The sequence below is a fragment of the Cheilinus undulatus genome, linkage group 17, assembly GCF_018320785.1.
Source record: "Cheilinus undulatus linkage group 17, ASM1832078v1, whole genome shotgun sequence".
NCBI lineage: Eukaryota > Metazoa > Chordata > Actinopteri > Labriformes > Labridae > Cheilinus > Cheilinus undulatus.
Window position 1 is genome coordinate 32700747 of NC_054881.1, and position 71071 is coordinate 32771817.

At 39.2% G+C, this 71071-nt stretch overlaps 5 protein-coding genes across 10 annotated transcripts in view; 1 reads left to right on the forward strand and 4 right to left on the reverse strand.

Annotated features, from left to right (window-relative positions):
- Positions 1-830, reverse strand: part of brf2 (BRF2 RNA polymerase III transcription initiation factor subunit) — a 6651-nt gene extending 5821 nt beyond the window's left edge. Inside the window, exon 1 of the mRNA XM_041811831.1 lies at positions 492-830. Within this exon, the coding sequence (XP_041667765.1) occupies positions 492-639 (148 nt within the window). The 5' untranslated portion in view covers positions 640-830. The remainder of the gene's footprint in view (positions 1-491) is intronic.
- Positions 831-2181: 1351 nt separating this feature from the next.
- LOC121525395 (NLR family CARD domain-containing protein 3-like) lies at positions 2182-12957 on the forward strand. Its single transcript, XM_041811379.1, has 8 exons — positions 2182-2233; positions 3123-3311; positions 3556-3662; positions 5300-7094; positions 7621-7794; positions 8782-8955; positions 9426-9596; positions 11020-12957. Exons 2-8 carry the CDS (start codon positions 3181-3183, stop codon positions 11024-11026), a joined length of 2559 nt encoding a protein of 852 aa, XP_041667313.1. The 5' UTR covers positions 2182-2233; positions 3123-3180; the 3' UTR covers positions 11027-12957.
- Positions 12958-14332: 1375 nt separating this feature from the next.
- On the reverse strand, positions 14333-39366 carry LOC121524953 (trichohyalin-like). Of its 2 annotated transcripts, XM_041810576.1 has the most exons (6): positions 38890-39366; positions 25663-26087; positions 21090-23325; positions 17567-18391; positions 15237-15351; positions 14333-15046 (listed from the first exon to the last, which is right to left on the reverse strand). In XM_041810576.1, exons 1-6 carry the CDS (start codon positions 39234-39236, stop codon positions 14840-14842), a joined length of 4155 nt encoding a protein of 1384 aa, XP_041666510.1. In that variant the 5' UTR covers positions 39237-39366; the 3' UTR covers positions 14333-14839. The 2 variants fall into 2 exon arrangements, with proteins under 2 accessions (XP_041666510.1, XP_041666511.1); XM_041810577.1 differs by lacking the exon at positions 25663-26087 and having other exon boundaries at positions 38890-39283.
- A 3189-nt stretch (positions 39367-42555) lies between these two features.
- Positions 42556-51998, reverse strand: gpat4 (glycerol-3-phosphate acyltransferase 4). Of its 4 annotated transcripts, none has more exons than XM_041810582.1 (13): positions 51732-51998; positions 50484-50568; positions 48533-48602; positions 48145-48442; positions 46725-46799; positions 46477-46566; positions 46058-46151; positions 45825-45940; positions 44518-44573; positions 44341-44426; positions 44131-44259; positions 43947-44026; positions 42556-42817 (listed from the first exon to the last, which is right to left on the reverse strand). In XM_041810582.1, exons 3-13 carry the CDS (start codon positions 48585-48587, stop codon positions 42631-42633), a joined length of 1266 nt encoding a protein of 421 aa, XP_041666516.1. In that variant the 5' UTR covers positions 48588-48602; positions 50484-50568; positions 51732-51998; the 3' UTR covers positions 42556-42630. The 4 variants fall into 4 exon arrangements, with proteins under 4 accessions (XP_041666516.1, XP_041666515.1, XP_041666514.1 ...); XM_041810581.1 differs by having other exon boundaries at positions 50480-50568; XM_041810580.1 differs by having other exon boundaries at positions 50269-50568.
- Positions 51999-52311: 313 nt separating this feature from the next.
- Positions 52312-71071, reverse strand: part of cabp1b (calcium binding protein 1b) — a 27469-nt gene continuing 8709 nt past the window's right edge. Inside the window, exons 1-8 of one of the 2 annotated variants that reach the window (XM_041810584.1) lie at positions 64589-64723; positions 60618-60785; positions 59681-59711; positions 59448-59591; positions 59127-59236; positions 56742-56816; positions 56559-56631; positions 52312-53774 (exon numbers count right to left, since the gene is read on the reverse strand). In XM_041810584.1, coding sequence (XP_041666518.1) covers positions 53749-53774; positions 56559-56631; positions 56742-56816; positions 59127-59236; positions 59448-59591; positions 59681-59711; positions 60618-60785; positions 64589-64630 — 669 coding nt within the window. In that variant the 5' untranslated portion in view covers positions 64631-64723 and the 3' untranslated portion in view covers positions 52312-53748. Of the gene's footprint in view, positions 53775-56558; positions 56632-56741; positions 56817-59126; positions 59237-59447; positions 59592-59680; positions 59712-60617; positions 60786-64588; positions 64724-71071 lie in introns of those variants that run through there. The other variant, XM_041810585.1, reaches the window with a different exon arrangement.

Here is a 71071-nt window from a genome sequence, read left to right on the forward strand (position 1 = left end):
GCTTGTAACTCCTTCAGAGTAGTCATTCGAGCCTTCTCGAACTCTCTCACTAGTCTCCTTCTGGCACAGACACTCAGTTTTTTGGGCCTGATCTAGACAGATTAGGCAGTGTGCAGGAATTTTCCAGCAATGACTGATTATTAAAAACAAAAAAATCATCCAATACTGGACGTTTTTTGTTTAGTTTGTTGTTGACGTGGTGCTACATAGGTATCAATATAATTTGATTTCTATTACTAATATAAATAAACACGCGTATATCGAATATATTTTTTTTTATATCTTCTATTTAAACCTATAAATGTATGTAGTTCATTTTGCAAACCATCTAACTGGTATCCCTTTTTCCCCAAAAATAGTATAAACTTAATTGATATTGTCCAGCCCTTTGTCCAGGCCTATCTAGTCTAAAAATATAAGGACAAAGCCTTAAAACTCTATTTTTATTGGCCAGCCCTAACACGAGGACAGGGTTTTATCGGTCACCATACCTGAACCTCCGACCGGATCATCGGCCAGGACTCCCTCCGACACCACGGAGCCGCAGTCCACACAGACCAGCTGGGCCTGACAGTACAGATCATCGTCCACGATGTTTGAGGATCCGCAGCCTGGACAGCTCAGACCCGCGCGAGACATCTTCAAAAGTGACCGGATTCCGCGCGAGGAGAAAGACGTTACCGCTTCTAACAAAAACAGCAACCTTCAAACGGTGATGAATCCATGTAATCATCGGCCACACGCTGGTGAGCGTAGTCTCTGTGTTGAAAAGTGTAAACAGTCGACGAACGACCAATAAACGTTACTCGAGCCGGCCCGGCGTGGGTAGCTAAAATACATCCGGACGGAAACAACCTACGGAATGTCGATGGTTCCCACTTCTAATCAAAGCTGCTTTGTCCCACATACAACGACAGCGTTTAACACCCAGCTGATGAACAGAAGCGTCGTCCTTTTTGTAGCCTGTCAGGACTTCACAGCTACAAATATCCATTCAGTGACGCGGAAAAAGGTGTCTGATTTTCCAGGATTAACTAAATTCACTTTACTTCCGGTATGTTTATTAACCTTATACTAGAGTGTGTAGGAGACACGGGTGTAAAAATACACAACCATTGTATTCAAATAAAATTACTTTACCTTCAGTTAAAATTTACTTAAGTAAAAATATATAGTTTAAAGTCTACTTTAAGAGCTGAGTAGTTAGGGAAAGAGGAAAATAATCAAATTCAGTTTTTCCCACTACTGCATTAGCGATTAGACATTTTTTGGTCCGTCTCAGGTATTTCTCAACAAACCCATTTAATAAAACATTCTATACTATAAACAACACAGTATTAAATACATTAAACATAAGTGGCATTCTAACAGTAACTTGCATTTAAGGCCACTAGCTTTAACTAGAACATTTCAGTCGGAAAATCTTTTTTTTTTTTTTTTTCATTTTTACTTAAAACCACATGTCATTTGAATATCGGTCTTTTTTGAGTAATGAGTTATTTAATTTTTAACCAGTTACATAGATGCAAAGCAACACAAAAAGGTCCTGTCCCTGTGAACATGTATACATTGTAAGGGCAGGATTTTTAGGTCAAAACATGATTTTCTGCCATTTAGAAAACATTCATATACACAGCTATCAAATAGAAAAAAAGACCTTAAACAAAAAAACTTAAAAATAAATTATTAAATAATTGCTCCTTGTAGTCATATCACTGGTGTTACTTTGTTAAAATAGTCATTTATTTTCAAATTAAGATCATGCTGTGGATCACTAGACCTTTTGTGCCTCTCTTGATGAGCATATGTTTAAGACCCTGACCTTTAACCCCTTAAATCTATCAATTCATCTTTGAATCAGTGTGGCACTTTTTGCAATGTTTGAAGAAAATCCCTCACAGTGTTGTGTCACACTGCTGTGCACGATCACGTTTTAACAGCATCCTGGAGGGCACATTATCATGCATTGCACACTGGAAGGGCACCCATTCAGGGCAATTGATCAAATATCGCCCCTCTGGAGGGACAAGAAGGCGCTTTAGCTGTATTTTTCAACATTAGGGTGACAGGAGGAGTGATCAACAGCCCCCTCCCCCAGTCCACCACTGCTGATGTGGGTTTCCCAGGAAATAGTGAGTGAAAGGGGAAAATAAAAGTGAAGGTTTTCAGTTATTCAGAGCTCAGATTGCACTCTGAGTCAAGGAGCAGAGCAGAGGGATAGAGCTGAGGCGAGGTGAGTGTTAACAATCAATTATCTTATTAGTTGCTTTTGGTGACACAAGGAAAGTTGAGTGATATTTGTTTATGTGGCTAAAAGTCTTCATTCAGGCTCTCTAAAAATGAAGCCGACTCCTTTTCAGCCTTTATTCATGTGCAGGCTGAAATAGATGCTGCTTATACAGCCTTGAACAGACCTGTTTTACAGGCTTCATGTAGTCAGAGGTCACAGTCAGTGGTACAGGTTTACTCTCAGGTTAAACGGGATAATGGTTTTGCTTCACAATACTTTATTTTATTTGAAGATAATGTCATGCTGGGCTCACTGGGGAACGCATTGTTTTTTTTGTTTTTTTTAACGACCTGTTACCTGGCAGCTTTCATCTGTGCTCAAAGAAAAGATGGCTGAATGCACATGCATATGATCGAGAGGGAGGAAATGGAGTTGACAGTCTTCACAGAGGTTGCTGTGAGAGATCTTGGATTTGAAGATGTCTCATCTCTCTTAAAACAGTTTATTGTCTTGCTCCTGTCGTTTCCTTGTGTCTCTCCATGCATCCGATGCACGAGGAAAAGATGTTGATGTAACTAAAGAGACATAATGCACAGCATATGGAGGGAGACTGCAGAAAGAGAAAGGAAGTGGTTTTTCTGTTATTTCTTGAATGTCAGGTTTATGTGTGAGGGAGGCTGTATGTGTGTCTGCATGTTGAATCAGTATAATACGAGTGGTTTCACATAGGATTTGTTAATTTATTTAGGGATGCTTCTTTAATAAAACACAAGCAAAGTTTTTGTGGGGGAGCTCATATTAATTAGCACGTTATATGAGCTTTGGCTTGGACATTTCCATTTATCACACTCTTCCTCGTTGTTTCACACCTGTTTGTCTTCCTCTTTCTCAGGTTGTTGTACCTGCATGCACGTTACATATTATCCCCTCCACAATCTTGAGTTCAGAAGATGAGTCATCGAGCGGGCGAAGTTCAGCACAGAGGAAAGTCTCCTCCACCTAGCTGTGTTTCTCTGAGGAGTGACAGGTCTAAAGATCCTCCTCCATGCTTCAGTAATGAACCAGAACCTTTAGACACACAGTAAGAGCACTTCTTTTTGATCACCAAATTGTCAGGCTACAACAATTTATGTTTTAAGAACAAGTGTTGTCAGAAGGATTTATCAGTAATACCTTGTCTGAATCCTTGGTAACAAAAAAAGATGTCCTGGGCATCAAAACAGGATGATTTTCTTATATACTTGAGATATTATTTGGTGAAGCTCATCATGGCTTTCAACCATTAGAGTATAAGCTATGGTGTAATTCTCCTTGAATCTCCACAGAATATCAAAGGGGTCCGTTTCTGTTTCCACGGAGGAGCAGCCCTCCTGTCCCCAGTATGATGAAAGTCAGAGACTGCAACTATCTCATCAATCCAGCACTATAATAAGTAAGACTGATGTCACTGTGCCTGAAAACACGACTCTCTGATTCATTACTTTTGTTGGTGTGAAATTCAGTTAATACTATCGTTAATATATTTGAGTTTAACTTAATGGTTTAACTTGATTCTTGTTTCCAGTTTATTCTCCAGATTTTTCTTAGAAGGTATGCATGCATTAAGCTCACTTTTATACTGGGCCAAGCCCCTTCAGCTAGACTGAGTGTCAAAACATAATGAAACATGGCTGCCCTAAGACTAAAATGGGAGTAATATGGACTAATATCTTCAGATTAACAACAGTGGGTCTCTACAGAGGTCCATACAGTTCACTAATGACAAAGTAGCCCGTAGACATTGATATGTTGCCAGAAATCAGGTTTCTTGGCATTTACATGGAGTGCACTGTACCTGATTCCAAACCCAGATAGATCAGCAACAGATATTAAACTGAAGTAACTCCACACTAGGGGATCAGAGGATGTACAAAGAACAAAAGAGTATAAGTGATATTCATATAATTTTCCTTATTTCTATCACATACTTCAATCTTTAACATTTATGCCACTCAATGTAGGCCAACTTAAGTGACGATAACTGGAAAGTGCGCACTGAACCAGGAAGTCCTCTTCCGCCATGTTTGGTATACAAGGTCGACCATAAGGGGGGATAAAGGGGAGGGCTTTAAGTGGCCCAGCCAAATTGGGGGCCCATAGAGGTCAGCAAAATCATGGTCCAGTGTAAAGTTAAGCTGTGATAATCTTTTTTTTTCCTTAATAGAATCACTCATAGCAAAGCAATAAGTATTGATGGGTTTATGCTGTACTACTATATAGCCTTGTTTTTAAAATGTAAACCCTTTTTCTTCAAACAGAATTACCTCTTACTGGTAATGTAAACAATGTGGATGGGTACACTGATCCAAGCCGGAGAGTAATGTCAGACTTTATAGCTAAGCCATGATGTGCAAAAACGTCAATATGCCAGGAAATAAAGCAGAAAAAAACTGGGACAGCTTTAATGGAAAAGAATTAAATGATTGTGAAAAGAGGCATAAATGGACAGATAGTGGAAAATATGGATTGAAAGAGGCAAAATGGGCAGAAAAGTATTGAAAATTGGTTAAAAAGTGTTCATAAAAATGGGTTGAAAGAGGCAAGAATGAGTGAAAAGTGGCAAAAAATGGTTAAATGTGGGTTGAAAGTGGCAAAAAAGGACAGAAATAGTGATAAGAAGTAAAAAAAAAAATAAAAAAGGTTAAAATACATGAAAAATTCTTAAAAACTGGACTGGTTAAAAATTGGCAAAAATTGATGGCATTAGTGGTAGAGAGGGGTTAAAAAGTGGCTAAATGGATGAAATAGTATTGAGAAGGGGTTAAAAAGTGGCAAAAATTGTTGAATAGTAGTGAAACAGGGTTTAAAAGTGGCATAAATGGAAAAAAATAGTGGTTAAGAGAGATCAAAAAGTGGCAAAACTGGACAAAATATTGACAAAAAGGGTTTAAAAAGTGACAGTGGCAAATGAATTACAGCAGTGGTGAAACAGTAGAGTTTTAATAAAATGATATTTTTGTTTTAATTCATAGTAGTAATAAAAAATTGAATATTTTATAACTCAGTAAAGGATTTTTTTCTTTCTTTCAGATCTGCGGGAGGTTACAGATGCATATAAGACTAGTCTGAGGACTAGATGTGAACATGTGACTGAAGGAACTGATGAGGAAGGAAGTCGAACCCTCCTGAACAGGATCTACACTGGGCTCTACATCACAGAGGGGCAGAGTGAAGAGGTGAACACCCAACATGAAGTCAGGCAGCTTGAGACAACTTTCAAGATGGAGCCCCATTATGAGACTCAAATCAAATGTCAGGACATCTTTAAAACCTTACCAAACCAACGGGAAGACATCAGAGTGGTTCTGACACACGGCGTCGCTGGTGTTGGAAAAACCTTCTCTGTGCAGAAGTTCGCTCTTGACTGGGCAGATGGCTCCGAAAACCAAGATGTCAATCTGCTGATTCCATTTTCATTCAGGGAGCTGAACTTGATTAGAGATGAGCGGTACAGTCTTCTCCAGCTGCTCCATGTTTTCCATCCAACATTACAGAAGGTCACAGCAGAGATGCTCGCTGTCTGTAAACTTTTGTTCATCTTTGATGGCCTGGATGAAAGCAGACTTTCTTTGGATTTTCACATCAGTGAGGTTGTGTCTGATGTCACACAGAAATCATCATTAAACATACTGTTGACAAACCTAATCAAGGGGAATCTGCTGCCTTCAGCTCTCATCTGGATAACTTCTCGACCTGCAGCAGCCAGTCAGATCCCTCCTTCATATGTTGACAGAGTAACAGAAGTACGAGGCTTCACTGACACCCAGAAGGAGGAGTACTTCAGGAGAAGGTTTAGTGATGAAGGTCTGTGCAGCAGAATCATCTCACACATCAAGACATCCAGGAGCCTCCACATCATGTGTCTGATCCCGGTCTTCTGCTGGATCACTGCTTCTGTTCTGGAGTACATGATGACCACAGACCAGAGAGGAGAGCTACCCAAGACCCTGACTGACATGTACTCATACTTCCTGCTGGTTCAGACAAAGAGGAAGAAGAGCAAGTATGATGATGGACCGATGAGTCCTCAGGAACTCACTAAATCTGACAGGGAAATTCTTCTGAAGCTGGGGAGGCTGGCGTTTGAACACCTGGAGAACGGAAACATCATGTTCTACAAAGAGGACCTGGAGCGGTGTGGTTTGGATGTCAAAGAGGCCTCGGTGTACTCAGGAGTTTGTACTGAGATCTTCAAAACAGAGTGTGTAATCTTCCAGAAAACAGTCTACTGCTTTGTTCATCTGAGCGTTCAGGAGTTTCTGGCTGCAGTGTACATGTTCAACTGTTTAACAAACAAGAACTCAGCTGTAGTGGAGGCTTTCCTGGAAGAGGACAATAGCAGCTATGATGGGCAGAACTTTTACCTGGATGGTTTCCTGAGGGATGTCATGGAGAAATCCCTGATGAGCCAAAACGGTCACCTGGACCTGTTTGTTCGCTTCCTTCATGGCCTGTCTCTGGAGTCCAACCAGAGACTTCTAGGAGACCTGCTGGGTCAGACAGACAACAGTCCAAAAATGATCAAGAGAGTCATCAACAACCTGAAGAGGACCAACAGTGAGGATATTCCTCCTGATAGAAGCATCAACATCTTCCACTGTCTGATGGAGATGAACGATCTCTCAGTCAATCAGGAGATACAAGACTTCCTCAAGTCGGAGAACAGATCAGAGAAGAAACTCTCTGAGATCCACTGCTCTGCTCTGGCCTACGTGATTCAGATGTCGGATCAGGTTCTGGATGAGTTAAACCTGAAGGAGTATGACACATCAGACCAGGGACGGATCAGGCTGATTCCTGCTGTGAGGAACTGCAGAAGGGCTCGGTAAGGCCAGATGTGTTTAAATATGAGTAAATGATGTATAAATACATATTTAAATTCTTTGAATATAGATTATTCATTTTTTAGGATTCCTGTAAACAGTGAATAGTGTTCAGCTGAAATATCAGAAAACGTATCGGGATGAAAACATCATGAGTTACGTGATTACAGTAGTTGCAGCCCTGGTGAAGGCTCATTGAGGTGCTAACCAAGATTACCGTGAGATATCACAATGTAGGATGTTGAAACAGATTGCCCGATGAGCCTGTGGGTGTTAACAGAGTCTAAATGTATTTCTGATGTCCTACTGCAAGAATAAGACAAAACAATGTTTAAAAGTCTACAGGTGTATAAGAGAGCAATTATAAAAATTGTTCTATGTTAACAATAGTGACTTCAGATGAGCTGAACCAAAAAAGATTTTAAAAAGCGAAACATAATAAATGAAGTGTTTGCCATTAAATGCATGAGTGAAATAATCATACTTCCCGCAGATAACATCATGATGCAATGTAATATGCCGCTACAGATTCACTTTCTGTGGACTATCTGAGACTCACTGTGAAGCTGTGGCCGCAGCTCTGAAGTCCAACCCCTCCCATCTGAAATATCTGAACCTCAGCAGAAACAACCTGCAGGACTCAGGAGTGGAGCATCTCTGTGCTGGACTGATGAGTACCAGCTGTAGACTGGAGACACTGATGTAAGAACACAGGTTTCATTTCTCTGCACAGAGTCATATGATGAGAAAGATGTGAAGGCAGGGCTTTGGGTCTGTCAAGTGTTAGGGCAGTTTGTGCATTGCAAATAAAGTAGATCAAATATCTTAATATTACTAAAATGAAGACTTGACATTTCTGTTTTAGGCACCTGAACAGCTCATGATACATTCTTAATGTACATTGAATTAAAAGGTAATCTTAATTCAACCATCAAATAATAACTGATTTATTTCAGTCAGGTTAGACTTAAATACAAGTAAACACATTTTCATTTTACAAATTCTGATGAAGGAGAAATGTGCAACAGCTCTGGTGATTAGACTGCATCATGATGACTTTCTGTACTTGAAGGGGTAGTGAGGCTGACGGCAGGAATAGGATACCCCTATGGAGTATAGACACTGGTGATGGTGTTGATAAGGAATCCAGGATCAGATAAGAAGCAGACTTTTGAGAAGCTGTGATACATAAGAGGTGGCTTGGAGATGAGGCAAAGAGATTAGGGAAGACCTATGAAGATCTGGACTAGATATTAATGAACTGAATGGAGGTGGCTTGGGTGGAGACCAAATGATCCAAAATATGATCTATAAAACAAAGGCACAGTTAGAAAATACCAGAAATACAGCAGGTTTTTTGGTGTTATGGGACATTACAAGTTTCACAATGATTTTATGGTATCAAAAACACCTGTGAAAACACATATAAGGTGTTATTACTTTATGTACTACTGTAGTAATCAAGCATGGTTTACAGATTCCCACAGCACACCAAGACTTGCCCCAAGGCACACCATTTGATAACCACTTATATATTATAATATAATTTGTTTATATTAAGTGAGGGGCTGGATGATCACATTCTTAACATCACAAAGTATAGAAAGAACTCTGGGTAGGTCCCAAAAAAGGTCTGAAGATATGCAGTCGATGCTGTCACAACTTTATTGTTTACTTTTTTTTCTTCAGTTTGGTGAGCTGCAGTTTGTCAGAGATGAGCTGTTCTTCTCTGGCCTCAGCTCTGAAGTCCAACCCTGCCTATCTGAGAGAGCTGGACCTGAGTAACAATCCTCTGCAAGACTCAGGAGTGGAGCTACTCTGTGATTTCCTGAAGAGCCCAAACTGTAGACTGGAGACTCTTAGGTCAGTACACTTATTCTTTGTGCCTTTTGTTTGTATCTAATGTGTGTGATTAACAGTTGTACAGTCTTAACATCCTGATGTATCATAAAATGTATGGAGTTATACAGTCCATTATGTTAATCATTTTTCATGTTTTGTGTTTAAATTTATTGTACAGTCATGGAAAAACTTGCTGAAAGTGACTGCTGTAGATTGTTAAAGTAAATTAAAGTTTCACAAGGCAAGGTAAATTTATTTGTAGTGAACCATTCATACAACGAGCAACTCAAAGGGATTAACACTGTTAAAAACATGGATTGAAATTTATAACTCTGTGAGTGTTTGGATGGTATCTGTAGAGCGCTGACATTTTAATGTCCTACAAAAACAAAATGATAAATTCTCTGCTTATTTAAGTTAGTTATATTGTTATGGTTACACCTAAATGGATGGTTGATCATTTTCATTTGCAATTTGTTTTCTTTATTCAGATTAAGAGACTGCAGTTTGTCAGAGATCAGCTGTTCTTCTTTGGCCTCAGCTCTGTTGTCCAACCCCTCCCATCTGAGAGAGCTGGACCTGAGCCTCAATGAGCTGCAGCATTCAGCAGTGATGCTGCTGTGTGATTTTGTAGACAGTCAAAATGAGAGACTGACTCTGAAGTAAGTAACTTTGAATTTAGCCCATGCTGGTATCTGCAGTGTTACAATAAAACTCAGTTCAATTAGGGGAGACTACTTGGTATAGTGAGGCTTAACCCTTTATGGTGAAAAAACCCCAAAACAAAACAAAACATGAAATATATTATGCATATAAAATATTATAAATGGAAACATTTATCATTTAAAATTAGTATTCATTTAGACATTACAGAATATTTAAAATACAATATATGTTTTCTATACACATAAAACGTCAAAAATGAATCAACATGCTGCTTTTCCATAAAACTAAAGACATGGGGCATGAAGCAGGGACAGGTCAAGTCTCACAGAGCCACTTGGGGCAAGTGCACTGTCTCCTGACAAAGACGGTCAAGGTTGGTGAGGTTATTTTTAGATTCTGGACTAGGCAAGACATGATTGGCTTTAGAGTACTGTATTAGTAATGGTAATAACACCTGTCTCATCGTATAGTTCCAACAGAAAACCTGAGAATATCAAAAATATTGAATTACCAAGTGATTTTGTAGTGATGAGGCTCTCAATAAAGATAAGAAACTGATTTATGCCATTATTATTTTTCCTGATTATTACATCAGAAAACCTAAAAAAAAAAAAAAAAAAATCACAAATATCAATTTCTAAATGAATTTAAGCAGAACTAAGCCCACAGTAAAATATTAAAACAGATATAAACCACATTAGTATAATAAAACTGTTAAAGGTTTAAAAAAACAAATCAAAAATCAAACATATTTCAATCATTATTCCTTGAGAATTTTTATGAATTAGCAAAATTTACCACTGGATCACTCTTGAATTTTTTACAGATATGTGCCACCATCTAACTACTCAATAGAGTACTATTATTCTACATTATAATAAGGTATTTGTCAAGTAAATTTCCTTAGTATGGCTCGCTAGATGATATGGCCATATGTCCTAATACAGACACCATTTTACACCCCTATACAGGTGTATGATCAAACATGGTTACTTCATTTCTGATTGATTAAAATCATGCACAAATAAAACCTACCATGATTTAGGATACCAACTATTCACCTGTATAATGTGTGAGTTTCATCAACTTACCATGGTTAGCTATTCATGGTTAGTTATGGCCATTTGTGTGGGATGCTTCCTGTATATTCCTGTGCTTGCTGATGTGTGTTGGGTCAGTAATCTCAGACTGATAATGTACTACAAAAGGAAACAGGAATACTTTTAATGCTGAAATCCACATCCCCTGTGTGCAGATTCTACATTTTTGTGTTGAAAGCTACTTTACATGATGACCACTTCATCTGTGATCAGAGCAGTGCTGAAGTCCCCACTGCTTATTGCACTGGATATTCTGGAAAATAAAATCATGAAGCCACTCTCAGTGTAGTCACTGTTTTCTGTCCTTTTCTGCCTTCAGATGGTGATATTTGTCAGAGTGTTTAAGGAGAGGATCATCTTTTTGATCCGAAAGGGAAAAGCAGCACCAGTGGTAAGTGTGTTACTTGGCCGTGATACAGGGAGACTCAACAGGTGAAGATGACTGGCAGTCCCCCTCTGTAATACACAGGACCTGGACCACCAAAACTTTTCTATTCTAACATATAATCTGAAATTTAGGTGCTGCAAGGCAAATATCAACCCTTTGATTTGGATAGAAATGTTTATATTTATTGCAGTGCCCCCTAGTGGAAATATCTAGTAGAGCAGGTTATTAATTCATTTGATTTTTGGGGTCATATTTGTTTGATTTGAAGGGATTTTAATTCAAACAACAGCCCCCATGTGTCACAAAGGGGAGATTATATCAGATATTCTCCAGTCTGTTGCAGACTATTTTAAGAGCCAAGTTATTATCTGACACAACTAAAGCTAAATAGAATACACTGAAGATTATGCAGCTTTTATTTTTGTAATGTTTTATCAGCTGATTGCAGTCATGTTAACACAGATGAGAACCTAAACAAAACAGCTGCTGGATGTTGTTATTTTTGTTGTCCGTTTAGAATTGGCTGGCAGGTCTGTAAAGTGGTGTTGTGTGTCAGCTGTCATTGGCCGTTGTTGTTTTAACTCCCAGTGGTGTCATATAAAGTGAAATTAGGGGATTGAAATCATTACTGAAGAGCGCTATCTTCGTTTTGAAATTCTGAATAATGTCAGTTCTGGCTTCCTTTTATCAAGGGCATTGCAGAGTTCAAAATGCACTTGTTTTTTTCAGTTAAAATGGACCTGCTGAATATCTAACTGCTCCATAGACAGCACAGTCTAGGCGTACAAGGAAGGGACGTCACAATCATGTTTATTTTATTTATTTATTTTGCTGCTGATACAGCCACAGATCATCTATGAGTGAGACTGAACAATGCATACAATCATACTTTTATTATAGCAGCTGGTCTAGTTTTGTGGTAGTAGTGAGTGTACTTTGTAGTGTATGGGGACCTCCTAAAGGTGGCAGTGTAACCTGAAAAAGGAGCACAGAAGTAATCCTCATTCCAACAACAACATGGTTTGACTCACTTTAACAGAACAGAGCAAGTCTCCCAAGGAGCAATGCAACAAGTATACAACAGCAAGTGCAACTGAGCAAAAAAAAAAAATGAGGATTCAATCACTCTAAGTTAACTTATGTGGATTCCTTATCACAGCTAGTTATAGATGGTAAAAAACTATTAACAGTGTGTAAAACTTAAAGAGCAAATAATCAAATGATTAAAAGGCCATAAGTCGGCAACAGTTGCTTGTAAGTTGAGGGGAGCACTGCTATTTTTATTAATGATGCCTTATGCTGTAGATTAAAAGTTTATAGTTTATTATATCACTTTTAATATCAGCCTTTTTATCTTGTCAGGTGTGCCTTTAACAGGCTTTGAAATAAACCAGGAATTACCATAAACACAGAGATGTTTGTTATTTTGTGTAAATTATCAAAATTGTCTCGTTTATCCTTTTCCTGAAATCAACTCAGTGTGAGTGAATGAATAGGCTTACACCAGTTCAGCAGGTGTGCCTAGATTCACCAGGGTGTTTTTCAGGTCATGTTTGTTCTATGAAAAAAAGCTTTTTGTTGTTTTGTGAGATTGTTTTATCTTGTCAGTTATAGAACTACACAAATCCTGCAGCAGTCATAAGGATCTAGTGCTTTTTTAAAATTCAGTTTGACTAGGGTGACCTGAGAATTTTAAAGAGTGCCTCAACAGAATAAAAGGTTAAGAATAGCCGTTTTATATATTGTATTGCATATTAAATACCGTACTGTGCATTACCATACAACTTTTGATATTGGTTTTTCTGCAGCTCTTTATTGTAGTACTCCATGCTATACCTTGTTTATAATGTGACTTTGTGACATGTTAATGGCAGCTGTTGGTAATATTATGTCTGTTGGTATATATTTCATTTTTTCATGTAAACCTATACTGTGTGTGTAGTGCTCTCTCTCCATAAATGGTTTTGTGTTTGAATAAAATGAACCATTTTACATTATAATGTGTTGTTATTTTTATAACTGCATGTAAGTGGTTGCAGAAAATGAAAACTGGTTTAGGCAACTAAAGGATGCAGTTATTGTTTAGGTCATGGAAATGCAAAGGTCCATATTTTACCCTTTTAAGACAAGTTAATATTGGTCTCAGACGTCCCCAAAAGATGCCTGGGAAGATTGTTGCTGAAAACACTCCAGTATTGGATTTTTTCAAGTCCAAAAACCCCTGTCTGGAGCTGTCTGACTCCGCCCCTGACTCCGCCCCTCCCAGAAAATGGATGTGGCTTAATGGATGCGGGTCTCCTGATCCTCCTCTCAGCTGAAAAGGGTGGAACTTTCTTTCAAGTGGGGAGGGTCAACTGAACCTGGGGGTGGGGCTAACCCCCACATGACATCATGAGGGGTAAATCTCAGAACGCTTATTTCGTGGTGGAGATAGGTGGTAAGGGGGATTTTTCTGATTATTGGGGGGATTGTGGGCAGGCCAGGGGCATGTATTTTTGTTAGAAAAGCCTGCAAAGTTATTTTTACATAAACTGTGACCTTTAAAGAACAGGAAACTGAAGCTTTAATTAGCCAAATTGGACAATAGAAGACTCGATTTAAGCTGCGACATTCAGATGGTAGGGTCAGAATTTGGATGTAAACATGAAAGAATGGATCCATCCTGCCTTGTATCAATGGTTCAGACTGTGGGTGGTGGTTTAATGGTGTAGGGGATATTTTCTTGGCACACTTTGGGCCCCTTAGTACCAACTGAGTGTTGTTTAAATGACACAGTCTGAGGATTTTTGCTAACCATGTCCATCCCTTTATGACCACAGAGTACCCATCTTCTGATGGCTACTTCCAGCAGGATAATGCACCATGTCACAAAGCTCAGATCATCTCAAACTGGTTTCTTGAACATGCAAGTGAGTTAGTACTCCAGTGACCTCCACAGTCACCAGATCTCAATCCAATAGAGCACCTTTGGGATGTGGTGGAACGGGAGATTTGCATTATGGATGTGCATGCAATATATCTGCAACTGCGTGATGCTATCGTGTCAATATGGACCAAAATCTCTGAGGAAGGTTTCCAAGACCTTGTTGAACCTATGCCACAAAGAAGTAAGGCTGCTTTGAAGGCAAAAGGGGGTCCCACCTGGTACTAGCAAGGTGTGCCTAACCTAATAAAGTGGCCAGTGAGTGTATGTATCAGGGACTTTTAAACAAAAACTAAACCACAGAAAAACAATGCTTTATTATTCTTTATTTCAGGAAAATTGCAATATTTACTTTTATTTTCTACATGTTTAATATAATGCAGTAACACCAGAGAAGAATAGTCATTCAATGCACAGTGTAAGCTAAATAAAGTGCCTTTTAGGGGTTAGTAGAATCATGTAAACGCTGACATTCAGTATAAGAGCAAACTTCGATAACTAGTGCAAAGTTTTACAGTAGAGTAAGGCTGTTCTTCATATAAGCTCCAGGAGGCGTGAAGCTAGCAGTCCATGAAAAAACATAAAAGAATCATATTCACAAACACTCAAGACATTTCTGCATCATGCATGTGCATAATGTAGCAAAATGGCAAAGAAGCCTCTTAAGATTTGACAAAACAGATTTGATTTGTATTTTACCGCTGAACTTTTAACTGTTGCCATCTCTAGCAGTTACCTATGGCATGATATGATCCACAGGTCTCTCAGGTGAAGTAGTCGTAGCTCTGTCAGTGTGGGTTTGAGCTGATTTGGTGCACGTGCTACGGCTTATGCAGCTTTCTTCAGAGCGGTCATGGACATGAGAATAGTTGGTGCCTCTTCAATGACACGCACAAGTAAGTTGTCAATGTACTTCTCCAGCTCGGCTATCTTTTCGTCTCTCTGTGAGAGCAGGGTCTCCTGTTTTAGCACCATAGAGATAAGTTCCTGCCGAGTCAGCTGGGAGTACGGCCCTTTCAGTGCAGTGTCATTTACCTGAAGGAGTGAATAGGAACAATGTATAGTTATGGCATGTTGGAACAGGAAGTACAAAAGGAACAGAACAAAGAGGAAGATTCAAATGTTGCTGAAATTGGATTCATTAGATGAGCAGAGTACTTTTCAGTATATCTGATTAAAAACAAATAGACAAAGTGCAAAATGTTGGGTTTAAAAAGAGACATACCTTTGTTTTCTCCTGAACTTCAGAAAGGATTTCTGTGCATTTGTCTTCTTTTTTCATGTTTGCAGCAGAGACAGATTTCTGTTCCAAAGGATTTAGAGGTTTCACTGGTTGAAGCCTGTGATGACAGAAAAAGAGAATTAAAAATCATCTGAAAAGAGTGAAAGAAAATCAAACCCTGTATAAACAAGTTTGAAAGCCGTTTGTGATTGTTCTCCAAGATAAAAGAGAAACCTAGTTAGCAAACCAGTCAAACAGAATATCATCATGTTTTACTCATAAAAACTCAAAGATTTATAACTGTAAAAGATGAAAGACAAAAGAAGATAAATAATACAAAAAACCTTCAAAATTAGAAATGTGCAACATGATGAGTCTTCTCTTCCTACTATGGCATTATATAAGCTTGTTAAATGTGTATGGTATTGGTAAGTGACATCCTAGACAGATGGCTGCAACTGAAAGAATATGATTCTGGCACTAAGGTGAAATCAACTCAATCATGAGAAAATTACTCGTGCACAGGAGAAAGTTTTATGTGGTCTAAAAGTTCTCCATGTGCACAAGAAACTACTGCATTTGCATGTGAAACCATCGCCACCTCACAGAGATGGCAAAAGAACTTTGATTCCATCATATGAGACAGAATGGCAGAAACTCTGTGATAACCACACTTTCTAATCATCACAAGAAACTAGTCTAACAAAACCTTTTCCTGAGCACAAGAAAATCTCCTGGTGTTTCCAGAAAAGTTTCTCATGCGCACGTAAACTTAATTTTTTTGTAACCTTTGTCCTCTTCAGCCCAATTCAGACCAAAGACTTGCAATAGGATGAGTTGAAACTTGTAACTGCCTTCACTTGTCTGCTCTGCAATATTTTAAGAGCCTGTCAGATAGTGTATCTCTACCAAAGCAACGATTTGGTTTCCAATTCCATTTTTCATGCCTGTCTTGTTGCTCCATATAACTTAAAGTGTACTATATAGACAGGACAGTAAAGATGAATTACTTGCTATGGTTCCTACTCTGCTTTAGGAAAAAACCCAAGAGGGTTCAGACTTTTAAGTGCTCTGTAGGTGCTCCAATGAAATACCAAGGAGGCTCACACAAATATACATTTTTTGTCAATTTCCACAGTCGTTCCTAGAGTGGATTTGTCCTTTTCAGCCGTGACTCTCAACTGATAGGTTGGGACCAAAACATCAGTTACGGAGCTGTTTCCAGGGGGTCGCAAATGTATGCGCAAGGTAAAAAAGTCCATTAAGTGCTTTTAATAATTTTTCTGTAGTTTAAGTTTCTGACAGCATAAAGGAAAACTAAAAGTGCTTTTCAGGAATTTGATTTATCCAAAATCTTTGAGGAATTTTCCTGTCTTTTGGGGGATCCTTTTTTTTTTTGAAGAAAATTCAATCTTTTTCCCCAGGAAGATTTAAGAATTTTTGGAAGTTTTCTGTGGACATTTTCTTTAGTAATATTCTCTAGGACTTTTCCTGTAAATCTAAAGAAAATTCACAATGAACTTTTGGGAGTTTTATGCCTTATTCGGAGAGGAGGACTGTGGATAGAGTTTGAAATAAGAAACTGGGGAGATGCACCTCAACTAGGAACTTTTTTGAATTTTTCACAGTAATTATTTGGACTTTCGCAGAGCCTTTTTTGCAGTCTTTTCCCCAAGGTTTCCAGAAATATTTTAAGAAATTTTTGGGACCCTACTGGAAGCTTTGTGGAATTACATCTGGAATGTGTCCAACAAACTTTCAGGAATATTCTTTGATACCTTTCCAATAGAATTGTTTCTTTCGTCTCAGTGTTTTGTCATATTCTGTACTGCTTGAGGTTCAACAGAACCATGATTTATTTGCATCAGATAAATCTGATTCAAAGAAAAAAAAGGAATTTGGAGCTGTTGGTGGGTCCCAAGGCAAGACCTTAAGAACCACTGGTTTACAGGAATTACGATCAGTTGACTGTAACTACTGCACCCTTGCAACTACCAGCTGGCTGTTTCCCCTTTGTAACAGTGCTAAAAGCAGAGTGTTAGCCCCTTTGTAACAAGTGCAACCAGCTGACTTTACCTCTGGGCTCCAAGGTGCTGGTAGCTGATGAAACACATGGTGTGCCTTCAATTCTAAAACCATCTGTTGGCAACTTGACTTGCAGATTGCCGCTAACACCATGAGCGGGCCTGATTTGACCTGTAACAGCTCAGTTCACACACCTGCAACTGTCCCGGTAAAACTCTGAACTGTTTGGATTCATTGCAAATGTTTGGTCTGAAATGGGCTTTTGAGGCTCCAAATTCACATTCTAGTGTAGAACCAAACTCTCTCACCTGCGTGGAGGTGCAGGAGGTGCCTCCGTCTTCCCACCAGCATCTTCTGCAACACCCTGCACCGCTGCATGCTGGGATTCTTGCTGTGTAGTCTTTTTAACATGAACAACACTTTCAGCCTCTGACTTAGGTTCATGGGTGTCACTAACATCTAGTACTCTACTGCTTGTTTCATCCTTAACAGGGCTTCCTTCTATGCTTTGGTCACTTAAAATGCTCAATGTGGCATCTTTTTTTGCAGGAGCTAAGGGAGCATGGACCATCTTAGAGGATTTAGTTTTGGTTTGAGAGGCGGCATCTCCATCAGCAGCTTGTGTGACAGGTGTAGGGCACTGAATTGAACCCAAATGACCTGATACAGTCTTATCTTCTTGGACTGGTAACTCAATTTCATCTTCATCATCATCAAATGGATTTAAGCTGCGAACCGCTGGCTCTTGTTTCACTTCAGCCGTGTTGACAGGTGAAGCCTTAGAGGGTTTAATTTCAGAGCCAACAGGTCGAGATGGTGCAAGACGTTTGCCAGGCTTTGCTACACTTGTTGTTCCCTTGGTGCTACTATTCTGTGTCGAGCTCTGAGCGCTGTCTGTACCTGGGGCAGAGCTTTTCACAGGAGAGGTTTTCTTCACAGAGCGCTTAGGAATAAGGCTGCTAGTTTTGGCATCTTTGCTCTGCTTGTTGTTTTGTACCACATGTCGTGTGGCAGAACTATCCTGCTCCTTCTGAGTGTGTCTGTCAGCTGAAGGCTTTCCTGGAGGCTGAGGAGCTGCTCGCTTCTCTCGTAAAGAACCAGTAAGATCTTTCTCATTTGTGGAAGATCGGCCCCTGGAAATGGGACACAGATGACATAACATTGAAGGTTATTAGAGTCTTTGATTAAAGGATGTCTCATGGAGAACAAATAAATTAATTTCAGGTATAAGAAAGCATGATGTAGTAATGAGGAAGTTGTGTAAAGGAAAGATGTACTGCTATTATACACCTCTGTGAGGTATACAATCACCAAATAGTGAAAGTACGGAGCTTGGTTTAAATCTTGACTGTAATTAAAAGAAAATCCCTCCAAGCATTCTTGAAATATCTCAATTATTAGCAAGGGCCAACCATGAGGCCCAAGACCTCAGACCTCCAAAATATCATCAGTTCATCAGTGAGTGCTGGTGGACAATTTTTTGCAAAACTTGAAGAAAATCCTTGCTGAAAATCTTCAGATATTTCGTTCACAACAATGGCCTGTACAGATGTATGAAAACTTAATTTATCCAGCAGATCTGATTCAAGTTCTCTTTGAAAAACCTGGCACCTTCATCATCGCTGAAATTAATTCCCCACTGTCTCATGTCATTTCACTTCCCCTCCGTATGACACCTAATACATTGAGCTCAGGGTTTACACTGAGCCCTGAATCTCAGCTGACAGAAGAAACAGAACCTTGCTAACACACATTAATGTTTGTGCACACTCACATCAGCTCTAGCACACACTCAAGTACGAGCAACGCTGTGAAATTTTAATGATGGTGTCAGCTTTAGGTTTCATTTAAAGTCAAGTGCCAGGAAGAACTGCAGCTGTGTGCAGTGACTGAGTGGAAACATAAGTTAGTTACATAAAAGAAAAATGCATAGAGATGAATATCACGATTTCTTTTACACAAAACGGCAGCTTACTTCAACTACATCTAAAAATGTGTTTTCCAAAAATTATTTGCCCCCTTCCTGATTTTTACTTTTTGCGTATTTGTCACACTTAAATGTTTCAGATCATCAAACAAATTTTAATATTAGACAAAGATAACCCAAGTAAATACAAAACGCTGGTGTTGTAGTACTCAAGAACGGTCTTGGTCTCAAGACGGGGATTGAGACCATGTTAGAATGTCTTGGTCTTGTCTCGGAATCGAGGGCATTTTCACTTGGTCAAGTCACTTATTGTTATACCTAATTGTTATATACTCAGCTCTTAACAAGCCAGTCTCTCTTATTTCTGGTTTGAAATACCTCTTAACACATATTTCAGGCCTCATTCACCTGATAAATCAAGACAAACATCAAATTTTTCAGATATTTAAAACAATTCTGGACTTGTTAGGGACCTGTTAATACATACAAGGATTTATTCAAAATCGAACTTAGATTAAAAGCAAGGGAGTTTTCAACCTTCTTAGGAGTTTTTAAAATTGATTTTTATGGTCTTGGTTTTCTCAGCTTGTCTTACCCTTGCAAAGCAGATGGATTTGCCAGACTCCATGTCTGTCATCAGGCAAATCCATGTTGAAAAACTCCAATGCAAAACGTTTGTGCCAAACCACAAGCTGTTTGGACCAATCAGCGTCATTTCAAGAGAACAAGGTGGTAGCTATGGGTGGGTTTTAGTTGTAAGAGCCGTTTACAATGGCTGCCTATAGGGCGAGGATTAGCTTGGATGTGGCTGCAGCAGTTTTATGAGAACTGAACCACATTTCCGAATGAAATAAAGAGTAAAACAACACTTAAGGCATTTCATGATGGAAAATATGTTTTCACTCTTACGCCAACCTGCTTTGGCATGAGTTTGTGGTTAGTTGTGCTGTGAGTGGTTCTATACAATTGCTGCTAGTGGAGTGATTAGCTCGGACTTAGCCACAGCGGTGGTTTTGTCAGAACTGGACCACATTTCTTTATCAACACAAAAGCACAGTGAAAGCTCTTCATGACGGAAAAGATGTTGCCAGAGAGATATCATTTTTGAATTGCTTTTACAATCGAGGAAATAAGGAGAAGACAAGTTGAAACGAGAAGATGTGTAAAAAAAGTAAGTAGGAAATGATGTTTCAGCAACAAATAGAATGACAGAAGAAAATTGATAAATGTGAAATAACTGTGATTTGCCTATTATTTTTTGAAAACTGGTTCAATTAAACTAGCCACACCCAGGACTGATTACTGCCAGACCTGTTGAATCCAGAACTCCCTTAAATAGAACCTGTCTGAGTGAATTAGGCTAATAGATCTCAAAAAGCAGCACATCATGGTGCCATGTAAAGAAATTCAAGAACAAATGAGAAACAAAGTCAGTGACAGCTATCAGTCTGGAAGGTTACAAAGCCATTTCTAAGGCTTTAGGACTCAAGCAAGCCACAGTGAGAGTCATTATTCATAAATGGAGAAAACTTGGAACAGTGGCAAACCTTTCCAAGAGTGGCTGGCCTACCAAAATTACTCCAAGAGTGCAATGATGACTCATCCAAGAGGTCACAAAAGAACCCAGAACGACGTCTAAAGACCTGCAGGCTTCACTTGACACAGATAAGGTAATTGAATTTTTTTTTTCTTTTTTTTGCATTTACTATTTTACTGTCTTTAAATTCTTGTATTTATGCTATTGATCTTGCAAAAAATCAATAAAATGTTGCTGATGTTAACGATGTTTTATTCTTTAAAGCAGCAATTTAATGCAATTAGGCTGCTTTGAAACCAATCCAAGAATAAATTATACAGTCTGTGATCATGTGACCAATTGTAGTGTTAGCTGGATTATAACTTACCTGGTGGGTTCAGCAGGTGAGCTGGAAATCTCCTCAAAAGGATTTAAGGAGTAGTGTTCATCAAATGGATTAGTAGAGGTGACTTCTGCGGGGATTGCAAATTCCACTCTTCTCCCTGTAGCTTTTTTGGTTTTATCCTCCTTCTTCTGTTCTTCATCTTTTGTTAACTTCTCCTTCTCCAACCTCCTGGCCTCCTCTTCTTCCTTCTCCTTCCTAATTCTCTCCTCTTCTTCTTTATGCCATTTTTCTTCTTCTTCAATTTTCCTCATCTCTTCTAATCTCCTAATTTCTTCCTTTTCCTTCATGGCCCTCTCTTCTTCCTCCTTTTCCTTTTTCTCCTCCTCTATCCTGAGCCTTTCCCTCTCCTCTTCTTCCTGAATTCTTCTCCGCTCTTCTTCTTCCTGTCTCAGTTTTTCCTCCATAATCCTCTCATATTCTTCCTTTTCCTTCCTGGCTCTCTCCTCTTCCTCTTTTCTCTTCTCCTCATCCTTCCTCATCATTTCCTCCTCCTCTCTTTGCCTTTTTTCTTCTTCAATCCTCCTTTCTTCTTCTTCTAGTTTTCTCTTTTCCTCTAACATCTTCTGCTCTTCTTCCAGTCTTTTCCTCTCCTCTTCCTCCTTTCTCTTTTTCTTTTCTGCCTTAACTCTTTGATTTTCTTCCTCCTGTAGTTTCCTGTTTTCCTCTAGCAGTCTTTCATACTCTTCCCGTAGCTGTCTCGCCTTCTCCTCTGCTATCCTAATGCTTTCCTCCTCCTCTCTTTGCTTCCTTTCTTGTTCCTCTAACCTCCTCCTTTCCTCTTCCTCTTGCCTCCTTCTTTCCTCTTCATCCTGTCTTCTTCTTTCCTCTTTTTGCATTCTCAGTATCTCTTCTTCCTCTTTTCTACGCTCTTCCACCATCCTTATCCTCTCCTCTTCCTCCTTTCTAGCCCTCTCTTCCTCAATCCTTCTCCTTTCTTTTTCCTCCAGTTTCCTCTTTTCCTCTTCTAATTTAAGCTCTTCTTCTAGTTTCCTAGCCCTCTCCTCCTCCTCCTCTCTAGCTCTCTCTTCTTCAATCCTTCTCCTTTCTTCTTCTTCCCATTTCCTCTTTTCCTCATCTAATTTATGCTTTTCTTCTAGCCTCCTTGCCCTCTCCTCTTCCTCTCTTTTCCTCCCCTCTTCCTCCTCTCTAGCTCTCTCTTCTTCAATCCTTCTCCTTTCTACTTCCAGTTTCCTCTTTTCTTCTTCTAATTTAAGCCTTTCTTCTAGCCTCCTTGCCCTCTCTTCTTCCTCTCTTTTCCTCTCCTCCTCCTCCTCTCTAGCTCTCTCTTCTTCGATCCTTCTCCTTTCTTCTTCCAGTTTCCTCTTTTCTTCTTCTAATTTAAGCTCTTCTGCTAGCCTCCTAGCCCTCTCCTCTTCCTCACTTCTCCTCTTCTCTTCCAGTGCTCTTTCCTCCTCCAGCCTTAGCCTTTCCTCTACCTCTCTTTTTTGTCTTTCTTCCTCCATTTTCCTTCTCTCCTCTTCCTCTCTTTCCCTTCTTTCTTGTTGTTCTAATCTCCTCTTTTCTTCTGCTAACCTTTCACGCTCTTCTTCTTCTCTCTTAAGTTGCTCTTCTAGTCTTTGCCTCTCCTCTTCCTCCCTACATTTCCTCTCTTCTTCTTCCTTTTTCATTCTCTCTTCTTCATGCCTTCTTTTTAGCTCTTCGTCTCTCCTCTTCTCCTCAGCCAGCCTTTTAATCTCCTCTACCTCTCTCCTAACCCTTTCCTCCTCCTCCTCCACCTTTATCCTTTCCTCTTCCTCCCTTCTCTCTTTCTCCTCATCGATCCTTCTTTTTTTCTCTTCATCTTGTTTCCTCTTTAGCTCAACCAACCTCTCCAACTCTTCCTCCTCTTTTTTTCTCCTTTCCTCCTCCATTCTTATCTTTTTCTCTTCCTCCTTTTTCAGGTCACTTTCTTCCTCTTTTGCAGCCTCTTCTTCCTCCTCCTCCTCCTCTGTCCATGGTGAATATTGCCTCACGGCCCTCAAAGAATCAACAGATGGTGGTGAGCTGTCTGGGACGTCCTCCATGGATCCGTGGCCCGAGCTGGCGAGGCTGTAGTTGGATCCGATGCGAGAGGTTCGAGGTTGAGGCTCCTCACAGTAAACATGGCTGCCGTTGATGCACACATTACTCTGCTCTGCAGTGGCATGCTTTTGAGCAGAGTCTTTGTTGTCTGAGCTGCCTGAGCGTTTGTGAATCTTGAACTTGAACTTCTTTTTACCTTCAAGGACACAGGAAACAAACATTTATCAAACTGAATTGGTGCATGGTATTTTGAGTAAAATTGTTAGTATCTCTACTAAAAACTCAAATAAAAAAAGCTCACTGCCTTGACTGATATTAAATCAGGGCGGGGCAGATTGGAACTCAACAGTCAAACTTCTACACATTGCCTAACTTGCACAAAAACACTGAAAACATCTACATATATTGTCTTTGTCTGAATTTTCTAGTCTCTCAAATAGAGTTGAAAAATTTGGGAAAATGCACAATTTAGAGTTTTTTACAATATAGTGACTGCAATTTAATATGTGGTTATTGTTCATTTTAGAATATAATTATATCAATATTAGATAGACTAAACATAATCTGTTGTCCCCCATAGACCAAGCCTATATGTTAGAAAGATATAAGTTGATACATGAATCAATATAAGTTTTATATTTACATCTATCTTCAACCAAAGAAGTAAACTGATGGATTTATTTTACTTAAAGCCTTGTATGCAGTCTTCATTACAACATAAAGCGTTGCCTAACCATTGTAATGTAAACGTCGATATGAAAGTCAGTAACAAATAGGACTGAACATTTTCTAATTGCAATTATTTTCTTATTTTGATGAATTAAATCATTTACAAAATTAAGGAAAGTTGAATCTTTGGCAAACTATTTAAGAAAATGACACTTGAATGTTGTATGATGAGTAGAGCAGAACATCTTTGCTGCAAAAAAATCCATTGAACTGCTATTTCGACACACTTCAGGTTAAGACTTACTGCACCTTCTGCAATTTGGAAATTGTAGTAGGCTATATTGCAATTTATTCAAAATTTCAATTAATAGCACAGCCTAACTCTCAGATAACATGTTTTAAAATAATAAAAAAATATTTACTTTAATGCTTAATGGCATAAAAAGTACTGATTTTACTGATCTAACTTTTGACTAATAGAGGGAGAGAGAGCGCTGTCAAAATTGCACATATACAGTGCATTCAGAAAGCATTCAGATCTCCTTCACTTTTTCAATTTTGGTCACTCTGACTGAGCTCCGGAGATCACATTTGGCTAATGCTGACGGCCAATTATCCATAACAACCTCTGCCATCAGTGAATGAATGTGGAGTGGATGAGTGTGAATGGGTAGGTGTGACCTGCAGTGTAACAGCACTTTGAGTAGTCCGATGACTAGAAAAATGAAATAAAGCACAAGTCCATTTACCATTTACTTGGCTTTCATTTGGAACTTTTTGCAAACTCCAAGTGGACTTTCATTTGTTTTGCACTGAAAGGCTTCTGTCAAGCCACTCAGCCATAAGCTCAGATCAGTGGAGGGCTGCAGTGATCCCATCTCCACACAGAATCTCTGGAGTTCAGTCAGAGTGACTATCTGGTTCTCTCCTCTATTACTAAGGCCTTTCTCCCCCCTGATTGCTCAGCTTGGCTGCATAACTAGCTCTTGAAAGAGTCCTGGTTGTGCCAAACATCTTCCTTTTGAGAATGATGGAGGCCACTGTGCTCTTGGGAACCTTCAGTGCAGCAGAATTTTTTGTAGCCTACCCAAGACCTGTGCCTTGCAACAATCCTGTCTCTGAGCTCTGCAGGTAGTTCCTTTGACCTCATGGCTTTGATATGCACTGTCAGCTGTGAGGCCTTCAATAGAGAGGTGTGCATCTTTAAAAAACATGTCCCATCAAATTAATTTACCACAAGTGGACTCCAACCAAGGTGTAGAAACATCCCAGTAACAAGCTAGAGAAATGTGAGGAACCTGTGCTAAATCACAAGTGTTTCTGCAAAGTCTGAATACTTTTGTCAATGTGATATTTTAGTTTGCTTTTAATTAATCTGCAGACATTTTTAAAACTCTGTTTCTCATTGTCATTGTGGGTTACTAAGTGCAGATTAATGGGAATATTTTTGCCAAGGCAGCATCAGGATGCAACATAACAAAATGAAAAAAGTGAAGGGGATCTGAATACTTTCTGAATGCATTGGATGTTGGCAGCAAATGGAAAACGATGCTTCTTGGCAATAAAAATCTTGCACCATTGGAAAGCCTGTTTATTTCCCTTTAAAATGGTGCCACATTTGTAAGGAACATGCATTTGTGGGATGAGCAGCAGTGCTGAGTTTGTGGGTTGCGCCCATGAAAAATTTGCTAAATCTTCTCTGCCAATGCCAAACAGCTTATTCTGCCATGGACTCTTGTTTTGTGTTGTTTGGTGGATTTGATGGTAGAAGTCTGAAGAAAAAGATATATTGGCAAATTTGTCTGAAGGACCGGCAGAAGAGCTGCCCCTAATAATGGTTACTAAGTTTTAAACATTTTCTCACCTTCAGAGCCCTCCGTATTTAGTCCAGACTGGCTGCTGCTCAGTGTCGAGTTCTTTGGAGGAAGAACCGACATGGACTGAGACATGCTCTTGTGCAGGTTCGACTTGGGAGCAAACAAAGACTTCACCTTCAGTTTCTTCTTCTTCTCGTCCTTGGCTGCAGCTACCTCCTCATCCCCATGTCCCTCCTCCTCACTGTCCGTCATAACCTGGGTGAGCGCCGGCACCACATTAGACGAAGTATCTGAGTCCTTTTTCTTGCCTCTGACTTTATCCTTGAACTTGCCCAGGCGGGATCTAGATTTCCCAGCAGAGGAGAGGTCGAACATGCTTGCGGTCATGTTGTTTTTCAGGAACTGAATGTCTACAAGGACTTCTCCTCTCTCTTTGTCAGGCTTGCCTGTCTTGTCCAGCAACTTAAACCACCTGTAACAAACAGGGGACATATTAGACTTGAAGGCATGTTAACAGGTGCAAAACTATCTTTTTGTGTACATTTGCATTCGCCTTCCTAACGTTTTAAGCTCAAATGATCCACACCATCAAAAAGAATAAAAGCAGATATACTGTACTGCACACTACAAACTACAGCGCTATTTACAGAGGGTTTAAAGGAATCACAGACACTTAAACCAGCATTTATGTACAGCAGGTTGGAGTTTAGTCCTAGACAGGTCTCAGTGGAAACTGTGACCCATCCTGCAGCAACTGAGGTTTAACTGGAAACTCTGAGGCTCTTAGCAAAACCACACAACTAACCAAGAAGGAAAGTTTTCCCTTTAATAATAATGCTGTCTTGTCTGTGGCTGCCTCTTATGATCAGAGTGCATGAATGCCTCTACTGTGTCTAATTTTGAACATTTTTCCCTTTCCACTAAAGCTCTCCCTCAGATTGTGATATTAAACCCGAACCCCAGGATGGGACTCGTAGCAAAGATTTACATGGTATGCTTTTTGAATGCTCCCCTTGCTTGACTCTCTATACATATTTTAGACGTACAGTATAACCCCATAGAGAGTCTGTTTACTGGTCCACCTCCTTAAAGGAGGGGGGTTTTGATCCAACAATGAGTCGCTGCAACTCAACACCCTTAAACTTGCTGAGTCTGCAGTAGACTAATCTGGTATTACCCTCATTATCATTAAATGCACAACAGGCAGGTGCCAAGCAGGGGTGTTTCCAGGGGGGACTTGGGGTGCCACTGAAAGCTGATTGGCCAATACATAAATATGACTGCATCTGGTTAGAGGCGGGACTTAAAGCAGATCAGCTTATTAAACAAACGTTTTTAAAAACAACCTGTAACAAACTTAAATAATTAATCTTGGAAGATTTGCTTGTTGTGAATCTGTTGTTTTTGTTGTTTATTTCTAACTTAAAAGCACACAGTAAAAGAACTGTGTGAAACTTTAATGTACTGGTGCATCTTAGGACATCAATTAAAAGTTCTTTTTCCTGTGATTTAATTCAGAAAAATAGATTTCCTTAAACTCTAGATTCATATCCTACAAAGTGAACTATTTTAAGATTTCTTTTGTTATAATCTTGCTGATTACGGTTTATAGCTCACCAAAATCAAAAATCCACTACCTCAAAATAATAGAATATTGTGGAAATGTCCAATTGCAAAGGCTTCCTGAGCCTTCATTCTCTAAATCTGGCTCAGTCCACACAACCACAATCATGGGGAAGACTGCTGACTTCACTACAGTCCAGAAAACAATCACCGGCACCTTCCATAAGGTGGGTAAACCACAGAAGTTCACTGCTGCAACAGTGGGCTGTTCTCAGGGTGCTCTAGCAAGCAAATTTGTGGAAAGCTGACTGGAAGAGAAAAGTGTGGTAAGAAAAGGTGCACAATCAACAGGGATGAGCCCAGCCTTCAGAGGATTGTCAAACAAAGCAGATTCAAGAACTTAGGGTAGCCTCACGAAGAGTTGACTGAGGCTGAAGTCAGTGGATCAAGAGCCACCACACAGACAGGTCCAGGAAATGGTCTATAGGTGCGGTGTTCCTAGTGTTGAGCCAATCCTGAACCACAGACGTCATCGGCGTCTCACCTGGGATACGGAGAAAAAGAACTGGAATGTTGCTCAGTTGTCAAAAGTCCTGTTTTCAGATTTAAGTTAATTTTGAATTTCATTTGGAAATCAAGGTCCCAGGGTCAAGGAGAAGACCAGAGAGGCACAAAATCCAAGGTGCTTGAAGTCTAGTGTTTTCAGTTTCCACAGTCAGTGATGGTTTGGGGTGCCATGTCATGTGCTGCTGGTGGTCCACTAGTCTTTATCAAGTCCGGAGTCAACGCTGTCAGCCATCTACCAGGAGATTTTAGAGACCTTCATGCTTCCATCTGCTGAGAAGCTTCATGGAGATCCTGAATTCCTTTTCCAGCCGGACTTGGCACCTGCCTACAGTGAAGCCAAAACTACCAGAAACTGGTTTGCTGGATGTGGTATTACTGTGTTTGATTGGCCAGCCACCTGGTCTGACCTTAACCCCGTAGATAATCTCAGGGAAATGTTAAGAGGAAAATGAGAGACACCAGACTCAACGATACAGACAAGCTGAAGGCTGTTATCAGAGCAACCTGGGCTTCATAACACCCCAGCAGTGCCATGGACTGATTGGCTGCATGCAAGGTCGTATAGATACAGTAATATTCTAATGTTTTTATAAGCACCTGTAACCCCTGAAAGGAGATTTGGAAGTTAAACAGTATTAATCAAGGATGTTTTGGATAAAGAAATGACAGTATTTCCAGTGCAGAGAAAACCACACAGTGCAGGAAAATGTGCCTGGAAGTCTTCTAACGCCAAATGCTGCCCTCTCCAAAATTACTGAGAAATGCGTCACGTGCATTCCCAGAGGCATGCACCATCAGAAGATGATGGACAATGATTGATGATGGGTGCTAAAGAATGAAACTTGGTGAGTTTTAAAAGCTGATATGACTGTTCAAAAAGAACGATTAGAAATAATGCAGGCTGTAGATGTAACTGTTCTTAACTGTTCTTAAAGGTCCAGACATCTGGTGCCAGGGAGATGCAGAAAAATGATAAGGTTTTTTATTTTTTGATAGGGTTTTATGTCTTTGTAGTTAAACTGAACTAAAGAAACAGTTAATGAAATAAACATTCTCTATGGTAAGAACCTCCAACCTGCAACTCAAAAGTCTAAACACTCTCCAGGAGGCGTCTACTGACATCAAGTTCTGTCATCTCTGTGCAGCTTCTGCACCTGAGTCTCAGTCCAGAACTGCCTGGAGAGTCTCAGAAAAAGCAGAATTATTTAACAGAACAAAGAAAAAGGATCAGTCAGCATAAAAAAGTGCCCATCAGGCAGAAATCTGAGGCCAGCTCACCACAGAACAAACAACTCCCTCTGAAATCTAGATTCCTGGGGAAATGAGGAAATGAGGAAGGGGCTGCGGGTGCATTTCTGACCGTTTGAGAGTCATGGACATATTTATGCGTGGTGGCTGTAAAAAAATATTGTTTTGCTTTTCAAGCAAGAACTTATAGTTAAAAATGTACAAGTTAAATGGGATTATGATGAAGGATTTTGCAGCATTGCCACTTCTTGTTATGATGTTTGTGTGTTAAAAGTGTTACAGAACCATAAAAAGTATTAAACCCTCATATATTTCACAACACTTCCTCTTGGCTACTGTTTTCTATTACAGACTCAACTAGGTGCACTGCCCTCCTCTCAGCGTTGCTAGATAAGATATGTTGCAGAGATCGCCCTCCTCCATCTCCTCCCTCAGGAATGCTTCACGTGTGGAACCAGAGACATAAAGAGGGGGAGGCATGTTCCTGGAATTTATGAAATGGGTGAGACTGCTGTCACAGCTCCCCTGCTTCCTATAGCTGATGAGTCAGAGGATGTGATGTGCAAACTTCAGGCCTAAATATTACAAATATTTCATAATGCCACTTTTTCATGACTTCCCTGAAAAACGTCCTCGATATTAACAGCATACTGGGAATAAACTGCACATATTCTTGATTCTTACATAGCATTCTGTAGCTGTTACTTTATGTTCCAGCCTCCATGCACAGACGTATACTAGTATTTATACATGGTGTAAAGTTATTAAAGTGGTATTTCTCCCAATCCTTTTATGATTCCTTTTTGAGTTTAAGTATCATTTGTTGCAGTTGATGTGACAAAATCATAAGTTAACAGGTGACTTCTTATTCATCCAGAAGACAGGAATGCATTGTGAATGTAGCTCAGTATCCACACTGTTTTAGCTCTTTTTTTGGTCTCCATCACCTCCCTACGGCTTTTAAGTCATTAAATGCTTCACAATGCTCTCCAGCTAGTCATTAACTCTCAGCTTAAAACGACAACAAGGGAAGCTGTGAGAATGAAGAGAGAGACTGCAGGCCTTTGGAGCAAGCTAATTAGCTCCATGATGCTATCAGGCTATGTGAGATTCAGAGGAACTGCAGAGTTGGGTAATATTTCTCAGAGGGTTCATCATTACTCAACGTTTCCTAACAGACCCATGGTTAAAACTAATTTGATGATTTTACTGCTTTAAGGACATAGTATCCATTTTGGCTCAAGATTTGAGAAGACCAGACATAAAACTTAATATTTCTCTTAATCTCAATTATCCTGAAACTTAAACTTGATGCATATTTTTTATGAAGGTGAGAAAACACACAGTGTTCTATGAACTCTCAGGGTTTATGTGTTCAAGCAACACCCTTCCACCTCCACGTGTTCACGTAACCCAGGGGTGTCCAAACTATGGCCCGCTCTTGCAATTTTTTACAATTCTTTTACATCTACATTGTCTCAGTTTCTTGCACTTTATTTTCTGGCATCCTGTTGTTTGTTGACATCAGGCTAAGCTCTGAAGTCTGACATTACTTTCCTAATGGTTTAGTTTAGTGTGCCAATCCACATTGTTAAAACTACCAATAAAAAGTTTTATTTGAAAAGAGAGAGAAAAGTGGTTAACATTTTTAAAAAGGCTTTATTTTTTATTTACCTTATACACACTGAGAGCAGCTTTGGATCATTTTTTTTCCTTTGTTGGTCTCTCTTTTCTCCCCAAAAATGTAAAACTGGTCTGCTCAAATGTTATTTATGGTCTACCGTGTCCTGTTACATGTCTTTGTCTTTGTTTGTACTGTTTTTATCTTGCAAAGAACAGTCTTTATTTTATGACAGCATAAATATTCTTTTTGTTGTTGCTTTGTTGCTTTAATAACTGTGGTTGTTATTTAGGTTAATGATGGTTATCACAGCTTAATTATAGGCCCCTAATCTAGCTGGGCCCCAGAAAGCTCTCCTCTTTTTCCTCTTTATGGGCGGCCTCGCCAATACTGATTAGAGATGGGACAATCTGCCTTTATTCAGTTCTGATCCATTTGGATAAATATGCACCGATACCTGATATCAATCCCAATATTACTAAAAGTGATAATTAATATTCCCATTGTTTTGGTGGTATTACATGTACGGTTACACAACGCTCTAGTAAACATGAAACAGGATTTCTTATTCAAGGCCAAAAATATTTTAAAATGCCAAAAAACTTCTGTTAATATTCCAAATAAATTTAAACTTTGTGCCGACTTCATATAGAAACAGGAAGCAGCAACAAATGTAATGATTTTTACAGAGCACTGTAAAATAGCAAATTTTACTCCAGATTTTACAGTACTTGTTTTAAACAGAGCAGTAAAAAACCTCCAAAGAGCAAAGCAACAATTATCCTTAAGTAAAGACAAGAGAAGTGCAAGATGTGATGATTCATTCATTTTCTGTACAAAGTTATGTGAATGTATTAATAAATATTAATATGATTCAAAAATAAGCCTATTAAATAGAGGCTTAAAGGTTCAAACAGTCTAAGAAATTAAAGGCAAAAAACCTCAGAACATTAACTCGGCTGCATTCAGCATTTGGTGCACGTTTTCTATTGCTAAGTTAACAGATTTTACCTCCAAACAACTTCATTTATTCAAATTGTTGGTGACAAAAACAAATTCCCTTTTCTAGAAGGAGGGCATTAGCTTTACCTAAAACTAATCCATCATAATGTACGTTATGCCAGCTAACAGGCCTTAATCTGCTGATTCCACCAAGGATTTAAAAACAGATTTCCATATTGGATTAACTAAAAAAAAAAAAAATCAAAACAAAACGAAGGACTTTTACACAGTTGCTTCAAGTGAAGGACTGAGCAGCAGCAGAAATGCTTATGGCATTGGTTTTCAAGCAGACAGTTGAAGACACTGTCCTTCATTTAAAGGTCACATATTTTACCCTTTTAAGACAATATTATTAAATGTTACTGAGCTCGCTGACTCCACCCCTGACTCCGCCCCTCTCAGGAAATGGATGTGGTTCTCCTGATCCTCCTCTCTGATGCAGTGAGGTGGACCAGGAGAGGAGGGCAGAACTTTCTTCCAAGCAGGGAGGGCCAACCAAACCTGGGGGCGGTGCTAACTCCCCACATGACATCAGGAGGAGAAAAACTGAGAACAGGTTGTTTTAGCACACATTTTCTGAAGGGAGGGGGTTCTGATTCTTGGGGGGATCGTGGACAAGCCAGGGGCACATATTTGTGCTATTAAAAGCCTTAAAAATTGTATTTTGCATAAAATGTGACCTTTAAATTTAATTCAAAATGCAGATGTGGATAATACCTACATGCTGGCATTGCTATTTTCAGCTTAAACTGTTTGACAAATATAATTCTATGCCTAATTCAGAAAAATCATTGTACTTTAAAAGCAAGTATGACTTTACAAAGAAGGGTTTTCTTGTTAGCATGCTATACTGTACTGTGAATAAAAGATCAATATTATTAGCCTACATTATATTATACACTGTACTGCTGCAGCCTGAAGCAAACTTAACTATGGCAACTAACACAGCGCTATGCTACAGTATACTTTACACCACTGTACAATGAAATACTACAATAAATGCCACAATATGAATCCTAACCTTTCAGCGACTACTTAACTTCTCTGATAACAACAGATGTCACAAACAGAACATCCCACAGCAATTAAAAAGGAGAAGAAGAACGCCTGTTCAGCTCACACTGAGGGGAAGTTGTGAAAGTGTCAGGGGCGTTAGCTGGTCAGTGTAGTGTGCAGGAGGAGAACTTTAACAGCAGCTTTCAACGACATGATAAAAAGAAACATGATCATGATAACAATGCCTTTAAACTCTGCGCTCTCGAGCTGTGAAGAGTGAAAATATGCTGCTCTGCTACGTACAGAACCACAGGAGGTAATTCATGATTCAGCATTTGGTAAAATTATTCCGTTTTCTGCACACACACATCCTTCCCTCCTTCCTGGTGAAGCCTGAACTATAGATAAGACAATGCCCTGAGTGGCTCGGGGCTTTTCTTATCAAAGAGCACAGCTGTGTGACTGGGAGACGGGCTGGAACAGCCCAGCAGTGATAATGTTCAAGGAGCAACACCGTACAGGGCTTACTGTATCAGTCAGTGATGCAGAGGAGACTAAATGTAGGCTTGTGCCAAAGAAACAGAGCTTAATTTACACAAAAAAACCTTTCCAATTGGTATAGCAGGCAGTGAGTGAGCCTTATGTTACAGAACATACAGGGTTATTTTCTGAATGTCCTGAGACTCCTCACACTAGAATGCTGCTATAAAGAAATTTCAATGTTCTTTATACCTAAACGAGGGCCTGCCCACAGCTTTGTCTGGGCCCCTGACAAACTCAGAGAACCTACCTTCCCAGTTTTTATAGATGATCAATGTATGTGTGTTGGATCGGTAGCATTGGTGCTAGCATCCTGCCTATAAGTTATCTTTTTCAGAACTCAAAAGTCTGTAAAGCTATTATTAGTTTCTGATGCTGAAATTATTTGTTGATGCTTTTTAAACCCGTTTTGTTTTTTTTTAAACCACTTTTCCTCTATTATTTGCTACTTTTCATCAATTTCTGGCACCTTATTTCCTCTTTCTACCTATTTTCTACCTTACCCTTTAAATCACTTATTTACTCCCATTTTTGCCACTTTCAACCCATATTCACTACTTTTATAAACGTATTTACTACCTTTTTCTACTTCTTATTACCACTCTTAACCTTTTCTGTCAGTTTTTAAACTTATTTTTGGCACTTTATCTACCTGTTTTTACATCTTTTGACCCATTTTGCCACTTTCTGCTCTGTTTTCACCTCTTTTAAACCAAACTCACTTTACCTATCCACTTTGACACAACTGTTTGCTACTTTTCATCAATTTTGAAAACTTTATGGCCAATTTTAACTCTTTCTCACAATTTTGCCACATTTATACCCTTGAAATCACTTTTTCCCACTAATTTTTGCTGCTTTCTACATATTTATACCACTTTCCACACACATTTGCTACTTTTATAAACCAAGTTACTACCTTTTCCACTTATTTTTGTGATTTTAAACTTTAACTGTCAGTTAATGAACCCCTTCTGAACACTTTTGCAACCCATTCTTGCATTTTCTTGACCTCTTGTGCCACTTTCTGCTCACTTCTTACCCATTTCTGCCACTTATTAATCCTATTATACCTTTACTGCTTTACTTTCCCATTTTCAACCCATTACACCAATTTCTAAAACTTTTCCACCAATTTTTTGCCTTTTGGATACCATTTTTGTAGATTATAACCACAGTTCACCATTTGCTTTGCTCATTTTTCCCACTTTTTACCAATTTTTGCCATTTTCCACCTATATTTTGCCTCTTTTATCTCACCTTTGCCACATTTGACCCATTTTCATTGTCTTGAAGAAGGGGGTATATAAATACACAGTGACACATTTTCTATGGACACTTAGAAATGTCACAGTCAGGAAAAATGTGTACATAAACAGTCAAACTGGTCATGTCTAGGCCTGTTCACAAATCAATATGGCGATAGATTGTCACATGCTCCTTATGGTTATTGAGACAGATGGCACAGAGCTGATATGGCCTCACATTCTCTAATGCAAATTTCAAAGTACACACTGGCTATGGGGAGGTTGTCAAAGACGCTAATAAGTGGCAGCAGATGCTAAACTGCATGATTGAGCACATGCTTAAGACCAAAATAAGCTGCATGTAACACAGAAAGCAAAGATACTGGATTATTTAAGGTTTCTTCAAACACCAGAAAGTCTGGAGCTGATCATGAGTCAATAAAAATGCAAGCCGTGTAAAAAAAATGAGGTAAAATACTGCAGAAACCCCAATCTTGATGTACACAAGTTAGGACAACAGGCTAAAAACGGTGGCTACACTATGCCAGGGTAGGTCGTCACTAGGGCCTGATTGATTGATCTGTCAGCTGATTCAATCGATCAATTATAGCCAATCAATAATAGACCCAAAGTTATGTTGATGTTAACACTTGTATTCTCACTAATTAAGTGCAGGGAATATGACTTGGTTATACATAGAAATGATGCCTGTGTTCTACTATTTATCCGGTAGGGGCACTCTGACTCCTTTCATGTCACATGCTCTATATTTACCTCCTTACAGGAGAGTGAAACAGACACTAGATCAGCGTGGCTGAGCATCAAATTTGTTGAAAGAAGGGTTTGTCTCAATGGTAGGTTTATATTCAATTCTACCTGCTTGAAAATGACAGAAGAAAAGTTAAAACAAGAGGCTTCAATTTGAACTCAAGGCAACACACCTCAATGAAGTAATTTACTGAAGAGACACATCACAGCAGACTTCCTCTGCTTTCTTTCTTTTATGCATGTTAATCTGTCACGCGTGGATTAAGCCTGTCTTCTTTGTGTGGGAAATAGATTTATTGACGTGACTTGCAATAAATCTTTACTGATGACAGGGGTTACTTTTGTTGAAGGTTTTAGAAGGGCTATTTTTTTAAATTAAGCCTTAAGAGCCAATAGAATGTTCTGGAACAGCGACTAATCGACTTTTTAGGTAAAACAATTCTGTCATGATTCACCTAGAAAAAAAACAATCCTTAATATCAAGGTTTATAAAAGCTTTAAATGAAGTAGTTTAATATTCAGTCCCACCTGTGCTGTCTAAATGCTCCTTGTTGCAGCAGACTATAGAGTAAAAGCTTTAAGTGCATTCTTTTAGCGTCACATGTTCAAAACAAGCCTAACACTCTGTGGATAATTGCTTGGCTGAATCCTGCCTACAGCGTGTGCCTTTAAACAGAAGAGCTCTTGTACAGGCAGCCCGTGGAGCGTGTTTGTCTTTTGAGGGTCAGTGCAGGCACACTGGTCTCGCCTGGAAAAACTGACCTTGGTAGACTGTTGCTGTTGCCATCTCTGTTTGTTTTTGGTTGATAAAAAACAGACAGGAATGTGAGTCTAAAGCTGGATTTAGAGGCAGGGTGCGTTCAGGTGCTCACAGACATCTACAGGAGAACAACAGGACCCCAGATAGAGCATGCCGACTGATTTACTTAAATTAAAAAGCAATTTCAGGAGGAAAATATCATTAAGCTATAAGCAGGTGACAGCATGCAAAGTATTTCAATAACAAGTATGCTTGCAGTGTTCCATAATAACACCAAAAGACAGCATCTAAATCATAAACATGAACTTTACTGAGCCAAAAGATAAGATCCAGCCTTGCCATGGACTACACTATCTCCATGCAGCAAACACACCCAAACACCAATAAACAACCCTTCAGAAAGTGGAAATAAGATGTGTATGTGTGTTTGTGACTTCAGAAGTCAGTCTGCAGTCTGCTTGTGCATAATACCCGTCACATGGCAGTGGACTAAAACACTCAGAAACTGCTTAGCAACAAAACAATGCAGTTGAAATGTTAACAAGAATATCTAATAATCTTTTCTTAGAGCAAATGTGGTTTCTGCTTAAAGGAGCAGGGATAATAGTTATTAGCATGAGCGTGCAGGGCCAGCAAGGCCTGAATAACCTGATCTTTGCCATTATAAATAAGCACAAACTCAGGAGTGGTGGGTGTGAATATTTTTTACAGTAAAGGCCATCAGTAATGATCTCAGTCAATTACTACAAAAACACTTTCTGGGTGTGTGAGCAGGGAAACTCAAATGCTGAGTCTTAAAATATAAAAATGTGCCTCAGAGTGCGGTGAAGTCTGGGTCATCTTTGGGGAATCTCTCGGTTGTTGACAGTTCAGTCAATGAACGAGTGAATCTTTTGACTCAGGTCTGTCGGCTGAGTAAGTAATGCTGATTGGCATCCTTGAAGGCCACTGCCGAGGGAACAAATCCCTTAAGCTGCACTGGGGCGAGTGGGCAACATTCATAAATCAAAGCCAGCAAAGCGGGTCTGTGTAACGATGCAAGGCTGTGGGTGTGCTAGAAAAATACCTCACTTTAGTGTAAATACTGCAATGGGAAATCACTTTCAAAGAGTTTTCCAGTTGATAAGCTAAGAAAACATACTGTCGTAACAACTTAAATCCATAGTTTTTATTCTTTTACGTATTTCTTACAAATTGAAACAACCTAAACTTTGATTATAAAAGGTTTTAATACAGATTATGGAGTTTTGAGCTGCAACACAACCAAACAGTTGTGCTGCAGAAAGCAAAGGTACCATCTCTCCCTGTAATATGCCCATGCACATACATGCAGCTAGAAGTAATAATGTAGAGTACTGTACAGTGCACTCAGAAAGTATTCAGACCCCCTTCATCATAGCCTGATGCTACAGTCACGAAAAATAATTTTTAGTCTCATTATTCTACGCCCAGTACCACATCGTGACAGAGTGAAAACAGAATTTTAGAAATTTTTTGAAAAGTAAAAACTAATATATCATATTTTCATAAATATTCAGACCCTTTGCAAAAACACTTGAAACTGCAGCTTTTATCGATTTGGACTTTGGGGCAGAATGGCTCGATGGAAGCCTCTCCTCAGTGCAAAACACACGACTTCGCTAATTTACAAAAATCCACTGAGAGGTCCACTGAGGAGAGGCTTCTGTCTAGCCTCTGCCATAGAGCCCAGATAGGTGGAGGGCTGCAGTGATGGTTTTCTAAAGGAACTTTGTCCCATCTCCACACAGGATCTCTGGAGCTCAGTCAGAGAGACCATTATGCTCTTGGTCTCCTCTCTTACTAAGGTCCTCCTACCCTGATTGCTCAGTTTGGCCTGGTGACCAGCTCTTGGAAGAGTCCTGGTTGTGCCAAACTTCTTCCATCTGAGAATGATGGAGGCCACTGTGCTCTTGGGAACCTTCACTGCAGCAGAATTTTGTGTAGCCTTCCTCAGAGCTGAGCCTTGAAACAATCCTGTCTCTGAGCTCTGCAGGTAGTTCTTTTGACCTTGTGGCTCAGTTTTTGCTTTGATATGTATTGTCAGCTGTGAGGCCTTCTATATAGAGGTGGGTGTCTCAGCAAAGATTGGGAGAGACCTGAGCTCATTTTAAGTGTTTTGCAAAGGGTCTGAATACTTATGTCCATGTGATTTCTAATTTTTTTGTTTTCATAAATTTGCATTGCCATAAATAATTGCAGGATGATTCTGGCAACTGTCTAAACTATTATCAACACTTTGGTATTGAAACTTTACTGTTTTTGTTCAATTGATAGAGTGTACAGAGTCTGCCTGCAATTTTTGATACTTGAAAACCAGAAATTCTACATTGTTAATGTGTTCCTTTCATGTTTCCACGGTATAAAAGCAGGTATCAATCTCAGCTGATATTTACAAGTATACTTGTTCTTCATTTGTTTGTTTCCATGTTTTATTCTTGGGGTGGGAGAAAGGAAACGGTAGTGGCTGATGCACTAAAATAGTTTTAAACCTTTACAACCAGAATTTTCTCATTTAAATGCCAGTCTTCATTTGATTGCTTAAATAAACCTGAGCAGGATGATTTCTTTGATCTCTGTGACCTCTCTGACCAGGCGACAAGCTAAATGAAGCCTTTTAAATTACAGCTAATGTTCTTTGTTTGCTTTAGATTACAAGACAATTAGTTGACTCATTTAGCTAGTTAATCATCAGACTGTTGTTCAGAAAGAGTTGTTGTGGATCCAAATAATAGCTTAAGTCTAGTTAAAGCGAACAAAGTACAGATAAACAGGCAGAATGAGAATCTTTTAAACTTTCTGTAAGGGATACTCAGGTGGTGACCACTTGCTAGCATAACCAGCACAAATGGCCGATTAATCGATGAATTAACGTGTCTGTTTCCACTTTCACATCACTTATGTTCATATTCTGCCTCTCTAACCTCCTACCGTGTGCACTTACTCGGTCTTTTTGTGTGTTGCTTCCTCGCTGAGCTGCAGCAGGCTGATGGTAGCCTGACCCAGCAGTTTGTCTGGACCCACCAGGGCCCGGTGCAGGACGTGGACGTGCAGCGTGCCTCCTCCTCCTGCTCCTTGATGCGACGTCGGCGGCAGGTCGAAGGCTGCTTCCTCCTTCCACACCGGGACGACACACTTCTCCGCCACCGAGGTCTGGAACTTCTCCTTGCCCACTTGCATGACCGCGTAGGCATCGTTAGTGCCGCTTTTCCCCTTTATCCTCAGACCTCTGGCTTGGAGCACCGTTACCTGCACGCTCGTGGGACTCCACTGCTGATCCGCGAGGGACATGTTGACACGAACCAGCTGTTGCTGGGAGAAAAGAAAGTCCTACAACAAACTCGACTGGGGTTAAGCTTCACTAATGTGTAACTGGATAGAAGAGAGGAAAAGTTTTTCCCAGGAGCTTCTGTGAACTTGAGGAAACAGCTGAGTGGGCGTGTTAACACCGACAGGGGGACTTTACTAAAGACAAGACACGCCTCCAGATTACATGACATCAGTACAAACCCATTCACACCTCATCAGGCATTCAAGGCAGACAATAGGCCACACCTGTGTGTTTTGACACCTGCCTGAGTGCATCAGCATCACATCTAAAAGAATGACTGATATTTTAGGTGCTTACTTGAGCTGTTATTATCATTTTTGATAATTAGTCCCTTGCTTGCATATATAGGCATTTTGGTAATATGACTCATGATCTAGCTTTAAAAACTTGAAACAAGGCACGAGATAATTGGTTTTAGAGAGCAGACAGGGTATCTGGCAATCCTCAGACAGCTGATGGGATCAAATGGTTAGATTCTGTTTCACCTGAAGCTCCAGTTTAAATCTCAAACAATCTAATTTCACCTGCACCTCAGATAGCGGCATGCTCTAAAGCAGTGGTTCCCAAATAGTCTAGCCACAGGACCTAGCACAGCCTTCTTGATCAGGAATTATAAGCTAACCAATTTTTGAAAAATTTCAACAGCTTGAAATAATTTCATGATAAAATGTTGCTATAAATAGAACTAAACATATGATTGAACAAGGAGACTGTGCAAAGCAAACATGTTTTTAAAAAAGCATCTGGGAGAACATGCATGCATATGTTTTCTTTTTCTCTATGTATTTATTTATTATAGGGTACAGTGCACATAAATGAACATGGACACGCAAATGTGCCAGATTATTGCTGTGGGATGAAAATGCCAATATGATTGCATATAGCCCTATTGCACAGAGTTTGCATATAAAGATGTGTTTATGCATTTATTATTGCATAGGGATAGCATAAATATGTGTATCTATGTATGCAATATTGCACAAAAGATGCATACATTATTATATGCATAGAGATAATGACATGGTTAAACATCAGGTGCATTCCCTGACTAAGAGTGTTAAACTGTTCCATAATGTTCTCCCTTTGAAAGCTACTACATTTTTCCACAACGGTGGAACGTCTGAAGGGAATCAAAGTAACCTCTAACAGTGGGATTGCTAGCCTGACTGAGTCACTGATTGCTCTCTGTTTGATATAATCATTTTGTGGAGGTGGTGCCAGCCAATGCAGGACACTCACTGTCCACTTTATTTGGTACACCTGTTCAATTGCTTGTTAACTCAAATAGCTAACCAGTCAATCACATGGCAGTAACTCGATGCATTTAGGCATCTCGACATGGGCAAGAGGATTTGCTGAAGTTTAAACCGATCATCAGAATGGAGATTTAAGTGACTTTGTACATGGTATAGTTGTTGGTGCCAGATGGGCTGGTCTGAGTTTTTCTGAAGCTGCTGATCTTCTTGGATTTTCATGCATAACAATCTCTATGGTTTACAGAGAATAAACAGGCAACAGTAACTCAAATAACCACTCTGGACAATAGAAGATTGGAAAAACATTGCCTGATCTGATGATTTCAGCTCAAACATTCAAATGGTAGGGTTAGAATTTGGCGTAAACAACATGAAAGCATGGATCCATCCTGCCTTGTATCAACAGTTCAGGCTGCTGGTAGTGTAATAGTGAAGGGAATATTTTCTTGGCACACATTTAACCCCTTAGTACCAACTGAGCATTGTTTAATGAGCATTGCCTACCTGAGTACTGTTGCTGACCATGTCCATCCCTTTATTACCACAGTGTATCCATCTTCTGATGGCTACTTCCTGCAGCATAATGCACCAAAGCTAAAATCATCTCAAACTGGTTGACTGAACATGGCATTGAGTTCACTGTACTCCAATGGCCTCCACAGTCACCAGATCTCAATCCAATAGAGCAGCTTTGGGATGTGGTCGAATGAGAGATTCACATTATGGATGTGCAGCCGACAAATCTACAGCAACTGTGTGATGCTTTTGTGTCAATATGGACCAAAATCTGAGAAACACCTTGTTGAAACTATGACACGAAGAATTAAGGCAGTTCCAAAGGCAAAAAAAGCCAACCTCATACTAGCAAGGTGTACCTAATAAAGTGGGCGGTGAGTGAATATCGGACAAGTGTTTGAAAATTTTCAAAGCTCTAAAGCTTGTACTTTTCAAAGAAGTTACAATGGTGATGTAAATTTTGGTTGCTTTCAAGAGATCTGCAGAAACCGACACATAACCGGGGGAAAGCAGGTTTGTTGTCCCATGATATGGAAAAAAAAAGTCAAGATTTCAGGATACAACTAAAATGTAGTCTGCAAATAAGAGTAAAACTGGGAAGGGGTGAAACAGAATGGGTATATGCCCCATAAATTTTTGACTTTTTGCCCCACACACTGAAACAGCTCCACATCCCACCTTTGTGTCCTAACCCACCTGGTGAGAACCATCGCTTTAAAGTGCCTTGTATTGGTTTGGTTTGAGTTTATTGAAGTGGCAGGTTAACTGTACTTTAAATTTCCATGAATCAGAGGGGGATTGGCCAAGTATAAAAATGTCCCTTTTTAAGACAGATGAACAGCCGTCTGTCTGCTTCTCGTGCCCCATGTTTCGTTACATAACTCAATACTGACTCCTGCTGTTTAAGGTAGCAAACAACAATTATTTGTTGAGTTCATTTAAATCTCTCTAAAACTCAGATCCTGCAAAGACAGACCAGTTTAATGATCAAAGATAAAACATGCTTTGTCTATGGTCCGCATTGTGCACTAGCTGGCCCAGTAAAGATTACAGGTGAAGACACTTATAGAGCCTTGAGCCAATTAGCAAAGTGACGCACTAATGTTTGCACTGATTGCCAAAGTGTCTGACTGACTGACGTAACATCTGTTGTACTGAAACTCCAGGTATTGTTTTACTCTGCTCTAAGAAGATTCATTGTAACTTAAAAATAGATTTAGGTCATAAAAGGTCAGCAGTTTTAGAGAAAAATATTTTAATCAGGTACAAAACAAGGTCAAACTGCAATACAAAAAAAGAAGGCAGAAAAAAAGTGACAACTAAAGTTTGGTAGTTTTAAAAAGCATAACACAGTTTGAATATCATGTACTGTAAGTACAATCCTCTCATTTCACATCAAATAGACAGTTCAAGAAACACATAAATATAATAAATAACAAAAACAATAATTGCTCTAATTCTGAGTCAGTTTACAATACTCAGAAATATAAAAAGCTACCTCTGACAATTAATAATCACAAATACAATGCAATGATGCACAAAAAGTAGGCCTCTCCTTTGTCTTGCAAAATAAGCAATGCTTTCACTGTTGTACAGTGTTGTCCTGTCCCTTTGTTGTATCTTGTTTGCTTTTTTCCTCTTCTTGGTTTTCTTCTTGTACATGTTTGTTGTCCCCATGTTCCTGTTCTCCCACAAGAACTTTACTGTAAAGTTTCTGCTGCTCCTCTTTGAAAGTATCTTTCACTTTTGCTCGCTTTAGTCCTCCATCCCTGAGAGGAAAGAAAAAAAAATCAGTCAAAGAGCTAACAAAAGTGGAACATCATGTGTGACAAACACCATGTCATAAAAAAAGATTGCTTCTGTGTATTATGAGGCCTTAAAATAGCCCTTTTTGTCAAATCTTATTTTCAATTTGTAAATCAGTGTTTGCATTTTATTCAATTAGACAATGTATTTTTTTAACAACTGTATAACCGTTCTGTTTAGAATTTCTTTTAAAAAATGCAGGGTAAATGTTGCAAAACTTTGAAGAAATGAAAAATTATGGGAGGAAACTGTTTACTATTGCTGAGGTGTAAAGGATGCAAGTAAAAGTCAAAAAGCATGGCTTCAACTGAAGATTTTACTGCTCTGAACGGACAACAAAAATGTCATCTGACAGCTTTCCTTCTTTTCTCATTGCATCTCAGTGCAGCTCAGTGAAAGTTCATACAGGAAGACTGTTTCCAACCTGCTCTGATCAGCTGATTATGGGCGTTCACTCGCTTAAATAATCAGCTAATCAGATTCTGTCACAACCTTGTTTGACCAATCATCATGCACCTGTCATATTTTAAATTACGCTTTAGTGCAGACACTACAACCCTCCTCCACCCCAGCCACCTCCATTTAGTTAATCAGCATCTAGTCCAGACCCTCACAGGTCTTCTGCTCATCTCATCCTGCATACCTCAGTCTCCTCCAAACAACCTACTTGATTCCTTGTCTGGCTTCTCAGAAGTCTACTCCTGCATCCCTCTTCAACACCATCACCAAGTGTCTACACTCCATAGGGGGGTATCTTATTCCCGATGTTTGCCTCACTACTCCCCTTCAAGTACATGGTGTCATCACGATGGAGTCTAATTGCTGGAGACTTTGCAGATTTCTATTTCATTGATATTTGAATATTAAATTATATAAATTTGCATTAAGTCCTTCCTGATTGAAATGCATTCTGCAATCCTAGATCCATAAAAGCTCCCAACTGGAGGATTAACATCACCTCTGGTTCATCCTGATCAATGATCTCCTAGTATTCACATAAGGAATATAAATGCACACAAATGCTTTTGTATTTTCTGAGAATAAAACAAAAACTTTAGCAATATGGTGATATAAACTTAGAGAATAACTCACCAAATGAGATCCACTAATCCTCCTTGTGCAGCTATGGCTGCTTTTACTCTGTTGGCAAACTGCACTGCATCCTCTCCTTCCTACATTATAATAATATAAAAACATGCTAAGAAGAAATAGGGAAAAAGTGTTCCAATAGCTGATTAAAACAAGAGATAATAAAAAAGTTCAGCATGTGTTTCACCTCTCTGTTCATAGGCGGCAGATACCAAACACTGCAGACGATGGCCCAGCTGCTCATCATGCTCAGCAGATAATTCACCAGACCAAACTTACTGCTGTTCCAGAAAGCATCTCCAAACCGAGGATCATACTGCAGTATGGAAATAACATTAATATCAACTGGAAGTAAAGGCAAAACAAGAAGACAGGAGAGGCGTGACAAAGCTTTTACCTTAATGGCAACAGGATAGACAGTGCAGCCGATTTCAAAGCTGCCCTTTTTGAACATCATCACTGATGTGTTGTTGATACAAGTACCTGCAGGGGGCAGTGTGGGACACTCTTACTGACAAAACAGTTCACATTAGTGGCTTATGGATTTGATTATGAACAAAGTCATCATACATACCCTCAGGGAACATCAGGATGGGCTGTTTGGTTTTGTCAGCAACATGATCACTAAGCCTGCAGTAAACAACAAAATTTTACCTTAAATTTTACCTCTATTTTATAATATTCTAATAAGTTCACTTTTGCACATTAAGTCAGGGGTCCTCAAACTTTACAGCTAGTCACCCCAAAATTACAGTGTTTAAGATATGAGACCCACATCATTCCTGAATGTGTAATAAAGCGATAAAGCATGTAGTATAATGTTGCACACAGTCATGCATGCTCACTAATGATCATTTCTTAACACAGGCATAAGATTATCACAAAAGAACACAACTATATAAAAAACATATTATTTTATGTAGTAATTTATTTAAGAAAAGCAAGAAGTAGAATACAAATAATCTGCATGCATAAACTGTAGTACACAGTGTACAAACTACACTTGATAAAGTGCTGATGATTTCTATGTGCATCTGTCTGTGGCTGTACAGAGCATAGTATTTGAATTTCAGAATAAATCTTACCTAATTAAGTAATAAGGTCAGAGGTAATAAGGTTTTATTTCAAAGAGAACTTATTTTACGCATAGATTTTTAAAATAAAAGTTAAGAAAAAAACATTTAAAAATTTCTTTTTATTATGAAAGACATTTTGCAATCTCTTCCTTAGTGTCTTATGGCTCTCTCTGGGAGGTTGGGACCCCCATTAACACTTAAGGATATCTTCCTCATAATAAGACTGGTCTTGCAATGCATTTTTGTGCTTATATGTTGCGTTTGTGATGTTATGTTACGTTATGTTTATATGTTTTTTATGGTGACAAGGAGGAAGATGTACAAATTACTCTCATGCACACGTGTGTGCTAAAAATGTTACACATTATCAAAAACACATGAAAACAGTGAATGTGCAGCACTGTCCTTGTTGTAGAGACAGTTTTATTGTGCAGTAAATCACCTTACTACAGCATTTTTGTGTTCCTGCTTTCCCATGTAGACGGAGATTGTTTTCAAATCGTTGCCGTGTAAAAGTAGAACTTTTTGGAAACGAAAACGGAAAATGAAGCAAAATGTTGTTGTGTGAACAAAGCCTAAGCGAACTAATACTTTAAGCTGATGTTTCTCTCTCAGTGGCAGAATTAAAACCAAAATGTCCTCATAAAAACCTACTTATTGCCAACTTGGGCAAATATAGGATCATCACACTGCTGATATGTACATGAAAGATGGTCTATACAGCTCTCTGAAGTAGCAACTTTATTTCAAACTTGAAATACTGAAAATAACTGAACCTGAGAGCACTGTGAATGTGCAGTGTTACCTTTTGGCCACAAGGTGTCTGTCTTTCACTTCTGATCTCTCAAACCAGATGTGAGGAGAAGATTTGACCATGGCTCTCTGGATCATTCCCAACAACCCTCCGTGGACCTGTCCGACCTAAGAGTGAAAGAAAAAAAAATCGCTACTTATTGATTATGATCTAAAAGTCGACTATTTTTTATTTTATGTCATCCTTACAAAGACAGACTCACAGAAACACACAAATGTTTCTACCATAGAATAGCCGCCATCGTTGGCCAGGATGATGACATCGATGGGGGTTGTGTGATTGGCCACGCAGATGCCGCCGGCTTTTGGTTTGTTCTGTCTTGAATTTAAGAGAAAACATACACCTTCAAGATAGATTGGCAAAAATCTTATCTCTAAAAAGTGCACTACACAAATGTAGTTTTGGATACTAGGCCAATCAGTTTATGAGCTTCTCAAAAAATGTTCAGGTAAATTATCATGTGACAATCCAGAGTGGTGTGATACTAGCAGAGAATTTAACTTCATCCAGTGAAAGTAAAATGACAGCAAATAGTGATTTTTTTTTTGTCAATAACACATTTTTAAACTATACCAGTTTCCTGCCAAAATCCACACTGGTTGGGAAACTGGTTGGGAAACACATACAGTTTAAAATGTTTTACCTGTCATGATAGGTGATTATAGCTGTGAGAGATCGAACGCAGATTCGATAACAAAACATGTGAATCTTCTCACTCAGGAAGAATCTCAACCTGACAACATACAACACAATATCCCATCAATTAATCCACTTGCCATAGGGTGGGAAAAAAATCAAATAATAACAATCAACTGTATTTTGGCATCTTTGGACCTGTTCTATAGTGTTTAACTACAGGCTTAAGATGTAGTGAGAACAGGGGAAACCTACTCTCTGCTTGGTAAAAAGGCCACCAAAGTAGTCAGGACTAGAAGTAGACTGATGCCGGTGACTGCCAGAGTAACCCTGCAAAAAAAAACAAAGAGTTAATCAAAACTCAACAAGCAGAAAATAATCAATGTTTGGTCCTCCTACTCCAACAAAATTAAGGATCTGCTGACCTGGACTCTGTGCTGTTATTACTGTGATGACAAATTAACCAGGCAGTTTTTTGTTTCCTTCTCAATTAAAAACAAGTCTGCTGGCGTCCCTGCCACAAATTGAAAAATTACAACCAACTGAGCATCGAGAGCTTAATGCATTTGTGTTTGTGCAAATTAGTTTTCAAATGTATCAGTACTCCAGATACTGTATGTTTAAAAAAGACAGCAACATAGTAACGAATGGAAAATGTAACATACAACACACAACGCAACATAGTTCAAGTGCTGGCTAAAAGTTAACTTCCATTCTGCATTCGTTTCTAGAATTTATGGATTGTTTTATTCTGGTATAAGTATTTGTTGTATCTTTACACTATAAAGCACTGTGCTGTTGTATGCCACTGTTGTTCATTTTATTATCTGTATTTACTCAGAGGCCAAACTAGTGACAGGAGTTGGAATTTAGCAGTAGCTACAGACTTCCTGTGCAGCACATCAGCTTCATGCACTGTATTGAAACTATAGCTGCATTTCCATTACCCTTAGAAATGCGTAAAATCTAAATAGCGGTAATTGGTAATTGAAACACCTGAATTCAGAAAAACCTCTCAAATATCGCTAAAAAGTTTTTAACGCTCTGATGATGTAACGTAGGTGTCACATTATCATTTTACTCTGAGACAACATGGCACGATACATGTGGACGGAAGAAGGGACTGAGACTTTTTCTTAACATCAAACTTGTACCCTTACATGTGGCTTCTCCCATACATGCTGACTTTGCCTCTGAACTATCATTCATTGCCTTCATCTTTTGTTCAAAATTATCAAGGCAACCGCTGTAGATGTAATCTACAACTGTTGGTACAACTGTACCAACACACAGCAAGTTTTAAGCATCCAGCTTCCTTGCAACAGAGTCTTGTGAGAACTGTAATGGTAATGCAGCTTATGTTAAACTGCACCATCCAAATTTATTAAAATAAATCTAATGAAACTGACAAGTATGTCTTTAGTCTGTGGGACAAAGACAGAGTACCAGGAAAGAATCCCTAGACTCCTCACAGAAAGACCGTTTGACTGAGATTCAAACCCAGAACCTTCTAGCTGTGAGGTGACAGCACTAACCACTGAACCACCTAGGAGCCCCTAAATCAATACCAAACTATCAAAAAAGTTTGAACCTTAAGTTGCTGGATTCTCGTGCGTTGAAGTGTAAAGTTAATCTACTAACTCTACCACATAACGCCATTACATCTTTCCCTGACCTGAGAGGCAGCAGGACGCCGTAGCGGACGATCACTCCCAGCCCCCACACCACGGTGAGTCTCATACTTATATGTCTGAAGTTGTAGTTGCTTCGAGTCAGCAAATTCCAGCTCTCCAATTCCTGGGCTGAAAAGCGCTTAGTGACCTCATCATCCACAATGCTCTCCATGCCTCTTCTGCAGAAGTAAAAGATGTCTCCCATCTCAAACTCCGGCTCAGAGCGGAGACAGCTGGCAGAACCTCGGAGCTCATGGATCTCCTGCTGCAAAGAGGATGGAGGCTCTTTGGCTATAATTCCTGCAAAGTTACCATGTGCTTGAGTCAAAACTAAAGACAGTGCAGGTACAATAAGCATTCATGATAGCAAAGAATGTAAATATTGCTTACCGTTACTATATGGTTTATAGAGTTCCTGATTCTTTTCCTTTGCTCCCATCTCCATTCGTGATGTTGCCCACTAATTCAAGAGAAATAAAAACAATTCACTTAGATTAAATAAGCTCAAATATTGTGTTTTATTTAATGGCTTTAATATTTGCATTGCAATAGGCACTGCTGACTGCCCAACTGCATTTAAATTCAAACATTCAGAAATAGTACAGGCAGCAAAAAGCTGTGATGTGATCAAAGTAATGAAATTAGGCAACATAATCCCTGAGGATTGCAGCTCTGCAGCAGAAAACACATTCTTCCTAGAAGCTAGCAAACAAGTTGGGGAAATTATTCTCGACATTAATATTCTGGTCCAGTTTCAGCTACATCCTTCTGATTTAAAAATCATGCATAGATCATAGGAACTACCCTCTGTGCCACATAGATCGAAGGAGGGGGCAACTGACTGGGGTGTACTCCAAGTAAAGCAAATGTAGATTTCACCAGGGATGCAGAAGCAACCAGGAAGCAAAGTGATTGCAATACAGAAACAAGGCAAAGACCTGCCCCATGACACCAATATGGCGATGGCTGACTCTGACATTTGCAGTGGCCACTGAAGCTATCACGGCCCAACAGCTGGGTTCTATCAGAAACACCACACACCTGATCCCCACCAGAGGTACCTGAGGCTAAAACGAGAAACATGGATGCTGCAGAAATTTTACAGTAAATGAACGAAGGATTTTGAAAATAGAATCTGATGTGACTGTCAGACCAAACTTAAACACTTCTTTACACAGGGACCAGCATATAATAGTTTATGATGGATGTCCTGCTATTACACCCTGTATAAGAAATACATGGGTGATGGTTTTAAAGTTAAACAAGAGAAAAGTGCTGTAAACCATTTTTTAAATTGCCAACAGGAGGTTGATCTTAGAGATCTGGGTCTCTACTTCAATCGTTTAAAGTCATTTTCAACAAATTATGATGTTAACTTTGTTAATACTGGTGACAAAAAGTTTAAAACAGACAAAAAAGGCTGATTAGGTTTAGGAAGTGTCAAATTACATCCAAATTTTGACCAGAATATAGTCGCTTGTGGCTCAAAGGAATAAGATTGGGATAATAAAATGCATAACAAGAGGCTTCCAACTGGTTCCACAAACCAAACTGGTGGCCAAGGTCACTCTTCCCTATTGGCTATTGGAGGAACATATTGCTAATCCCTTCAGATGACAGAAGCTTGGACAAATGAAAGCTGTTCAGTCACGACACTGCAGAGTGCAGAAGTAGAGGGTGAATTTATGAACTGTAGACCACAGAACCACAGATGCTGAGCCTGCAAGGAGGCTTATTTTTAATATGACATCAAAAGCATTCTTAAATGATGCTTGTACATGAACTTCATCCCAGGAGCCATGGGTCCCTGTTGTATCTAAACAACCTCAGATTGTAGTCCCATGGCTAAAAGCTTTGTTCCTCCCAGCGGCCTGTTCCAAAATCCAAAGTCCCAAAGGGAAGAGAGACTACAGCAATCCCTGTGCCTCCTATAATCCCTCTCAGCTGTGGGAGTCCAGGGGCTCCATCTAACAGGCCATGCATTATTCATGATAATGTCAAAGAGATTAACAATACAAAAAACAGTTTAAAAGAAAAAAATACAAATAATCACATAGATTAAAAACTGTCGTTTCGCAAACTTGACACGGTGGCCTTTGCTGATGTTAAGAAGGCATCTAGCTCACCTCAAAGATCTTAAGAAGTGTCCTGATGTAGAGTCTACGGACACCAAGAGAGACTCCGAGGACAGCTGGCACGATCGTGAAAACTAACAGAAGACTCAACCACAGCGTGATGGAGACGCTTAAAAACCTGCACAGCAGGTTGTCACAAGGGAACAGGAACCAAGTCATGCTGCCCAATAGTTAAGACACAGGGAGCAATGAGAATGCATACAAACACTTAAAACAATCCTCTGGTCTGTGTGATGCCTTGAAGGTGTCTGAAGTCTACGCTGAACAACAGGAGTGACTCTTCTTCTGCATCTGACAAATGGAGAATAATATCAAGATTAGTCAAAACAAGTAGTTATTGTATAATTCTGTTTCACTTTATCTACATTGTGATTGAGTTTGTCTCCTTATGAGCTCTGTAAAAATAATGCTGTGATGCTGCTGTATACAGATGAGGACCAAATTATTATCTTCCCAATGGAAATTACAGTTTTTCCCAAGTATTTCCCAACTTATGTTAAACATAGCAAGGAATATTCATCACAGCTTTTCCAAACATCCTATTTTCATTTTGCATGCCAACAATTTTTTACTTTGGACACAGAAATAACATTATTTCACAGGAACCCAAAACTGCCTGGGTCTAAATTATTAGCCCCCCTGATGCCAATAGTCAACTGTGTATTAATTCTGCTGGATAACAGCCTGCAGTCATTTCCAACAAGTCTCAGACTTTCTCCTGAGCAATTCTTCTTTGGCCAATCTCTCAAGATCCTCCGGATTTGCAAATTTTTCTGTATGCAAAGTAAAATAATGCAAATATTCAAAATAAAACGAGGAGGATGGGTGAAAAAGCTGTCATGGGGGGGGGCTCATAATTTCATCCTCATCTTTATATCAAGGGGGGAAAGCATATTCAAAACATTAAAAGCATATATATATATATATATATATATATATATATATATATATATATATATAATTATTATTGTTATTACTATGATAGTAATTAAATACAGCTAGTATCTTGAAAACTGGTAGGACTTATAGGTATGTTTTAAATTATTTTTTAAAATTTAATTAGATTTTATAGGGAAAAAATAAGAGTATTTAGTCCTGAAATAAAATAAAATATAATATTTATCACTGATCGAAGGGGAAATAACGGCTTTAAATAGACGGAGCCACTTCCGGAATAACCGTCTATCTGTACCTGATATCAAAGTATGATGCACTGAAAATTAGCGAACTTATTGATCTTTACATCGCAAATTTATATGAAAGGGATATAACTGAAGCATCCCTTTGATATCTTCGTGCTTCCCTTTAAATGAATCCCTGTCAGAGTACGTTATTTGTTCTTTAATTAAATTAATTCGGTGCTTACACTCTGGTTTGGTTAAAGATGCTAATTAGGGTTCTCGGCTAAAGGCTAGTAAAGTGTTAGCTAGCTGCTGCTGTGTCGTGGCTCCTACCTTCTGCTGGATTTAACGGTACTCCTGTCCTTGTTGAGGAGGATTTAGACGGCAGACTGTCAAGTAATTCTCCATCTGGAGAACCCAGGCAGAACTCCCGGTATTTCTGACAATGTGCGTCGCTTCACAGGCAGATAGCGGCATGCTAACACTGCAGACAGTTGTACCGGGGCTTCAAGGCAACAGGTGGCCAATGGGGACTGCTGTCACTGTCCCGTGGGCTGGGCCGTTAATCTGATTACAGTGGAGTGCTCCAGCCAGAGAGTGTATGTGGTAAGTCAGTGTCTAATCTGCATTAAACATGCTTTAAAAGTGATATATTTCAAATGGTAAACAATACATTTGTAATCTACATCCTGGTGATACATAGTGTACATAGTGACACAAGCTCTGACATTTCTGCCAGATGCTGCTTAGCATTTTATAAGACCCTTCTCAAAACATAACCCCCCACAATCACAGGCACACACACATACAATTCTCCAGACACTGCTTATGTGCTCAAGTTCAAATACAAATCTTTATTTTCATATATTCTGTGCTACAAATTCCAGTTGTTTCTATAGCATGCATAGTTTCACACAGTTAAGACACGCAAAATCACAAAGTAAGATTTCCCTTATGAGGAATATCTTAACTTTAGAGCATGCATATACCTCCATGTCCACTTTTGAACAAACAACCTAGAATTTTGCTGCCTTTGAAAACCAACTTGCATTTCAAGTAGTAGTTTTAAAGAGATAATCCATTCAAGGATCATATTGTACACTTCTGTATACACTTATTACTCTAAATAAGACTCAGATAATATCTTGTAAACTTTCTTTGGCTTTTTTGCATAAAACAGGTGATACACTGCTACTTGACAAACAAAATGAAGGTGTTAAAGTTTTTTTTTATATTATGCAAGGAGATTTTATGGATGAGGTTGATTGTTCGTTTCATTTTGAGGTAATTAAGTTCAATATTGAATCGTTGCACCGAAGTTAAGTCTGGACTGTTTTGTAAACTAAATAAACTCACAAAACCCCAACAAATAAATACATTTATCAAAGCTCTGGTGAAAAATAAAAGCATTAACAGCATCTCTCTTTCATATGCAGCTTTAACCTTCCATTTGATCATTTACCAGTGAGAGTATTCATGCAAATAATAGTCAGAATTAGCAAAAACACACATGTAATCAAAAAAGGCCTTTCACAGTAGTCAAAATTTGCAACCGACTGTACACAGAGAGAGAAATCCTTCAAGAGTTTTTCACATGAAGGAGTTTTATGCACACTGAAAAATGACATGTAAGTCACAGTAAGATAGGCATAATGTTATTAAGAAGTTCTTAGTGCTACATTACACATTAATGCAAAACAAATATTGGCTTTTCTTAACCAGGGTTAGACAGTAGTCTTAAAGGACATCATACATTTATAGTAAAGGGTGAAGAGAAACAGCAGATTGCACAGAAACACAAACACACAGCTTTGACATGATCACATGAAATGTTATCTTATTGCCATAGTATTGTTTTTGTGCTTAAGATGTCCTCTGCATTAAAAAATGTGCTGTATTGGTTTGGCTGTTTGCTGGCATTATGTTGTTTGAAATATGCTTTGTTAATTGCTACAGTCGATATTTATTCTTTTGAGTTCAATAACACCCTACCCATGGAGTCAACAGCCACATCAGCATCAGAAATGTTTTTATTTCTTAAGGAAATGTTCTTTTTTTAAAATATACTTTGTAAAAGTCAGAAATGCAGCTGTTGGTTTTGTTTACGCTCGAAGAAACAGCAGCTGCATATAATCAACAGTGTTGCTCCCGGCTGTAGTCTTCAGCCTTTGTGCTTCAGCGAGGCAGTTTCAGGGCAGGGTTGATATGTTTTTATTTTCTTGCTCACTGACAGTTCAGAAGTTCAGGATCCATCAGGGCTCTGTGCTCTCTCTCTCTCCTCTTCCTCTCGCTTCAACCATATTGAGAATCCATTTGTTGTTTTCATCCTGTTGGCTCTCTGTCAGGGTGTTCATCGAGACATCATCCGCACAAATTCTGTGAATGAAAAACAGAGTCTGTTAGCCTACTGTGTTCCTGTTTTAGTAAGTAAATCTCCTCTTTTAAGGTACTGATGGGTTATAGGAGATGTAGGAGGGCCAAAGTTCAAACTCAGAAACACATCTTCTTCAGGATAGCACTCAACAGTGAAGTATCGAGAAAAAAATGCCATTCATTTTCTCCTCAACGGATTTCATTATTTGCCATAATGTCATAACCATCCAAGGTAGACTTACCATGAGTTTCCCGAGTGTAAAACAATTGCTTATGCTCCCGTAGAAGACGTAAATTTGTGCAAAAATAACCATGTTTAAAGAAAACATGTTTTATTTAATTTCTCAGGCAAAAGTAAACTACAGTGCCCACAATCCTAGAGTGTCACAGACTGTTAGAGCCCACTGTTACCATGGAATATTTCCTACAGCTGTTGAGGATGGCAATACATGCCACTGTACAATGAAACATCATCTATATGCAAACTACGATACATCACAGCGTAATTTTTAATGATACAAACCGGATATTGAAGATGAATGTAGAAATAATGTCCGTTTATGGTTTGAAATTTGGAAAAACTATCACTGACAATTAATTAAGGGAATTGGATTGGATTGTGGGATCACTGATCTATGTCTATAACCTTGATGATATTCATCAAACAAACACCGGCCTGATGTGCAGAAAAAAACTCTGCACAGAGTGAGGCTCATCACAGATGACGAGGCCCTACTCGCTGCATGTGGTCTGCATATAGGGAACCTGATGGGATGGATTGTCCCCTTACTCTCTGAAAAATATGTATACAGTCTTGTACTTTTGCCCTTTTTTCTGTTTTCACATAATTATGATGTTTTAAGGTCAGGGGTATTAAGGTTGCTACTTGGCTTCTTTCCTGGATAGAAGAGAATGGTATCTGGATTTTGTAAAATATCAGGAGTGAATGGGGAAATTTACTTTCAATCATGATTTTAGTTTCCGGCAATGATGATAATAAGATCATCCTGATTAAATACAGACTGTGCGGCTTTGATCAGAGGATTTGTCATGTGGACAAAGTTTAAGTGTTTGTTATATTTTAGACATAAAAGTAATTATTTTTGCTGATTAATTGTTATGATGTATCAATATTTCTTTTTACTCATTATTTTTCATTTTATCGTATTTTTTTTCACAGTTTTAAGAGTGTCTAAGTTCCAAAAGTGCATATGTCTTATATGATGTAAAATCAAAAAGTTATTCTATTTTAGAATTGTGGTCTCAATACAGATTTAAAAAATTGGTATTGTGATTTTTGCCATAATTGAGCTGCCCTATGACCCCCTCCTGCAAACAAGTTTTAAACCTATTCAAATAGACATTTATTATCATACAAGATATTTTACGCTCAAACTTAAGTGAAATGTTCCTGTGTTTTGTTTATCAATTTAAATAAAGACAGGTTATTAACTCTGTGAAGACCATAAGATTTGAGTCATGCATATTTGTCCCATTCAACAAAAGTAAAGAAAAATTCCCAGCTGGTTTTCAGCTTTTTAAATGAACATATTCACCACTTATTGCACCACATAGTACATCATATTTTGCACATTTAAAAAAAAAAAAAAACTACTTTGTTAGCTTGAAGACATTTAGTTAAAGCTGGACCAATCCATATTTTTTTCATTTACAGTGAAAACAAGTGTGTAATGGGGATGCATCATTTTGTCATATTGATATCTGCATTGGCAGATATTAGCCGTGAATTACCAGTATCAACAGATGTGAAAGTTTTTGCTCATGTATACAACCGATATTTCTGCTATAAAAGTTTGCCTTTATCAGCTGTAAATATTGGCCAATACTAAGTGACATTTTAGGATGAACCAACAGACCTATTTTGCTGAGCTCTTTTTATTATTCATCTAAATTCCTTACACTTTTAAGTGCATTTTAGGGACTGAAATGCGTTATTATGTTCATCCTCAGACTTTAATTTTGTGTATTTTAAGGACTGAAGTTTTAGGTCCGAAATACATTTAAGTATAGTAATGATATCGGCATCAGCTACAATTAATCTGTAAATATCGGATATCAGCAAAAATTCAATATTGTGCATCCCCATAAAAGCTGTTAACCAAAGTGACCAACACCACAGAGATTTATGAATGATTTCTTCAGTTTCTTTAAACTCTAACTTGCTTTGGCCATTGACACTGTTTATCTTTACTGCCACTTAGACTACTTTATGGATGCAACACAGTTTATATTTCTAGCGCTAAAGTCTTGTTACTCATTTGAACACTGCTTATCGCCAAACATACATATTCAGCAGCAAGCTTGTAAGCATAGTTGAGAATTAAGTAGAAAACAGCTTTGTGTTTTTTTCCACCTATTCTTTCTTAATAATCTTTGTCATGATGTACATCCGAAATTATACTTTCTAATTTGCAATGACATTATTACTCAGGTAGCATGAAGGCTGAAAAAGAAATATGAAATTATGTTGTGAGCAGCTGCAGTTTCTAATATTTTCATCCCTGACAGCCTGTTTGCATCTTTTTCTCTGTGGGTAATCTACGAGGTGACATAATCCCTTGGTATGGAGATAATCTGACAGACAGACCTACTGCCTTCATCCTTTCACCTCGCTATCAGCAGGGTATTGGGATAACAGCTACACACGTTTGGATTTTTGCTTATGCTTTGCCGTGTGTGTTTAAGACAGCCAAAGATCCCCTCTGCATACGCTGATATGTGCTGCACTCTATAAATCTAAAAGTATGCTTTAACAGGATTCTTTACCTTCAAAGTCCACGTGGCCATCTCCGTTAAGGTCGATGTCCCTAAGGATGTCCTCCAGGTCTCTGTGTCCGACCTGAAACGGTTAGTTGAAGGGAGAGGTGTGAATATGTCTGCCTCATTGATTGGACAACAAGATTGATGGAGTTACAAAGAGGAGGTCACACTCTGCTGGCAGCTCTGTACCTGTTGTCCTAAAAGTTTTTTCATGGCTTCTCTGAGTTCGGCTGTGCTGATCTTTCCGTCACCATTAGTATCAAACTGAGAGAAAAAGAAAGTGACAAACAGGACGTATTAAGCCCCATGAAGCCAAAACTATCACAAAATATATTCTTATTCTGCTCCAGGTGTTTGCACTAATCACTCCTAGTACCCCTACTTCACCAAAATACATGTCAAATATCCTTATGATATTTTATCTTTTACCTGACATGAAGTCTTTCTTGGGGCGATATACTCTCTTTAAAGTTAGTCTTTGCACAATGAAGGTTAACCTTTGTTTTGTTTTGTTTTGTTTTAATGTAACTTCAACCTTTTTTATTGCAATAGTATATATCTTAATTTCAGTCAAGCATCCATTCATCCATTCATATGTCTGACATTTATCACCATCCACCCATCCATCATCCTGATCCATCCAGCCAGCATTCTCATCCATCCATGCAACCGTATTTCCATTTTCATCCAACCATTTGTCTGTCCATCCATCCGTTTGTTTGTCCATCCATCCATCCATCCATCCATCCATCCATCCATCCTTTCATCATCATCAGTCCATTAGTTCAGTGGTTCTCAAATGGTGTGCTATGGCACACTGGTGTGCCTTGAGACAAGTCTAGGTGTGCCTTGAAAATTCATCTGACTTTACATAAGTACTACATCTATGCAACAACTAAAGAGACTATAACCAATGTCCTTACTGCATGCAAGTGTTACATGTTGCATTGCATCATATAGCATTGCATGCTCACTGTCCATCTGTTATCTGTTAAATATGCAAATGTAAATTTACATGTAAAAATATGACATCTCATGCTTTTACTCAGAAAATCGGACATATGGTGCCTCTAACAGCTGTGATCCACATAGTTTTGTCTTCATGTAAGCACAAGTCAGACCATAAAAATTCATAAATGGGTATGGAGAATATCCATGCAACACACTCCTCTTTGTAAAACAAGCTAACAAGTTTCAGGAGTGAGAAAAGCGGAAGAAAATTAAGAATATCCTCTGGTGGGACACTCCTGGTGTCTTGTCATCCTTTGTGCAACCTCTTCCCTTGTTACTTGTCAATCTTAATAGGAGCGACAAAGAGAAAATAGGAACAGGGTGACTGGGGATAAACTTGGGTAGCTGCAGTGCATCACTTGCAGAGTGTCAGGATGCTACAAAAAGAAACTCTGTAATCAAACTGATGTAGCTGGCACTTGCTCACATTGCATGCAGTTGGGACTGGGACATGTTGCTACTTGCTACACATGCTAAAGAGGCTATTTTGCAAGTACATTAATATGGTGTGCCTTGAGCCTCTGCATGCTTTTTGGTGTGCCTTGGGCAAAAAGAGTTTGAAAACCATTGCATTAGTGCATTCATTCATCCATCCACTGTCCATCCATCATCCATCCATCTGCCACTTATCATTATCAGTCCACCCATCCATGCATCCATCTATTCTGTCTTTATGCCTATCCTTCAATCCATTTATCTATTTGTTCTTCCATCACTCCATCCAACCAGCCATCATCTGCATCCATCCAGGCATCTATCCGTCTTTCCATCCATCTGCTTGTCTGTTCATCTGTCTAGCCATCCATCCATCTATCCTTGCATCATCATCTGTCCGTTCATCAGTGCATTCATTCATCCATCCACTGTCCATCCATTCATTGTCCCATCCATCTGTCCATCATCCATCCGTATGCCATCTACCATTATCAGTCTGGCCATCCATCCATCTATCCATCTATTCTTTCTTTATGCCTATCATCCATTTATTCATTTGTCCTTCCATTAGTCCATCCAAGCATCTGCATCCAACAATCCACATCCATCCATCCACGTCTCCATCCACTTGTCCATTCATGTTTCCGTCTATACATCCATTTGTACTACCATCCATGCATCCTTTATCTATCTGTCTGTGTCAGTTTAACTGTTCATCCATCCATCTGTTGAGCTATTCATCCATCAATCTACCCATTCATGCAAAGCTTGTCACAATAGGATTTTAAACTTCTATATAAACTTAGAAAAAAACATATTGATGCATGATTGGACACTACAGCAACAAGAACAGAATATCCAGATATTTAATATTAGCTCAGTTTTTGTTTTCTACACCCAGAAACACAGACAAACTTGCAAAAACATTTAGAAATTGTTTAATATTTTTTGGTCAGTGGTTTGCTCCCATGTTGTATGAAAAAGGTGTAGATTTTTTTGTCCTTTTCAAAAGCGATGCTCATTAGAATAACAGAGATAGTCATATTCTTTAAGTCATAATTAAAGGTACTAAAAATGATGTAAGTATCAATCACATGGTAACCTAAATCCATACATACATCCCCTTACCTCCTTAAATGCATCCCTCAGCTCTTTCACTCCTATCATATCTGCCGTCTCAGCCAGAAGTTTGGGCCCCATGAGTTCTACAAAGTCCTCAAAGTCGACATGTCCTCCCACTGTTAGAGAGATTGGAAAAAGGACGCTGTGTTAATCTTGAGGACAAAATGACATTACTTTTATGTGAGATGTTGGCGCGTCAGCTTATAATCACTGTTGGCTGTAAACAGTTGATAACTCAAACTTTCTCGATTATAAAAGTTAGTCAAATTAATAAAAACATCAGGAAATATTCCACAGACATTAGAATAAAGACACTGCCACACTTACAGTTCATGTTGATCTGCTGGCTCAGTTCAATCAGCTCCATCTCTGTTGGCATGTAGCCCATAGTTCTCATGCAGTTGCCCAGGTCTTTACAGCCAATAAACCCATCTTTGTCTTTGTCGAACTCTTTGAATGCCTCACGCAGCTCTGAGAGTGTAAGATAGATGTGAACATTGTTTGAGAATACTGTTAAAATGACACTTCTTGCTTTCTTTATTTTAGAAAATGGGACATACCATCCAGCTCTTCTGGTCTCAGCTCTCGGTCCTGTGTGAAGATCAGAGTGCAAGGTTAGAGAACACACTGTTGGTTGTTTTAATTCATGCCAATGCGCAGCATTCCTCCCACAATGTGATGCTATAAAAATAAACCAGCAACTAAAGGTATGTGTCGCAGAAGAGTGCCAGGAGCCTGCAGGTTTCTTTCTAGCCGGAGAGGAAAGGCTTATCAGTGTGATCACCTACGGAAGAAAACCTGCAGACTCCTGGCACTCTGCAGCACCCTGTAGAAAAAAATAGCACATTAGGTATTAGGATAAAAACAGCACACAGTGAATGGAACATACAGTCTTTTTATGTTTGTCATGAGGAATCCAAACCATTCAGTGCATCAGAGGTGTTGGTGTAAGTGAATAGATTTAATAAAAAAGGAGAGACACAATGTATACAGCAGCTCCTGTTTTTGCCATATTCAATTAAAAAGACTCAATCCCTGCATCCATTAAAAAATCATGTAAAGCTTGTTGTTTAAACAAGAACTCAACAACCCTGTTTTCTTTAATTAAAGACCTTAAAAGAGAAAACATCATTGCATAAAAGGCATCTCTGCCATCACCACACTGCTTTAATAACCCTTTATGCTCCTGCAAATGTCCACTATGTTTAAGACTGCAGCCTCATGCATAAATAAACACCATCTCTCTCTCTCTTTCTCTCTCTCTCTCTCTCACACACACACACCAATGTATTCAATTAAAACCTAATTAAAAAAGGTTAATGTAAAAGTTGTCATCCATTCAGGCCCAGCAGGCTTATGTACATACTGTATGTGCTGCTGTTAAAGTGAGAGATGTTCCAACACATATTCATGCCACGTCCTTGTTACTGTTCACGTGCTGTATTATGTGCTCATCTCTTGGTTTGCATGCACATGAAGTTGTCTGGACTTACGTACAGCCTGCCGGCTCTCAGCGAAGCCCTTTCGTAGAAAGATGCACGCAGGCCCCAGCACGTTGTGCATGTTGGCTCCATTCTGGGCCAGGGCTACTAGCGGCTCTAGATAGGCCCCCCCAGAGCCCCCCTCCTCACAGGACTGCACTGCTTTGTAGTTCTTCTTCCGGTCCTGGAGAAGCATCCCAGGCAGGGGGCCAGACATGGGAGCAGGGGTAAAGACAGGGAGACCGTGACTAACAATGTGGCAGCATGGAGTCAACAAGGGGGTGTGATGAAAGGGGGGGGGCAGGATTGGAGGTGACAAACATATGGCTGGTTGTCAGTCAGAGAGAGGTGTGGAGTCAGGTCAGTCATGCTGGGAAAAGCAAACCCAGTCAGAGGTTGTAATTTATCATGACAAGAGCAACTGATGCCATCTAAGAATGAGTCCTGTGGGGCACAGCTCAGCACAGCAGGAGGCAGTTTATAAGTGATGCTGATAGAAGAGAGGTTCAGCGCAGTGTAATCTATCTTTCTTTCTTTCTTTCTTTTTTTCTCTCTTTCTTTCTTTCTTTCTTTCTGTATAGAGGCTGTGTTGGACATCATAAACCGAGGTTTCAACAGCATTTTGGGTGTAAATTCAATTTGCAGGTCAGGTTTTTAACTTCTTACTTTTTGTATTCTAACCATTACCTTAACCCTTAACCTTAAACATAATTTAATCCGATTTTATTTCAAGCTTTAGCGTGTATTTCCTTTCTGAGATATACAGTGTCTAAGATGAATGGTCTGTGAGAGTGGCTGTTAGAGATGGACAGCCTGCAGCCAGACTGTCTTTGTAAATTCAGCAGGTTCTTGATGCTAAACTGTATGGAGACCCATTTGCAGGAAGAGCAAACTAAAATCCTTAAAGGGAACCAAATGTCAAAGAGTAACCAGCTCAAATGAAATGCCTTTTTCATGCTAAAATGAATTATTAATCACCCTTTTATATAGAATGCCCCTGCCATGTAATGTCCAAATGTTTTCAAAAATGTAAGCAAATTTGAGTAAATTCTAGACTTTGCTTATCCAGTGTGAATGCACAGCACCAAGCAGTGATGTTAGGCTACAGTTCCCAAACTACACTGAGGTCACTGGGTGATAGTCCTCAACAAAAAGGGCTCAAGTCACCAATAAGGAAAAATTATTATTAAATGGGGTACCAGTTTTGTAGTTAGATCAAAATTTCTAGTTGTCCTATCACTCAACAAGAATCAATGGTGATCAGGTGAGAGAAAAGTTTGAAAGAAACTTGTGTTTTACCAAGTTTTAAACTTCCAACTTCCTGGTCCAAATATAACATGAATATTCTAAATGTTAACACAGTTTTCATGTCATAAGCTATAATTAATTTATACGAATATGAAAACATTTCCACATCCCTGCACTGACCAATAAAACCTCCATTTGACATCTTTGAAAACACATTTCTTCCCAAACATGGATGTAAAATTTGAAAAACTATCACTGCAAACCTGTACTTCAGTCAAAGTTGGTTTCCATAATGTCCCTTTTTTCTTGAATTCATTTCCACTCCTTAAAAGTAAGATGGACTGAGAACAACCTGCACAAGAGCATACCACCCTCTGTATTCAGAGAGTTTATTGAATAACAAGCCAATTATACTGTTTGTCTTTGCCCCAAGCTTTTTGTGAAACGCTGGTCGGCCTCAGGACCCCACAACTCTACCACCCACTGACAGGAGATTTAGCATGGTCGCAACTTTCAAGGAAACCTTTTTTAGCCATCTAGCTTTATACTTCCTGGGAGATGCTTTAGCTCAGAACGTTTCAAGTGACCATTCACACCAGATAGGTTTAATGAAGTGACTGCATTATGTTGCAGCCAGATTAAATAAACTGGAACACTCAGCTCACGCTCAAAATTAACAGTAAGGTTCATTATTTGCTGTCGTCGAGCATTTCAGTTTATTTTAGCTATATTTTCGCTCTGATACTCTTAATGCAAAAATGTGTTTGGTTGTATTGTGTGCTGTGCAAGCTTTTTTTTTTGTGGATTGAAATGCTGTGCAGGTTAAAATATTGTGTATGAGTGTCATTGTTGTTGATGTTGCTGGGCAAAACATCCAAATATCTGTCCCACAGTGGCTTTTAGTTGCAAAACTGGATGCTGTTATTTTTGAACACAACTAAAGGAAAAAAACATTCAAGATCTAAGAGTTATATTTTTGATTAACTGTGCCTACCATTTGTGCTGGGACATGTACTGTTACTGGAGTTTAAAAGGGTTGATGACACTGAATTTACAAGTAACAAGGCTCATGCTGGGGTAAGAACTTAAATTATTGAAGAATGTCAAGTGTTTTTGTGCACGTTTCAAAATAATTACATCGTCCAAAAGATGAGGCTAAAGTTCAGCCAGCCATTTAATTATAATCACCAATTAGCCAATCAACCAGGGGGCAAAAGTTGCTTTCACAGCAGTGATCCCAATTTCACAGAGAGCTACAGGTTAATTAAAAACGGGCAATCACTGCCTTCCAGCAGACATAAAAGCTTCCTGTAAATAAACCAAACAAGGTCTGACTATTGCTCTGACTAATACTTGACTTGGGAGTGTAGCAAGGCTAAACACAGAGACTATGTGGATATGCACGTCTTTTCCAAGCAAATCTGAACTAAGTTCAAAGCCCTAACATCTCTTCTTGCAAATAAAACATGATAATGTCTCCAAGTCTTCAATTACTGCAGTTAATCATCTAACCAAGAGGAGGAAAATCCAGCTAAAGCGACTGAAGTGGCCTCACTGTCACATCGAATTACCAAGAGACCATCTCTGCTGCTGTTTCATATCTCTCTGACGTGAGCTAGCACCCATCTTCAGATGCTCTCTGCTGTAAACATAAAACATCTACATGCATATAGAATGAATATGCATACAAACAGATGCAGATTTACACTGTATACACAAATGACCTTCACTTCCCATCTGTTACCAAGCCAGTTCGTGCATTCCTACAGTCCCCTCCACAGGAACGGATGCCCACTGGGTAATCTGACCAAGTGATGCATGGAGCAAGCTTGTCTGCGGGTTCATCGTGCCAAAGAAGTACTATGAAAGCCCCGTGCTTGGAGTTATATAACGAAAAAATTATAATAATAATCCTGAAGCCGTGTCAAAGAAAAGGCAGAAGAACTCTCTGGCTCTCCAACCCATTATTCTGCACAGATGGCATCAACAGTTGCTTGTCATATTGTGCTTCCTCAAGGATGTGCAGCTGCTGATATGAAAGGGAAATATTTTTGTGGGGATGTCCGCCTGTTAGGCTGAGTATCTATTCAAGCGTACAGTGATGAAGGACAGCAGATGTAAGAGACGTTTCATAAGAGCTGAGGTTATCTTGTTGAGTCTTTACGAGAATGGATCCTTCTTTGATGGATCTCAGTTGGACATTCTTGTTGTCAGCGGTAGACTGAATGAAGCAGCACACCTGTTTGCAGCAGTTACACTGACAGGTCACCTCTGGCAGGTGCAGGTACAACGGGGTGGCATCTTCTGGTGACGTGATCAAAATTCGCCAACTGATCAAGAGCAATCATAACAAACTCATCCGTCAAAAAAGGTTTCCAAGGAAGGCAACAACACATTAATGGGCATGGACGATTTTTACATTCAAGACGATAAGATGCAAACTGTTTTTGTATCTCTCTGCAACTCAAGTACGAGCAGAATGACCTTTAGAGTGAGCCAAAATATCAAAACTACAGGCTCTTGTTTCGGCCAGCATTGACTGATGTATACGCCACCAATGTTGTCCCATTTGCTTTCACTCCAGCAACACAAAAAGCAAGGAAACAGTCTGTTAGATAGCACAAAGGGTCCAGTCAGTACAGGTCAAGTTGGTCAGATTTGGAACACACCATGAGACAAACATGCACCAACACTCAGGGGGATTCAGGGAGAAGGAAGAAGCCTCAAAGCGGACCTTACCTTCTTGTTGAAAACTTTAAGCGACTTTACAGAGTTGCCCATTGCAAAAGTACAGTCCTCCTTGTTTTATGTGTTCTCTCTAACAGTGTTAGTGTGGCTGTATGTGCCTGCACGTGTATGCATGTGGGTTTGTTCGCGGGCATGCATGGGAATAGGGGTGATTAGAGAAGGGGAGAGGGTTCAAGGGGTCATCGGCTAATATAAGAGGACACTTGGGGAAAGGCAGGGAGAGGAGCGGAGGTATCATAGGAGGTAGGAAGGAGAGGACGGAGGAGTGTACAGGGAGGACCTAGAGGCGAGGACGCTGGGAGGGACGAGGGGGAGGGGACACTGAGACAAAGGAGGAAATATGTAAACAAGAACAAAGACAGGAATCGCAACGACACAGAGATAAGCAAGGGAGAGGAAGCATGCATGCGATCTGAGCGGGATGCAAGCGCCAAGAGGAGGAAAAGCAAGATTGCTTATTCATTCCATCCTCTCTCCTACAGTGTCTTCCCTCCCTGCCTCCCTCCTCTCTACCCTCTCTCTCTCCCTCTCTCTCTCTGTACGTCTGTCTGTCTCTTGCTCTTTTTCCCTCACTCTCTCATCCTCCCCTCCCCAGTTTTAAACCATCTATCCGTATGTGACAGAAGAAGCCAGTTCGGACAAGCATATTACCTTCCCCTGAGCGAGACGATGGAGACACTAATCCAAACATACGCGCACACGCACATACACAATTGCACACCACACATACACACAAATACACTTGATTAAACACACAGGGATGTGGGACTGTGGAGCTAAAAATATACCACGCGCTCTCCCTCTTTTTTCGCCCCTTACTCTCCCACATCTCTCCCCATTCTACCCCCAGCATCCACTCCTCTCCCTCAGTCTTTCAAACACACTCTCACACATGCAAATGCAACACAAAGTCATGTTAAGCTTGAAGGACATGGACTCGGATCAAAGGCAAAAATGTGCAGTAAATGACACATGAATCCTAAACCACCAAGGATGCAAACCAAAACACGTGCAAATGCAAAAACACATACACACACGGGCACAAAAACACACAGGCAGCCAAAAAATTCTCTCCCATTCCCTTTCATCCACACATATTTAATGGGATGTACTATATTTGAAAATGTGAGTGCTTCCAAAGATAGAACACCTCTAAAACCAGCAGGAAAAGGCAGCTATATACAGTTCTGTGTGCATTATTTAGTCTAGTGGTATTTTTACTTTACCTGAGTATTAACATTTTATGTTATCTACACTTCAACCACTACTTTTAAGAAAGAAATATGGAATTTTTTTCACTCCTCTGCATTATTAAAGCTTAATTTACTCTAAAGGGTAGATTTTACATTAGAATTAACATTTAAAATGTTTTTGTAAGACTATAAACAATGCAATATAAGGACTGTGCAAGAAGTCACATGTGAGTTTATAACTACCATAGTGTAGTGCAGCCCTTCCCAAACCTCAGTGCACTGTGGCCCGACTTAAGACCTGAAATCACCAAGGCCCACCAAAACCTTCATTCAAACAAAACATGAAACTCATAGTATTTACCTCCTCTTCTTTAATTCATAAACAGAGAATTTCAAAGCAAATGTCTGGTTTGCAGAAACACCACAAGAAAGTGCTGGCAGAGTCATTTAGAGCCGCAGAGCCACTAGTGTATTTTGTTTGAACAGGCATCTGTAAAGTCTTTCTTTTCTAATATTAATGTCTTAAATTAGAGCTGTCAAGATTAATCGAGTTAATCAGGGTTAATTAACCTTCACATATAGTGCACTAATATATTTTTATAGCGATTAATTTTATGCTTTATTGTCCCTTTCAACACACTTTGGTTAGTGCCTCGACTGTGTCTCTCCCTGCAGCCAGTGATGTAAAGGAAGTCCACCACTGCTCCTTGATGTCTCATTTCACTTTAAAAAACAATTCACAGACAGAGAGTGGACAAATCAGGAGTCATTCCAAACTATGTTTGTGTCATTTAAGATTTTCTACGGTCTTAAACTAAGGGCAATTGTCTTCCTGTCTGAGTAGTTAGGTAAATCAGAGATTTTAACATGAACTTAACTACAGAAAAAGAAACTTGTTCTGGATTTTAAAGGAAAACAGAGAACAGGAAAGAGGTAAATGTTTGGTCTGCTGCATCACCTCTAACACTGCATGACAGCACCTGGGTCTGATTCAAGACAGTCTGATTCAGATGGTACATCCCTGACGGCCACTCTGACAGACCATTTATCTGAGGCGCTGCATATCTCAGAATGGAAACACATGCTAAAAAAACAAAACAAAACAAAACAAAAAAATGCCAGTATAGGGTTATGGTAAGGATACCAATGTTAAAAGTTAAAAATCTGACCTGCAAACCTGATTTCAAAATGTTTAAAAAAGTGGAGTAAACAGTGTGTTTACAGAAAAAAGTTTATCTTCCATGAAAACACTCAGCAAGCTTAGTTTACACAGCTTCATAAGCTGTGTAAGCTACCTAAAGAGCTACATAGCTAGCATAACTAGGTCGCTAAAGCTTAGCTCACAAAGCAGCTATGTATGCTAAGTATGTACATTACCTATTTAGCCAAACTGGTTTTGCTACATTTGCTAAACTGACATTTTTAAAGCTAACTTAGTGATGTAGCTATGTTTTTTATGTGTTTAGTTTTTTTTATTTACTAAAGCTCATGTTGCCAAAGCTAATTTAGCTACATTGGCTTATGTAGTAATGCTAATTACATAGCTAGTGTAGCCATGTTAGCTTTAGCAAGAGCTACAAACAAAGCTAAAGTAAGCCACATTCATTTAACTACTTCTTAAATAGGTCTATACATAATATAATCCCTTTTGTAATACCTTTTTATCCATTTTATTAATGAAAAGTTGCTTGGTCTGTGATATTTGCTATGTGGTTATTTCATGATTGTAACTGCCAGACTTTGTTTATGAATAAAGTTGAATTTAAAAAAAAAAACAAAAACGTTGTACCAACAAAGGTGGCACTTCCTGTCTTAGACAGACCTGGTTTCACATGAACCATCTGTGGGAGTGGCCGTCAGAGATAAATGATTTGCGGCCACACCCCTCTCGTCTGATTGGACTTGAAGCCCCTTGTGGCACTTACTGATGTTGTTTGCTTGCTAAATGGCACTGTTCGATAACTCAAGGTGCTGATGACCTTTGACTTGTCTACTTATTTTTTTTCTTTTTAAAGTGAAATGAGATATTAAGGAGCAGTGGTGGACATCACTGTGGCGTCAGGGACATACTGCAGTGGCTGAGCCAAAGTGTGTTGACGATAAATCATAAGATTTGTTAAGGTAAAAAAATCAATGCACTAATCGTAGACCTTACTTTATCACGATTGCAAATTAACATTGACAGCCCTAGCAAAAAAGTAATTGATGTAGGGAAGCCTTTAGTAAACATGCATCCATACATTTATTTTGCTCTGTTTAGCTGTGATAGCTAGTCTTGTTACTTAGAGATTTTAATGCTAATTTCCCATAATAATGTGTTTAGTTCTCAAGGTCTCCGTAAAACAAACAAAAATTTACACAAAATCATGGGAACTTGAACAACATGAAATGTATATATGCATGTCCTTCTTTGGCACAGGTGTCAAACTCGCCAAATCCGTCCCATGTTCATGCATTTGTGACAAACAGTGCCTATAAAAATATTCACCCCCTTGGATGTTTTACCCTTTTACTGATTTTATAAATAAATCATAGCCAAAATAATTTGGCTTTTTTGAAATAAAAAAGAAATTAAAAAAGTCTTAAATGTCAAAGTGAAGACAGATTTCTACAAAGTAAAATTAATAAATAAAAATTTGTCATGTTGACCTAATTTAACAGAGATCCAGCTAACTCGTGCTAGTAGTCTCACAAGTAGTGAACTTGGGATCACCTGAGTCTGGTGAATGTGTCTCAAGTGTTTCTAGTATAAAGACTCTTGTGTCTGGAAAGTCCAGTCACAGCTTAATCAATATTCATGGCTACCATTACACCATGATGACAAAAGAACACTCCAAGCATCTCAGAGAAATGGTAAATTGAAAAGTAGAAGTCAGAGGGCAGAAGCACTGAACACCCCCAGAGTTCTGTTAAATCCATCATCAACAAACGGACAGAATATGGCACATGTGTAAATCTGCCTCTATCAGGCCGTCCTCACAAACTGGTTGACCGTGCAAGAAGGAGAGTAGTGAGAGAGGCTACCAAAGGCACATTTGACTACTCTGAAGGAGTTACAAGCTTCAGCAGCTGAGATGGAAGAGATGCTATGGAAGACACCAACATTGCACATCACTACAAGCACACCATCCCAACTTTGCTGGATAACAGCCTGCAGTCGGTTGTTGTAGTTTTCATCAAGTCTCAGACACATCTTCTGGGGGATCCCAGTCCATTCTTCTTTGGTGAATCTCTCAAGCTCCTACAGATTTGATGGTCTTCTTCCATGGACCTTGGTCTTCAGTCCACCCCACAGATTTTCAATGGGGTTCAAGTCAGGGCTTTGTGCAGGCCAGTCAGTAATGCTAACTTTCGTCCTCTGGTGTTCTTCACCAGGAGCCTTTCCTTATGATTCCTTCCAGCTTTACAAGATTCCGAGTTCCAGATGTACTGGAGTGTCCCAACGGCATAACACTCCCAGCGCCATTTTACTGCGGGGACGATGTTCGTTGGTTTATACACCTCTCGCTTCTTTCTCCAAACATAAGCAACATCTCTATGGCCAAAGATCTCTGGTTTGGTCTCATCTGACCAAAGGATATGCTTCCAGTGTGCATCATCTTCCTCCAGGTTGTGCTCAGCAGACTTCAGTCCAGCTTTAAGGTGTCTCTTCTGCAGAAGTGGAGTTTTTCTTGGTTCGTTCCTGTGCAGGGCTCTGGGGATATTCTTTGAGACTACAATTCCTGACTTGGCTAAGTCCTTCTCTAGTGTCTTGGCCATTGTTCAGGGGTCTTTAGACACACTCTTGATAGTTTTCTTAACAGAGTTTCTGAAATCTTTCTCTCCCTACCTCTGTCAGGCTTGTTCTGGACTGTGTGGCTCTGATTGAATTTCTTAATGATTCTTCTCACTCCAGTTCTTAACACATGGAAACGCTGTGATAACTTTGTAGATCCTTTTCCTGCTTTGTGAGCCTCAATTCTTTTTCTCAAGTATAAACTGATTTCTTCTGGTTTTGGTGTGGTGCCTTCTCAAGTGACAGCTCAAACCCTTTCTGAGGCTTTTATATTTAGTCTAAACTGGGCAATAACCCTTGGTTTTAAAGCTTTGAACATGGCAAAGCTAAGGCACATCATCGACTAACAGTGGTTTTTGCCATGGCTCAACTAAAAGGTCAGTACTAAAGGGGGCTAATAATTTTGACCCTGGTTTTGTTTTTTTTGTTAAATAATTTTTTTTCTGTGTGTAAATTAAAAAAATGTAAGCATCCAAAACAACACTAGGATGTTTGGAAAAGCCAGTTTTTCAGTATCCAGCTCTACACAGATTTTATTCTGCATATTTAAAGTCACACATCACAGTGAAGTCACATTTTCTCATAATAGATGAGCTTGAGTACTTCATCCACAGTTTTCTAAAATGCTAAATAACACACAATATCAAACTTCAAATTTGCTTTGTACCAGCACAGTTATCTCCTGAGCTGACTTCAGTAGCAGCCATTGTGACACTAATGAACACTGTCTACTCTCCGCGGTCCGACCTTGTCTTTTCTTTGCGATTTTTAATAAATGCATTCACGCTGGAATTGCTTCAAATCTCGCTCCCATTCAGTATCTGTGCGTCTCGTCTGCGCAGCTCTGCGGATGATTCACCCAGCCTCTCACCGCAGGCTCATTGTGAACTTCAGAACACATCAGACGTCAGACACAGGAGCCGTCAGCTCTCATAATGTCACAGTGTATAGTGAGCATGGCCATGAGATCTATTCCTCCCCGTATCCCTCTCTTTTTTTATCTCTCTGTTTGGCTGTATCCTTCTCCTTCACCCTCTCACAGTCACACTATTTACACTTTTACATAACTGCTACACACTCAGGACATACATGTGGATAATAATAGCATTATTAAAGCCTCATTTTTTGGAGGGAAATACATTCTTATTGAAATTTATGAAATTATTGCTGACGCATAGCACACAAAGTCTATGTGGAGAATCTATAAAGTGGGAAAGTTCTTTTTTATGTTTGACGTCAAATATAATCTTATTTCATCGATTGCCATCAAGTGTGCTCAATGATGTTGGACGGAGAAGAAAAGAATTGATGTAATGACAGGCTCTTCATCTTCAAAATGACGCACATTCTGTAATAACTGAGCCAAAAATATATTTTCTTTTGTTAGCAAAGAAGAAGAATGTAATTATCATGTGCTCTAATGAGAAAATTCTTCTTCTGATTTGACCCCTGATGAAAACAAAGGAAGATTTGTGCCTTTGTTTCAGGAAGAAAGAATATACAACA

Coding starts and splice junctions, on each gene's coding strand:
- LOC121525395 (XM_041811379.1), top strand. CDS start 3,181: ATGAGTCATCGAGCGGGCGAAGTTCAGCACAGAGGAAAGTCTCCTCCA. Junction 3,312..3,555: donor CCAGAACCTTTAGACACACA/GTAAGAGCACTT, acceptor GAATCTCCACAG/AATATCAAAGGGGTCCGTTT. Junction 7,795..8,781: donor TGTAGACTGGAGACACTGAT/GTAAGAACACAG, acceptor TTTTTTCTTCAG/TTTGGTGAGCTGCAGTTTGT.
- LOC121524953 (XM_041810576.1), bottom strand. CDS start 39,236: ATGTCCCTCGCGGATCAGCAGTGGAGTCCCACGAGCGTGCAGGTAACG. Junction 15,352..17,566: donor CCTCCTGCACCTCCACGCAG/GTGAGAGAGTTT, acceptor CTGTCATCACAG/GCTTCAACCAGTGAAACCTC. Junction 15,047..15,236: donor AAGTTCAGGAGAAAACAAAG/GTATGTCTCTTT, acceptor TCACTCCTTCAG/GTAAATGACACTGCACTGAA.
- gpat4 (XM_041810580.1), bottom strand. CDS start 50,436: ATGACTTGGTTCCTGTTCCCTTGTGACAACCTGCTGTGCAGGTTTTTA. Junction 46,567..46,724: donor GCCTTTTTACCAAGCAGAGA/GTAGGTTTCCCC, acceptor GTATGTTGTCAG/GTTGAGATTCTTCCTGAGTG. Junction 44,574..45,824: donor AGACACCTTGTGGCCAAAAG/GTAACACTGCAC, acceptor TGTTTACTGCAG/GCTTAGTGATCATGTTGCTG.